The sequence below is a fragment of the Cornus florida genome, unplaced genomic scaffold, assembly GCF_030987335.1.
Source record: "Cornus florida cultivar Cherokee Brave unplaced genomic scaffold, ASM3098733v1 CherokeeBrave_3.0.0_Hap2_Chr09, whole genome shotgun sequence".
NCBI classification, from domain to species: Eukaryota; Viridiplantae; Streptophyta; class Magnoliopsida; order Cornales; family Cornaceae; genus Cornus; species Cornus florida.
Window position 1 is genome coordinate 45,782,312 of NW_026775579.1, and position 72,089 is coordinate 45,854,400.

Genomic DNA, 72,089 nt, shown 5'->3' on the forward strand with positions numbered 1-72,089 from the left:
CCTAACTATTAGCTGTGACACTTGAGCTTCTTATATAAGGATTTTAAGCCATTTTTACATCATAACTCATATATCCCATCAAATCACCATAACTCACATATCTCATCAAATCACCATAACTCATATATCTCATATCACATATCTTGGAGAGGAGGCTTGAGCTTAGAGAGACATACACTATTTTGGGGAGTTCTTCCATTCTTGTAAGGTTTCCATCAAGAAGAAGAGCATTTCTACCATGGAGATGGCCCTTAAGGGTTGGATAACTACATCAATGAGTGGCTAAACATTTTCTTGGGGCTAGAGTTAGCCCTAAGCATGCCTTCTAGACCTTAATTTTTGTATTTTGAGGGGATTTGTGTTGTAATGTTATCTTAACACTTGATTTATATATGAATCTTCTTCTTACAATGATTTGTGTTGATTAATACTTCTCATTAATCATTTCATTCTATCCATATGTTTATGTATGCTAGAGTAGATGTTCATATGTTTATCTCTTGGTTTTAGGATATTGATGCATGTCTATGTGTATTGATGCTATGAATCTAGAGATTGTCAAGGCATAATGCTTAAATAGAATACTCTTGTGGTTTATTTGATGGTTCATACTCATTTCTTAATGGATTGTGCCTCTACCTTAGTTTAATTAGTTTAATTTTCATGTCCTTAGTTTAGATGTAGTGTAGTTGCTTTACTTTCTTAGATGTGAGGACAATCCATGGTTGTTGTTTGATGTTCCATACTTATGAATGCAAGTATCATAATTCTCTAACTTGTTAGTGTGTTGATTGTGAGCTTAAAGGAAGGATTAATGGCTTAGTTTGATATATTGTGCTAATCACCAGGTTATCTAGACAATGCATGCTTAATTAGTCAATCCATGCTTATTGATTCAATCAATCACACCTCTTTGTATTGCAACACATGTTTCCCCTCATTCATTACACATTGAATGTCTAGAATGGTGATGTTTAGTGGTGACCTCTAGATCCCAAGACCTCTCTGTTGTTCTCTACCCTTTTATTTACTTCAATTACTTAGTATTGAATTCATTTACATTGTAGTTTAATTAACTAAACAAATAATCTTTTGATCACTTGACCTACTAATCCGACCTTGTTTCCATATTAACATAGCCCCCAATCCCTTGGGACGATCCCTACTCACCCTAGCTATATTAGTAGTTAGAGGTAGTAGTGGCTCTTTATAAATTTAAACTTGGCCACACTTTTATTGCACCTTTGGGTGTTGATACGACCTTGAGAAAGAAACACACCAAGTTTTGGCGCCGTTGCCGGGGATTGATTTGGCAATGCCGTGTTTTGGAAACAATTAGGAATTGTACTTTTTTTTATTGTGTCTTTATTTACTTTATTTTTAGTTACTTTTTGGGTTTGTTCTTGATTGGCTAGGTGAATTGAGCAAAGGAAATCAAGCAAGGGAGAATTGAGAAGCAAGGAGCTAAGCTAAGCATAAAATGGGCTAAAATCTAAAAATTGCAAAGCTAAGCGAAAAAATTGAAAAATGAATTGAAGTTGCTTAAGGTCCCTTTGTGAGATCGTTCTAACTTAATCTCTAGTTAAATCATCAGCCCGCGTGATGGCAAGTTCTTAAATTCTTAGATAGATCGTGAGCCCGCGTGAAGGCAATTTACTTTTCTTTGTATATTGTTCAAGCATAGGAGTATGGGATCATTGTATGTGAAGATTTGTTGATTAATTTGTTATGGGGGCAAAGTGATTGCTATTTGCTTGTTATTTGTTTTGCTAGTGCATACATAGTCGTAGGTCTTTAAATCCTACTCTTGTCCCTCCTAATTTGAATCTTGAATCGGTTGTTCATAATCCTAGGGGAAGAGGTAGTTCTCATCACTCAATTTCATCAATGGAGGAGCAGTATGACGACCATGTGGAGGACCTTGGTCACATAGACCAACAAGGTATTCCCCACCCTAATGTGCATCATGACAACATTCAAGTACCATTAGGCATGCCTAGACCATTCATCCCACCACAACAACAAGGTCAAATTCCATTGGGAATGCCTTAGCCAATTTTTACTCCACAACCTCCCATGGTTCAAGTTAATCATGGTGTTCGTTTAGCACCACCGGTTGGGAATCCTCCTATTACTTTGCGTGACCATTATGTTCCAAATGAATACAATGCATCGACATGCATTCAACTACCCCCATTTAGAGCACATCACTAAGACATTAAACCGCAAACCATTCAAATGCTTCCTAACTATCATGGACTTCCAAGTGAATAACCTTACAAGCATTTGGATGAGTTTCTTGAAGTGTGTTCCACCGTGAAATACACGGACATGCCAGAAGAAGTGTTAAGACTCAAACTTTTTCCTTTTACCTTTAAGGACAAAGCAAAATATTGGTTCGACAATCTTAGGCCTTTTTTGATAACTTCTTGGGCAGAAATGCAACAAGAGTTCTTGAAGAAGTACTACCCGGTATCAAAGACCAATGCTATGAGAACTTTCATTCATGAATTTTCTCAAGGGGAAGGGGAACTATTTCATGAGGCATGGGAAAGATTTAATGACTTGCTTAGGAAGTGTCCATATTATGACATCCCTAAGTGGGAATTACTCCAATACTTCTTTGAAAGTTTGCCAGATAATAAAAAAGGAATGGTAGATACATCTATGGGTGGTTCTTACCTTGATAAACATGAGAATGATGTTTGGCAATTGTATGAAAGTATGAGTGAAAATTCCATGCATAGATCTTTATCCTCTAAAAATAGTAGAATTCTAGGTGGAAGGAAGAATGTCGGCTTATATCAAGTTGACAATTCAAATGACATAGCTGCCGAGGTGAAATCTTTAACTCAAAGGTTTGATCAATTTTTGGTTAACCACAATTCGGCAAATCAAGTGTCTTCCTCCCCAAATCATACTTATCATGCATCAAATCTTGTATGACTTGTTCTAGTGTCTTACATACTACTTCCAATTGTCCCCATGGACATGCGCAAAGTGAGCATCATGAACAAGTTAATACTGCATTTGTCAACCAAGGGAATAATCCCTATGGCTTACACTACAATCCTGGATGGAGAAACCATCCAAACTTCTCTTGGAAAAGCCAAGGGGAAGGCTTAAACCCTCCCTAAGGTGGTTTTCAAGGAAAGTATGTTCCGCCTCCAATACAAAGCCAAGGTTCCCAAGGTTATAGATCTTCGTTTCAATCATCACATGGAAGCCAATTTTCTAATTCTCATTTTCCTAATCAATCAACTTATTCCCAAGGAAATTCTAGGAGTCCCGCTTTTGAGGATAAAGTGTTGACCGCTTTGGGTAGTTTGGAGGCAAACACTCAATTGCTTCATTCCCATTCTCAATCCATTGCTAAGCTAGAAACCTAAGTCGGGCAAAAATCTAGTACCTTAAATGCTAGAGAAAAAGGGAAGACGCCTCTAAATGCCCCACCAAAGCAACAATTCGTGTAGAAACTAATGAAGGTCACACAATTGAATATGTTAATGCGGTGAGGACCTTAAGAAGTGGGAGAATTGTGGACAACCAAATTGGTGTTTCCAATGAAGAGAGTGAACCGGTGCAACTAAAAGTTGACACCCATCCCATTTCATATTTTATTCCTCCTTCATTGCATATGCATGATCATCTTGTTGAGAAAGTGATGAAAACTGATTTGAAGAATGAGTTGAAAACTTTTTGTGTTGATAGTGATCCAAAGAAAGATTTTGAAAAAAACTTTAAGCCAAAAGCTCCATTTTCGGACACCTTGAAAGGGTCCATTTCTATTGAAAAACAAAAGACCAAAGTAAATGAAATCATTGAAGTGTTAGGCAAGTGAAGATCAATCTTCCACTTTTGGATGCAAATAAGCAAATTCCGGCTTATGCCAAGTTCTTAAAAGATCTTTGCATCCAAAAGAGGAAGAACAAGAGTCAAGCACCAAAGAAAGTGGTCTTGACCAAGCAAGTAAGCTCTATCTTGTAACACAACACTCTCCCAAAGTTTAAGGACCCTTGTTCACCTACTACTTCTTGCATCATTGGTGACCATGTCATTAATCGGGCTTTTTTAGACTTAGGAGCAAGTGTTAATTTTCTTCCTTACTCGGTATATGTTAAATTGGGCTTAAGAGACTTAAAATCGACATCAGTGGTTTTGCAACTTACCGACCGATCCATCAAAAAGCCCCGGGGTATCATTGAGGATGTGTTGATTAAGTTTGATAAGTTCTTCTTCCCCGTTGATTTCGTTGTCATTGACACGGAACCGGTGCCAAATCCCAAGAATCAAATTCTCGTTATCCTTGGCAGTCCTTTCTTGGCAACCGCAAATGCCAACATAAATTGTAGGATGGGGATAATGAAAATATCATTTGGGCATATGAAAGTGAAGTTGAACATTTTTAATCCAACCCCGAATTCAATGGATAAGCATGAAGAAGTGTGTGTTGTGGAGAAATGTGTTGAAAATGAACTCGACAAAGTTGAATCGTTGCTTGAAGGTCAAATTTCCAAAAGTTCATCTTCCAATAGGATTTCTAAAAATGTTGTTCCAAAAACAAAGTTTGAAAGGGCATGGAAGCCCAAGAATTGCATAGACAAAGGACCGTCAATCTCTTTTGATTCAAATCCAACAAGTTCCTTAGGGACCAATTTGTTGAGTGGGATTCAAAGTGCCATTTACCCCGTCAAGGAGGGGATGCATCATAAGATTTTTGATCCGAGCTAAAAGAGCCCAACGTATTGCTAGAGACATTAAACACTAGTGCTTCTTAGGGTTTACAACCCTATTCCTCCCTCATTTCTATTTTACCTTTCATTTCTTGCATCGTCTAGATATATTCTGGGTTTATACACATTGTTAAGGACTTTGATTGAATATGCATGCACTTTCACTTTCAAATTAGGCATTTTGCACCTGTTCGATCGATCTTAAAAGAGGTTCGATCAATTAAACTGCCAACCCTGCATCCAATCATCTATCCGTCCCATCGAGCGTAATTTTCCTGTATATTTCAGCTCTCTGTGTATCGTGCGAACTTTATTTTCGATCAATCTGAGTGTTCTAAGATCGATCGATTGAGATTTTCCTCAGATCGATCTTCATTCCATACTTAGAAACAATTTTGGAACCCAAGAAAAAGGCCTTTCTGTGCATCGTTCGAACTTGTCTGTAGGTTTTCACCTGTTGGATCAATCGAACTTTGATCGATCTGTATTCGATCGATCTCAATGCCTCTTGTTGACTTTGACTGTTTTTTGAATTTTACATTTCATTCTAAAAAATAAAAATAAAAATAAAATAAAATAAAATAAACCAAAAAATCAACAATATTTTATTTTATTTTATTTATTCCATTTTATTTTATTTTAAAATCCAAAAATCCAAAAAATATTTTCTTTATTTTTATTTTTATTTTTATTTTTATTTATTGTTCAAAAAATCCAAAAACATTTTGTTTTAATTTCCAAAAAAAAAACTCCGTAAATATTTTTAATTTTGAAATTTGTTTCATTTTTAAAAAATTCAAAAATGTTGTGTTGTTTTGTGGATTTGACCGATCTAAGTTTCTTCCTGATCGATCTGATTTCTTAGTGATCGATCGAACTCGTCAGAAATAGTTATTAAAAGTAGAAGCCAAGGGTCATTTGGATCGATTTTAAAGATTGATCTCAGACCCTAGCTTCTTCTCTTCACTGTTCATCATCTCCCCGACCTCCGACGAGTCTCCGGCGACCTTCCACAAGCTTCCAAACTCTCTCTCGACTCCGATCTACACTCTCTCTCTCGGACCACTCCTCTTATTTCATTTTGGTAAGTGTTGAGTTTAGATCTCAAGTTTCCATCTATAGTTTCCATGTGTGATTTCTACCCATTTTTGAAGTCTTAAAGCATGTGTATATATGTGTGTGTATATATATATATATATATATATTTGATTCCGATTTTCTTTTCAGGGGTCCCGTGCCAACATAAGTGACCCATCTTGATGTGTTGAAGTGTAAAGGGACCCACAAGCTCGCTTAGGTGCCCCCCGTGTTGTCCACATCACAGATCTATGACTTTTCGTATTTTTGCAGAGTTCGATCGATCATGTTTTTCTCTGATCGATCAGGGAAGGATCGATCTCACTTAATTCCGGATCGATCCAACTTGGATTGATCTTATATTTTCATGATCAATCAAATATCACATATTTGCATATCCACTTCACATGCCATCATCTGTGTTCCATGCTTTCTTATATTTGCTCAATGCCTGTGTTTTCCATATTGGGTGCATTTTATTCTGTCATATTTAGCATGTTTCACTTATTCATTGTCTATACCTGGCTGCATTACAACTTGGATACATTCATGTCAATTATTCTGAGTTGTCTATCATACTTGACATACATGTTTCTATATATTGTAGTTTAATTCTTTATTCCTATACTAACTTCATCTGTAAGTGTTCTTTTCCTTTTGCATGCCATGGCCCGAGTCAAGACTTAGGCCAACCGGCAGCATGTACGGAGAGTGAGACAGCGTATGGAGGAGCCTGCAGAGCCTTCCCATGCTCAGGACCTAGCTCCAGAGCCAGCTACAGCTCAGTCCTCATTAGCCGATACGAGACTACAGCCTTCTATTTTCGCATCATCTTCTTCTGATGAGGATGAGCATGTACTACCTTCTTCACCACCACCAGCACTGCCAGGCTAGATCCGAGATAAACCTAGCAGGAGATTTACATGCCTTCAGGTGGCGCATGAGTCGGTCTTCGATATTGCCTTCTTTCCCAGTCGGTTCTGACATGGGCGGCATTTGATGATATTGATTGACAGGACATTTCAGCCATTTTTGCTCCAGTCACTTATCCGGTTTACCCGAGGCTCGTCTAGTTCTTCTACCAGAACCTCCGGCCGGCCCCAAGTGACCTATCAAAGCTATGGATTACTATTGATGGCCAACTCATCCGCATCACTATTAAGTCATTGCCACTTCTTCTCGATGCCCGCATGTCTACCCTCCCAACCTTCATTATCCTATTCTCAGGTGGCCATCTGATGTAGATATGGCCGTTGCTATGACTGGGCATTATAGTGATGGCGAGACATTCGCCACGAGGACTTATGTACCCGACGATCTTTGGTTCTTTGATTCAGTCTTGTACCGAAACGTATTTATGGTGAGCCATAAGATCCAACGGCGCTCAGACTTTCTTGTAACCTTTTATGCCTTCTATACAAGCCATTGGTTTTTTGTTCCTGCACTCAAGAGTATCATGATGAGGCTATATACGATCTATATTAGCAAAGACAAGCCTAAGCGAGCCACTTTCCTCCCCTTCAGACCCCTTATTACACAGATCCTCCGAGACCAGCACTATCCCTTTCTCCTGAAGGAGCATCCTGAGTCAGGGCTTGCCACTATGGCAAGAAGGATTGGAATAATAGCTATAATGCTCTTATCAAGAGCTTAGAGGAGGAGGCCATTTTAGCAGCAGAGGAGGCTGTAGAGGCAGAGATGGCAGAGCAGATGGCAGAGTAAGCGTTAGCAGCAACAGCAGAGCATGATCCAGTAGACCCACTGGCGACTGCAGATGCATATATGGATACTTATTTAGAGCGAGAGCCTCTAGCAGAGTCACCACATCACTCTCTAGCAAGGTCGCCACTACATTCTCAAGAGTAGGGTCAGGATGTACCTCCAGTTCATGATCCAGTTATCCTTGACACTCCAGTTCTGACACCTAGCCTATAAGAGTGTATACAGACCTTAGAGGACGTGGTTGTCTCTCTTTGGTCAGATGTGGCCTCCCTCAGCACTGACGTGACTACTCTCAGCTCAAACGTCTTGGCTGCACTGCAGGATTTATGCAGAGATATCCGGGGATCACTCCCCGTTCACCCTACTTCCTCTCCTTGATCTCTATACCTCTCTTTCATCTTTTTATATATCTAGGATACTTTACTATTACATTGATACTGTTATGATATTTTTGTGGCTAGTTTGATGGCCCAGGCACTATGATGTACTTTATACTATTTTTTTTTTATAGATCGTATGAATGATATTTTTGTATGTCTAGTTGCTATATTGATATATCTATCTCTAATTGACTCCATTATCTGGTACCTTCCAGTGATTTCAGTAAGAGAGTGCTGCCCAAAATTTTTCAGGATAATCCTTTTTCCTCTCTCCTTAGTTCATTTATGATCCCATTTACACTTGCATGTCCACTGTGCACTATTATTATTGCTTTTGTTATCTGATCAACTTTTCTCCCAGTGCCATCTTTTCAGGACTGTAGTCAATTCCAAGTTTGGGGGGTTGCACCACCCACTTTGGATACTTGTGTCCTGGCCATTCTTTGCCTTAGTTGCACTGCTATACTCTTTCCTTTGTTCTCTTTGCACATTGAGGACACTGTGCCATTTAAGTTTGGGGGTAATGGGTGTTATTTGCAGTGTTTGCTTTCAGTTCAAAATTTTGAGCATGACTTGTGTATTTGAGGGATTTTATGTGATTGGTCCATGACTAGCTATGATTTTGATCTTTTGAGGACTATATTGCTTAAAATTTAAAAATTACTTGACTTAAGAGTTCAATACTCCTTGTATGCCTTGTGGATGCCATTTAGGAGTAAATTTTTCGAAAGATTGATATCATGCTTGCACTTGTGGTCCACATCATCTTGATTTTGTGATTGTTTTGAGATTCATTCTAGGATTCTACACTAGCACAGGTGCACACTAGCATTCATTTATGGGGTACATGCTTTGTTGATTTTTGAATTGGTTATATCCCTATTGGGCTAGTTGTGACAGCCCAAGGTTTTTCAACCTAGTGCGTCAGTGATGAACTGAAAGATGACCCGATAACGGATCCGAATTACGGAAGCAAAAGATGAAACGACATCCTTAGGGACACAACATGTCTCTAGGACACCAAAGAGACCCTCAATGAGATCACGGAACCCAAAGAAAACAAATGCGGAAACAAGATTCCAAAAATGGACAAAGAGGAACCCATGGGTAAAATGGTCATTTCCATCATAAAAGTGAGTATTACTGAGCACACCTTTGGAAATACAATGAAAACTTAATGAATTTAGACTCAAGAATCACTTGATTCGGAGTCCGGACGACAAAGATATCAAGTCTTAAAGTCGATGGAAGAAAAACCCTATCCCGGTTATAGCCAAAAATTGACACCCCTCCACTAAAATTTCAATATCTTTAGCTACCAATGGAATCTGAAACTCTAATTGGTACCATTGGAAAGCTTATTTTGATGTGATTAGTTTAGACTCAAGAACGGACCAATTCGGAGTTAAAATGAGGAAGATATGACAATTGGAAGTTGAAGGTACAGTGCTGAACCAAGACACACAAACACACCTATGAACAGTACTTTGAGCGCTCGAGCAAGGACTTCGAGCACTCGAATAGTACACGACCAAGGGCCAAAACTTTTTGCCCTAACTTTAATCGCTCGAACTCCCCTTTAAAGCGCTCGAAGTGCTATGGCTGCACTTGAAATGCAACCTTAAAATGCAATTTTGAGGACTTTTTGGGCCTTTTTTGGAAAAAAGTTGTGAAGTAACCCCCCTTAAAATCATGTTTTCTAGCTAACCATGTTAAGACCAACATTTATTTTTTAAGTGAAATACCAAAAAAGCCCTTGAGGTCTGATTTAGCAAAAATGTGTAAATGAATGCTACTCTAAGTGTTCATTTCATCAAGAATGGTGTTGTGTGCCAAAGTGAGCACGCACACATATGTAAAATGAGTAAATACACGTGTTCCAATAGCCCATGGTCACATAACATGTCATATACAAAATACAACCTGTCAAACCTCGAATTCTCAGAATTTCATAAGACAAACTATGTGATTAAACTAGCATACATGTGATATAAATGTACATGGCACTTGGCCTCATGTTATGCATACAAAATAGACATCTTCAAGTGTTCTTAGATATACATTACACATCAAGGAAGCCATCTTAGCTTCTACAATACCATACATCCATGGTATACAAAATTTAACATCCAAAAGGAAGGCATGCTAAACAAGTGCATGTCAAAATATAAAATGCTTCAAATAACTCAAAATCTTCTAAGGATGATGAGCATCCAAGAACATGGTCTCTTTACCTGAAAAAAAACCCAAACCACTAGGGTGAGTAATCAAGTTACTCATAAGAGAAGCATATGCGTATACCCTAAAGTTTCAATATCATTGCAAGATCAATATAGACGAATACAAGGGAGCATTCCACTTAATGGCTATGTTCAAGGTGTTCTAAGGGATCATCTTAAGTTAACTTAAATGTTTCTTAGCAACACAATATCAAAATGGATGTACTTAACAACATCAAATCGCATATAACAAAATTTACAAGTTACAAATAGCATTGATTGTCAACTTGGAAATGAATGCGAAATCAAAAAAATATGGAATCCTTGGATACCTAAGCTCAGAATTCTGCCGAGACCTCAACAGTTATTCGGGGCATTAACCCGCAGGGAAGACCACCCTAAGTGCGCACTATCTCAATTAGGGAGAACTCATACCTCCCGTACTAGAGCCAAATTCTAGCCATGTTACTAGTAACTATGTCCCAAGAGAATCCAAAATATATATCAAGTTCAAATCTTATATATATAAATAATAAGGCATATCAACCACCTTACAAGCACAAGAACTTCGAAACCACACAACCATGTCTTAGGGTTCCAAGTCTAGAATGGCATGATAGATGACAAGTTCTTAACTTGATATAATGCACAAAACAATATCATTAACTTATCAATTTAAGCATGCCTCAACAATAAGCCATATATACTAAATGTTTGCATTTTAGCAAATAGCTTCTAAAACAATCATGATTATCAATAGTAATCTACTAGAATGTAGGATTTCTATCATAATAACATAGTAAATCAAATCATTAAGAATTCTATACAATTTCAACAATCTTACTCAAGATATATACACAACATACATGCTTGATCAATGAAATCCTAAGTCAATCATAAGGATTTCCTATAGTATGCAATACTACAATTCTAAAAGCATGTATACAATATATATTAAATCCCAAAGGATTTCAAAACACTTAGAAAATAAACATACTACCACCCCTACCTCAATAGAGAATTGTATCTCTATAATCTAAGCTACCAAGCACAAAATAGAAAACAAGTTTAGGGTTCTTGAAGAGGAGAATAAGAGGAAACTTTTCTCTCCCAAGGTTTTTAGCCTAAGATGTATGGAAGTGAGCCAAATTGAAGGGGTAAGCTATGAACTAAGCTTTCCTCCAATGGTGGATTTGTTAGGGTTCATGAGAGATAATGAAATGAAGAAAGTAAAGTGTAAAAATGGTGAGTGGAAGGGCTAGAGATCCTCCACTCACTATGTGCTCTTGCACTACCTCTCACACACACACAATGCATGACTACATCATGGCCTTACACTTGTCACTAATCCAATGCCTCTTCCAAGACTTAATCCTAAGCTTACACTTGTCAACAATCAATGGTTACATGTGCACCAATCTAAGGCCAACACATGGATGAATCTCCACCCACCAAATGTCAAGAGGTCATGGTGCCAAGTCTCTTCACCTAAATGCCAACAAATGGCTCCATGAGAATGTGACACTTGTCACACTTTCCAAAAATTTCAAAATGGTCCTTTTCCAAAATATCTTCTAAAATAAATTACAAAAAGGTCCCTCAAACGAAAAATAATAATTTTGCATAATTACACTAAAATCCCAAAAGTTATGAATAATTACACTAAAGTAAGCACTCATGCCCTTTATGAAAAATAAAAGCAACTAGCATGCTTTTCAACAGAAGTGAAAATACCAATGTCATGGAAATCAAGTATCATGAATGCATGCAAAATCGGAATCAAATCCGAACACCCGAAGTGAGGTTAAGCAAGGAAAAATGATAAACGAGTAAAAGACGAAATAAGAAAGAAAAAAAAAATTGAAAAAAGAAAATCACCGAAAATGGAAAAGGAGGTAAAAGACCGGGTCATTACACTAGTAGTGCATTGAAAGCTTTCATTCTTGATAAAGGTGGATAACAAACCCTTTTCATTGAGTAGCCAGGATTCTAGCCTCATCAAGCACTGAATTTCTCACGTTGAAAGGTAGAAGGCCCAAACTCTGGGTTAATAATTGAATGCTATATAAAAAATAAAAAAAAATAAAAAAAAAAGGAAGAAGAAGTTACGAAAGTAATAAAAGTGAGGATTTCTCCCAAAAGGTGAGATGTTGGAAATGATTAGAAGGCGGTTGTTTTGATTCGTAACCTAGTTGATTTGAGCTTGTAAGTCCTTAGGGGTGTTTGAACACCTAATGCCCTAAAGCCTTCTGGTTTGGGAGTCATTGACCTAATGCTCAACCTCATGGATCACTAGAAAGATTAATAGATCAACACATTGCACCATGCTTCCATCTTTGATCCTTAGGATTAGAAAAAATAAAAATTAAAAAATTAAAAAAATCGAGTGAAAAGAATAAGTGCACCTAGAATAATAAAGCTTTAATAAAAGGTCCACTCTTTGTCTTGATGATCGGTACTAAGTTTGTGTGCTAGTTTGTGGGTAAGGATGTGATCATTTCTCTAGTTGGCTTAGATAGCAACATACTTGATGCCGATCCACTTAAAAAGGATCCTAGTATTGTTTCGATTTACATGATCATTTTCTTGATGTGTGGAGGATCATACTTGTCTGTTTGATGTTGAAATTTTGGGAGATTGCTTGGAAATGATTGAAAAATTATATACTTAAGGTAGTTTTCTCCCAATGCTTGCTTGCAATATTGGTGCCTCTTTTGTGAGAATGAGCTTTAATGTTTGTGGGTATCATTTCTGGAAACCCTTACGAGACTTCCCTCGTCCACTAGGGGTAAACTAGGGGTTTAAAAGGCTTATTGCATGTGCTAAATACAATCGTGTTCCCTACAAAAGTGGCGTTACCCATTTATTGCTTTCAAGTTCATACTTGTATAGATGTTCATTTCATTCATTTGCTTTGTAGTTCATTGCTAGGAACTAGCAATATTTAAGTTTGGGGGTGTGATGAGCGCTGAAAAGTGCATATTTAAACCCCTTAAGCTCGAGTATTCTAGGACCTTTATCTATCTTAGTTTCCTGTTTTAGACTAATTTCATGTTATTGCCCTTTTTAGGTACTTATCCCAAAAATAAGTCAATTCAGCCAAATTAAAGTATAAAAGAAGCAATCTCAAGCTGAATGGAAGAATGGAGCAAAGTGGAAGCAAAATTGTGGAAATAAGCAAACTTCAATTGATTAGGAATATTTTTGATCGATCTCATATTGATTGATCTCACTTCACCAAGATGGATCAGACCCCTTATCCTTATCCTTAAAGAAATTCCATCTTTGATCTATCTAACTTTCTTTAGATCGATCAAACTTCCTTGATCTTATCCACATTTACCACTTTTATCTTTTTCCCAAAATATCCCAAAAATATGTCAGATTTATCTTATTCCAAAAAGGCGCCACCATAGATTGATCGAACTGGCCTAACTTTAATGGATCTGGCCACTGTTCGATCGATCTCATCTGAATTTGATCGATCCAACCTCCTCAAGTCCAAAATAAAACAAAGTCCAGCTCATTAAAAGATGGCTCGTGGTGCAATCATTGAAGGGACCCTAGTGCACGAGTCCTGACCATTGGGTGTGACACTTAAGCTTCCTATATAAGGATTTTGAGCCATTTTTACATCATAACTCACATATCTCATCAAATCACCATAACTCACATATCTCATCAAATCACCATAACTCATATATCTCATACCACATATCTTGGAGAGGAGGCTAGAGCTTAGAGAGAAATACACTATTTTGGGGAATTCTTCCATTCTTCTAGGGTTTCTATCAAGAAAAAGAGCATTTCTGCCATAGAAATGGCCCTTGAGGGTTGGATGACTACATCAATGAGTTTCTAAACATCTTCTTGGGGCTAGAGTTAGCCCTAAGCATGCCTTCTAGACCTAAATTTTTTATATTTTGAGGGGATTTGTGTTGTAATGTTGTCTTGACACTTGATTTATATACAAATCTTGTTCTTACAATGATTTATGTTGATTAATACTTCTAATTGATCATTTCATTCTATCCATATGTCTATGTATGCTAGAGGAGATGTTCATGTGTTTATCTCTTGGTTTTGTAATATTGATACATGTCTATGTGTATTGATGCTATGAATCTTGAGATTGTCAAGGCATAGTGCTTAAATAGAATACTCCTATGGTCTATTTGATGGTTTATACTCATTTCTTGATGGATTGTGCCTCCACCGTAGTTTAATTAGTTTAATTTTCATGTCCTTAGCTTAGATGTAGTGTAGTTGTTTTACTTTCTTAAATGTGAGGACAATTCATGCTTGTTGTTTGATGTTCTATACTTATAAATGCAAGTAGTATAGTTCTCTAACTTGTTAGTGTGTTGATTGTGAGCTTAAAGGAAGGATTAATGGCTTAGTTTGATATATTGTGCTATTCACTGGGTTATCTAGACAATGTATGCTTAATTAGTCAATCCATGCTTGTTGATTTAATCAATCACACCTCTTTGTATTGTAACACATGTTTCCCCTCATTCATTACACAACGAATGTCTAGAATGGTGATGTTTAGTGGTGACCTCTAAATCCCAAGACCTCACTCTCTTGTTCTCTACCCTTTTATTTTCTTCAATTGCTTAGTACTGAATTCATTTACATTGTAGTTTAATTAACCAAACAAACAATCTTTTGATCACTCGACCTACTAATTTGACCTTGTTTCCATATTAACATAGCTCCCAATCTCTTGGGACGATCCCTACTCACCTTAACTATATTAGTAGTTAGAGGTAGTAGTGGCTCTTTAGAAATTTAAACTTAGCCACACTTTTATTGCAAATTTGGGTGTTGATATGACCTTGAGAAAGAAACACACCATAAGGGTGCCCTCTATGGTCTCGACGCTCAGCTGAAGGGTGTCAATACGAGTGCTAAGGGAGTCGCAATCGGCACGAGACGTGGTAGGTGGTGGTGGCACAATAGGTACAGGAGTAGCCTCTGTAGTAGCAATAGGGACATTTGCAGCCCCCTAATTCAGCGCACCTCCGATGCGTCCTTGCCGAGCTGTCTTGAGCTGTACGGTGCTTGTCTTCCATACAGTGAGGTCATAAAGAAATAACTCTCTATTCCGCTCCTCATTATAAGGTGCCTTGAATTTTTTGCTCTTGAGCAGTTTGTTAACCAAATATGGGAAAGGAAGTGCCCAAGTCAAAGCGTTATCCATTTACTCCACAAAGAGATCATTGTACACTTTGAGAAGCTGGTCCGAAATGAGTTGTGGAACACAAAACTAATACCCCTTTTTAGCCGCATAAAGGGTGTTTGGAAAAACTCCCTTATGTTCATAGTGCTTGGGGATGGGAAGAATATTCTTGGCTAGGGATGAGTCCAAGAACCAAAGTCGGCACGGAAGATGTGACTTGTTTGTGCTCATTTTGAGAGTGCCAGTAAAATTATTGTGGCATAAGTCATAGACAATGTCCAGCAGTGTCACATCACTTGGGAAAACACCATAAGAGGCTAGTCCTCCTTATCCGAAGGAGATGTCAAAGGGCACTCAAGGCCACAGCAAGGTTATTAATGGTGAAAGTATAAGGCGTGCCACCAATGGTCATCTTAATAACATCCGGCTCCGTACATGAGTAGAGTACATTAGAGTAGAAATGCTGGACCACACGCGGATAGAAAGCCATAGTGCATGGTTTGAACAAAGCTTTAAGCCGCGGTCCTTCAATTCTTTGACCGGCCATGCTATTTCCGGATTGTCTTTGAACTCATGCTTAATGACAAATTTGGCTTCACTTTCAATTGGCTAATTAGCCCAATCCAGAGTAGGAGCCTATTCAGATGGTCCTTCTGAGGTGCGAGCATGCTTAGAGGCAGTTTTGGGAGCCATTTGGAAGAGGGATTTGGTTCAGGCAATTCGTCAAACACTTGGTGTGCAAGACTAAATTTCAAAGACCAAAGAAGGGATTAGAATGGTACAAACCCAAAAAGTTTGGTCCTAAAAATGACACACAATATCCCCAAACAATCACCAAACCTCCACTACATATTTCCCAGCCTCCATCAAAATACAGAATTGGAAAGAGGCAAGGATAAGGAAGACTTACCCAAAAATAGAAAACCCAAATTGCCCCTTACTTGGTTCGAAATGGTGAAGAGGATGAGGGATGAGGGGGAGAGAGAGTGATGGAGATGGATAAGGGGGAGATGGAAGGGAGGAAAGAAGATTAGGAGGAAGAAGGATTAGGGAAATGGAGGGTCTGGATGCTAGAATAAGAGAGGGAATTTATAAAGTTTGAACTGGGCCTTGAAAATGGGTGATTTAAATGAGATGTTGAAGTTTAGTGGGCGCCCACAAGAATAGGTGGGTGCCCATGGAATGCCATGGCAAGGTGCAAGGCAAACCCGTCGTGTAGCTGAGGCACCCAGTGGCACTTGGCGGGCCCCTGTAAGAAGCGGCGGGCGCCGGCGAATTTTAACAGGTACTGTTTTTTCTTTTTGGCTGAACGGGAGGTCGTGCTGGGATCTAAAAATTGTCTAATTAGAAACTTAAGCTCCTGTGGACCTTAGACACCTGGTATAACCCTCAGAACGGGAATCGGAGCTCATTTGCAAAAGCACTAATTATGGGGTCTGAATTTCTCGTGATTTTTGGATTTTTCGAGAAAATGGCCAAAACAACCTTGAAAATTTTCGAATATGATACCGAGACCTTAAAATGACTAAGTAAGCCTAAAGAGACTTTTTGGAATGCAAATCGAGACAGTTCCGAAAAAGTTCAAATTTTGGCTACACTTAGCTAATTTTTTTGGAAATTGGCCAAGGCAATTTTGGAAAATGGAAGCTTTGGAATTGAAAGAATTACTTCCCAAGAGTGCTAAATTTAACGTCGATAGCTGGACGAACCATGATTTTGCATTAGTCTTCGTAAATTGGGTCCGTTAATAGGACTTTCTCCACTTTTCGAGTCGGGACTATGCCATCGACATAAGGTTTGAGCCTTTGGCCATTAACCTTAAAGAGAGATCCATTTGTGGAATTATAAAGTTCAATGGCACCATGAGGAAAGACAGATGAGATAACATACGGACCATCCCACTATGAACGGAGTTTACTGGGAAAGAGTCGCAACCGAGAGTTGAAAAGCCAAACTTTCTGTCCAGGGGCAAAAGACTTATTGACAATGTATTTGTCATGGAATTCTTTAGTCTTTGCCTTGTAGATTTTGGCACTTTCATACGCATCATTTTGAATTTACTCAAGCTCATTGAGCTGTAATTTTTGAGCAGATCCGGCTTGCTTTAGATCAAAGTTGAACCATTTTATGGCCTAAAAAGCATGATGCTCTAACTCAACCAGGAGATGACAAGCTTTGCCAAATACAAGTTGATATGGGGACATGCCAATGGGCATCTTATACACTGTTGAGGAGGCCCAAAACGCATCATTTACTTATAATGACCAATCTTTGCGGTCCGGTCGAACCGTTTTTCCAGAATATGCTTGATCTCACGATTAGATACTTCCACTTGACCACTCATTTGAGGGTGGTAAGGTGTGGCAACTTTGTGAGTGACAGAGTACTTAAGAAGGACGGATTTCACATAGCGATTACAAAAATGAGAACCTCCGTCACTGATGAGGGCTCTAGGCGTACCAAATCGGCTGAAGATATTCAATTGAACAAACTTGACCACAACTTTATAATCATTGGTTTTGGTAGCCTTAGCCTCAACCCATTTACACACTTAATCCACCGCTACGAGAATATACTCATTGTGTGCATTAAAATTTTCTATGATTAAGATGGGGGTCAAGGGCATCAAGTCTCTTCTGGACATGACTCCGAGCTTTTGGCAATGCTCACAAGACTTGCAGAAATTGTAAGCATCCTGAAACAGAGAGGGCCAATAAAATCCGCTTTGAAGGACTTTGTTAGAAGTTTTCTTGGCGCTGAAGTGTCCTCCACATGTAAGAGTGTGGCAAAAATTTCGGACACTTGAGAGTTCAGTTTCAGGAGTGCATCATCGAATGATTTGATCCAGGTAATACTTGAACAATTCTGGATCTTCCCAAAAGAAATTTTTAACTTGGGAGAAGAACCGGTCACTCTCTTGTTTGGACCAATGGGACAGAATTTTTCCTACCGTAAGTTAGTTGACAATATTCGCAAACCAAGGAAGATTTGTATGAGAAATCTAAAATAGTTGCTCATCCGGGAAGGAATCACGAACTGTAGAAAATTCAGAAGATTTCTCAATAAGTAGACTAGAGAGATGGTCGGCGATGACATTGTCTGTCCTTTTTTAATCCCAAATTTCAATATCAAACTCTTGGTGTAAGAGTATCTATCGAATTAGCTAGGGTTTGGTTTCTTTCTTTGCGAGCAAATGCCTTAAAGCAGCATGGTCTGAAAAGACAATAACCTTAGACCCAAGAAGGTAAGAGCAGAATTTGTCCAAGGCATATACCACAGCTAGTTTTTCAGTGGTGGTGTAATTCAATTGAGCATCAGAAAGAGTTTTACTAGCATAATAGATAGCATGTGGTAGTTTGTCCACACGCTGGCTCAAATTCGCACCTAATGCATAATCGGATGCATCACACATGATCTCAAATGGAAGAGACCAGTTAGGTGGTTTCATGATTGGGGCTGAGGAGAGAAGAGTATGAATCTTCTTGAAAGCTTCCAAACATGCTTCATCAAAATTGAAGTGAATATCCTTGGCAAGAAGATTACACAAGGGCCGGGATATTTTGTTAAAGCCTTTGATGAAGCGGTGATAGAAGCCGGTATGACCAAGAAAGGAATGGATTTGTTGGACAGAATTTGGAGGATGAAGGTTAGAAATCAATTCAACTTTTACTTTGTCGACCTCAATTTCCCTTTTAGAAATAACGTGCCCTAAGATAATGCCTTCTTGGACCATGAAATGACTCTTTTCCAAACTTAGAATCAGATTTGTCTCTTTGCATCTTTGAAGCATAAAGGATAGATTATGGAGACATTAGTAAAAGGAAGATCCAAAGACGAAAAAATCATCCATGAACACTTTCAAAAACTTTTCGACCATATCATAAAATATGGACATCATACATCTTTGGAAAGTTGCCAGTGCATTGCATAACCCGAAGGGCATGCGTCTAGAGGCAAAAGTTCCAAAGGGACATGTGAATGTGGTCTTCTCTTGATCTTGAGGATCAATTGCCACTTGCTTATAGCCAGAATAACCATTAAGAAAATAGTACTAAGCTTTGGTCAGCTAGCCTCTCTTGGATTTGATCAATGAATGAGAGTGAAAAATGATCTTTCCTAGTGGTAGAGTTGAGTTTCCGGTAATCAATGCACATACGCCACCCGGTGGTGGTGCATTGTGGCACGAGCTCTCTCGCTGAATTTTCAACAATGGTGAGGCCAGATTTCTTGGGAACAACTTGAGTGGGGCTTACCCACTTGCTATATGAGATAAGGTAGATGATTCTTGCATCTAGTAGCTTGATCACTTCTTTCATGACTACCTCCTTCATGTTTGGATTCAACCTATGCTGCACCTCTCTAGAAGGTTTGGCGTCGTCCTCTATATGAATGTGGTGCATACAAATAGAGGGATCAATTCGTTTTAAATCAGCCACTACCCAACCAATAGCTTTTTTGTGCTCTTGTAGCACCTCTGAAAGGCTATTTTCTTAGTCCTTTGAAAGATTCGATGCAATGATGACTGAAAGAATTTTATTTGCACCAAAAAAAACATACTTGAGGTGGACCGGGAGCAGCTATAACTCAAGTTATGGTGGAGATTTCAATAAAGGTACTAGAGAAGTGCTGGAGAGTTGAGGAAGTGGTTCTCTTGGCACCTTCCAAGAGGGAAAGTCCAAGATAGCACTAACTTTGAGCAATGAATTTACTTCTTGGATGGATTGGTCGATATCAAATTTTTTGAAGTCAAAATGAGACATGCAAGTTTTAAGAGGATCCTTGCTTAGAATGAAGGGGAGAGATTATTCAACCACTTCATCTAACACATCAATGAGAAAACAATCATCCTCATCGGGAGGATGCTGAGTTGCATTGAAGATGTGGAGCTTGACTTGTATATTTCCAAAGGCGATATCCATTACTCTGGTTTGGCAATTTATTAAAGCATTAGCCATAGCTAAGAAAGACCTACCGAGTATCACGAGAATATGTTTCTTTGGATCATGGACCGGTTCTGTGTCAAGAACCACAAAGTCTACTAGGAAGTAGAAGTTGTCCACTTTGATAATCACGTCATCAAGAATGCCCCGTGGGTGCTTGACCGATCTGTCTGTAAGTTGTAAGACCACATTGGTTGGTTTAACGTCTCCCAACCCAAGTTGTAAGTAAACTGAATAAGGAATCAAGTTCACACTCGCTCCTAAGTCAAGGAGGGCCCTTTCTATCTCATTGTCACCAATGACACACGAGATTGTCGTGGCACCCAGATCCTTATAATTTGGAGGAGTGTTGTGTTGAATTATCGCACTCACTTGTTTAGTTAGTCTTACCTTCTTTGGTAAATGGCTTTTGGAAGTGCGTTTTTGAGTACACAAATCCTTGAGAAATTTCGCATAGGGCGGAATTTGCTTAATAGCGTCCAAGAGAGGTAGGTTGATCTTTACATGCTTAAAGACCTCCCACATATCCTGAATTTTACAGCCTTTGCTCCCAAAATGTATTGAATCTTGGAGACATTGAGGAAAATGAGCCTTAGGCTTATAAGAGGTCTACATATTTGGGGTCAAAAGCTTAGAATTTTTAGTGCTGGATTTTGGATTTTCAGGAGTGAGATTTGGATTAAAGGAGCTGAGATTTGGATTTTTAGGAGGAAGAACTTTTTCATCTTTTCCTCTATCAACCTTATTGTCCATAATTCGACCACTCCAAAGTGTGGTGATTGCTTGGACATGTTTATGAGTAGGTCCACTCATATGAGGGACTTCATTAATCACATAGATCCCTCTAGGATTCACAGATGGTTGAGCGGGAAGTTTGCCTGTATCCTTTTGCAGAAGTTGGTTCATTGAATTAGTTTTTTGTTCCACTTGATTCTCAAGTTTATCTATTAACTGAGTATGTGAATGAACCATTTGGAAAGTGGGCTGCAATGATGCCAAGAGTTGCTTGTTGGAATCTAACATTTGCTTGTTAAATGATTTCATCATTTGCTTATTTGCAACAAGAATCTCATCAGTTAGAGACACAGGAGGTGAAGTAGAAACATTTGGATTATAGGGAGGATGGTAGCTTGAAGAGGCCTGAAATTACCGATTTGGAAATTCATAAGAGGGCTGATTTTGCTACCCTTGATTCTAAAATGTCGAATTTTATGGGGCTGGTTGCCTGCTTGAAAAATTCGGATGATCTCTCTATCCTAGATTGTAGGTATTGAAGTAAGGATTATTTCCAGGCTTAGAAAATATAGCATTTGCCTACTCTTGATTGTTACTGGAAACTTACTCCGGTGTGGGGCAATCTTCCAAGAGATGGAATGGGCTAGTGCATAATGCACACACCGCACTTGCTGAATTTTAAGATAGAGAATGAGAGAGATGTGGTGCCATTAATTGGTAGAATTTATGAGCTATGGCATCCACTTGGGAAGATTCTTCCCTCATTGCCATTGGTTGACATGGATTGGTGTTCTTTACATTGTTTAACGGTAGAGCCCTACGAGAATTATGTTACAAAGAGTTTTCACTCAAATTCTTGAGTAAGGTCCAAGCATCATCCACATTTTTAGACATGAGCATTCCTCTACATGATGAGTCAACTATAAGTCTATCTGGTCCGGTTAAACCATCATAGAAAGCTTGCACCAATTGCCATTTTGGAATTTGGTGGTGCGGACACTTCCTAAGAAGCTCTTGAAGTCTTTCCCAAGTCTTATAGAGTTATTTGCCAACGATTTGTGAAAAACTAAGAATGGAATGCCTTATTTAATTGGTCTTACTCACCGGATAGTATTTTTTTAGGAATTCTTGTTCCAATTGTGCCTATGTAGTGTTGGAATTTGCAGCAAGGGAGTGTTGATCCCATGTGTTGATCATGAGGTTTTTCACTTTCAATATCAAGAGTATACCATACATTCTCAACATTAACATTTCAGAGGGTTGCCAAGGGATACTAAAGGTTCAATGTGTTACAGGGGTATTCTAGTCTTTTTACATGTGTGTAACCTTTAATTACACTTGTTGGGAATAGTACATTGCATCACAGACCTTATTTTCATGAATTGCATATTGAGATACAAGCTACAGCAAATGATTATTAGTATATTCCTTAAAGGGCATTTATCTAATTCCGTCAAGAGACTCGAGGGTATCTTGGTCACTCCAGTATATTGAGACAATTTAAAACCCTATAGTGAAGGTGCCTTGTAAAAATAGCCTTTATATTCATACTGGAAGTTATCACTTTATTACATTCAACAAAGGGCATTTATGGAAGGCTTGTGTACAAAGTGTGCTGTGAATGTGCTTAGAATATATCACTACCAAGTGGCATAGTGGTCCTGTAGAAAGAAACATGTATAGTGAATTCATTCGCTAATTCATGAAGGTTTTATCCATATTAGGGCTGAAATGAGGACCCTATAAATATGCTATTATAGAATTCAGCAAGGTGTGCCTCTAAGAGTGAAAAAGTAAGGCTACAGTAGTTAAAAGAGAGTTCTATTCGAGAGCTGAGAATGGAAAACATTTTGAATGATATTACATGGTATTTGAGCTTCAATGATTTAGAGAAAATTGCCAAAAGACATCATAGTTGCAGTGAAGATCAATGAGGCTATTTTGAGTTGGTGCAAATGGAGGTCAAGGTGGTTCAAAATGGCTATGGTCATTTCTGGAGCTTGAACAAGGGCTGACCATACATAACTTGATGATATACATCTATTGAAGATGCTTAAAACTACATCTTGGAGCTGGTATTGAATTTGATATCTCGTACATCTAGTTTTGTTTGATTTTTTTGGTCTAAGCTTGTGAAACTGAGCTTAATATGTTTTTACCATGCTATATCATGATTGTTTATCATTTGAGCATGCCTAGTATGTTGATTTGAGGCTTTATAAGTTAAGGTTTGGTTTGAGGAATGACCTGTTCTATGTTAGTACTGTGAACCACCTTAGTTTCAGCGTAAAATAGCTTTTTCAAGGCTGGTTTGGGTACTAAAATTGCAATATATAGTTGTGCTTGTTGTATTACTCTATTGATCATATCTATACAGTCAATATACACTTGAGAGAACCAAAATCCACAATTTTGTAGCTGTGAAATACCAGATATACTCTAAAAACAGTGCTGCTGCAGAAACAGACTTGTGAAGCTTTCTTTGAACTGAATGTTGATATTAACTTACTTAAAAATGAGAAATGGTGATTTAAGTAAGTGTACTATGATGAAAGAAATCTGTGGGAACTATACTCAAGAAGGTCCAGCCTTGAATTGACTCTTTTGCCCCTCAAACCAGAAAAATATAGTAGTTGATATATATATCTGCTGTGAGCTTTTATTTTGCTGTTGTTTGTACTATATTAATATGCCACTGCGCGTATAATGTGCATAAATGTGTAGCACTTAAAAATACCACTTATAATAATAGCACATTCATCATTGCAGTTAAATGCTATAGTAGGGGGTTGTCAAACCACAATGATTGCTAGTTTATGGCAAACAGAATTATAAAACTACTTCCTCAATTTGATAATAGAGATGAAAAATTGATTGGTTTGTCACTTAACCTACGAATTTAACTTTCATAAAATAGTAAATAATATGAATAGAATGGATTGAACTTATAAAGAGAAGGCTAGGGAATTGACTTCACCTCAACCTCATAAACATGCTAAACTTGCACTTAATTTGGGGATTGACAATTATATATATATAATGATGTGTAGAAGCATAAAACTACCACAAGATCCTTAAGAAGATCATACATTCAGGACTAAGTATAACCCATCTTTGGTTAGCATGGTTCATCCACTTAAACTAGATTGTGGTATGAACCATCTTCCCTCGGCATAGCCTATCAAGGTTCTTCAAAGGTATGTTGCAGCACATAAAATCAATTAAATATCATAGATTATCTTCAATTGGTATAGACCATCTACCTAACTACATTAATCTAAGGGCGTAGCGTGGTCCATCTTCCTTAGGTATAACCTATATAAATGCTCAATTTTATGCCAATATAACCATTCCATAAACTATTTCCCATTGTCACTATAGGAAATCAAGTGTAATATTTGTATCGATATGATTTATAAGACAAGATAACAAATCAACACAAATATATATTCATATGATAAACATATACATCAATTCAATGTAAAGTACATCAAGTCAATGTAAATACTTTTAATTTATGAAACTGAATATATACAATAAGAATCCCCAAATTGAAATACAAATCAAAATATGTTTACGTGGCCTAGGTTACATCAACTCCCTAAAAAAGGGATTTAGCCTCTTATGAATATGGGAGCAACCTCCAGGATTGAAGAAGAGAAGAGAATCCCCTCTCTCACCATTGTTGCAAGCTTCACCTCCCAAAACCCTAAAAATCCTCCCTCTCTCTATATCTTTTTCAAAAACAGTACTAAGACTCCTCCTTTTTAGCCTTTCCCCCTTTTTTATCCTTCCGTGAGTTCAAAATACAAAATCCTCGTTTAAAATTTGAATCCCCACTTAAGATAGAATAAAATTGGACTTAAATAAAATGGGGGCCCACGGTCTCACGTCCGGACGTGAAGACTTACGTCCGGACGCGAGGCCCTGATGGTTTGGCATCCGGACGCCGAAGCGTGCATCCGGATGTGAGCTACTGGAAGGTGGCGTCTGGACACCAGTTCTTGCGTCTGGACGCCAGGCATACAACTCTGACACAGAATTCTTTCTTTAGCTTCGGTTGCATCCATCACTTCTTCATGTCATTTCTCTTTGATGATCACTTGAAAGATATGACTTGTTCTTTAAAACCTTATTCTTATTCCTTTTTAGCAATAAGACCTGCAAAAACACAAAAACCTAAAAATGTAGTTCAATCTATATAAACAAATCAAATAATAGGCTTAACTAATGCAATTAAGGGCGCTTAAATATGTAATATTTGATGCTTATCAGACCCCCAAACTTACATTTTGCTAGTCCCTTAGCAAAACAAAATTAAAACACAAACTTCTCCTATTTCGTAGAAGTGACGATTCCATTTAGCATATGCAACAAGCCTTTTAAACCCCTAGGTATCCTTAGAGGACGAGTGAAGTCTCACGAGGGTTTACCAGAAATGATACCCACAAACACTAAGCAGCAAGGCTCATTCTAGTGTACATTGAAACATATGACTTTGGGGAAAGACTCTATCAAAAAGACTATAACAAGTATGCATACAATGACATCTCAAAACAATATTCAATTCCCAGCATTCATGCATCAACAAACTAATCCATATACATGATCTTCAACATCTCATTTATAATAGAATTTCATCTCAAGTTCCTTAGAAGTGAAGCAAAATTTCATTTCCTTTTAAAAGGCACTTTTAACCCTTTTTATGGCTCATTCAACGTTTTCCCATCCTTAATCTATCTTTTGAAATCATAATCCAAGGCATGCATTTATTTGAACACATTTTTTGTGTGTTTTATTTTTTATTTTTCATTTTTATGTATGACCATGTGCAATGTCTAAGTTCCTTAAGCTCTCTAACCACCCCATGTAACAAGCGTTGAGCCAACGACTCCTAAACCAGATGGTTTTAGGGCGTTAAGTGTAAACACACTCCTAAGGGCGTAATGACTCAGAATGGCTAGGCTACAACTCAAACTAATCATACATCTTACATTCTTTCCTTGTCTACCTTTTTAATCAGTTGACATATTAAAAAAATGCAGTTTTATTTTTATTTTTTTTCTTTTTAATGCCAAGGATTATTTCATTCATTCGACTTACTAATTCAGGGAGCCAGTTAAGTAAAACCACAAGGAAGGGAATGCAATTTCCAGTGTGCTCAATGTGCATTGTGAAGTCACTTAGAGATGAAAGACTCCAAAATAAAACATTTAAATCATGCATTGGACCTTTTTTCATTTGAACACTCATGCTAGCAACTTTCAATCATTCATTAATATCCTATACATGCATACAAGCTGTATTAATCACATAAATCCCTCCCCCAAACTTAGTTCCAACAACGCCAAAAATCATTTGCCTAAACATACAAAATTTTTTATTTTTTATTTTTAAACCAATTCAACTATAAATAAACAATTCAACCATGTTCAACAATGGCAATTTGCCTGTGAATATCTAACTCTCAACACTCCTAAACTTGAATGATACATTGTCCTCAATGTATAGAAACATGTATAGAAATTATGCATGCCAAGAGATGTAAAAGGACAAAAGCTACCGAGTGCGAGACAATAACTTCAGTGCAACCAGTCGTACTGAAAAAGTGAAATTTCTTCCCCCAAACATGGACCTGATAATCTGTTCACAAAAACTATATACCAAGCATAAAAGCAGAGACATATCTGAAGATATAAATATGAAGTAATATGTCATGCTAGGAAAGAAAACCAAAATATGTGCACATCAAAAAGTACACCCATAATTGTCATGCCAAACATGGCCCAAATCCTAAAATTATTCAAAACACACCAAATAGAAATAAATAGCATGAACTAGATAAAGTTAAAAAACTAAAGATAAAATCAGTTCACCCTACAAAATAGAGGGTGAAGTTTCTGTTCCTTTAGGAGCATGATCATTCATTGATTGCACCAGTGCGAGCAAGAAAGTTGCTTTTTCCAATCTTTAAAATTGTAAACCTTCTTTGCAATTTCTCGTTTCTCATTACATGGAATCACCAACCCTTAGTTCTTAATCATCTTCGTAATTAGATAAGGAAATAGAAATGACCAAGTCAAAGAGTTTTTTTTTTTTGCGGACAATCAATTTGTTATAAACCTTCAAGATTTGATTCATAATCAAAGTGAGAACTAAAAACCAAAATTCATTCTCTGCTAAAAAGAGACAATCCAAAAGAACACTATTATTTGCTGTAGGTTTCCTAATTGAAAGAACATTCGTAACCAGCAAAATCTCAATGAACCAAATCTGGGGTGGAACAAAAGATCTTTTAGGTGAAATGCTATCTAAACTTTTGAGATTGTTATGTGCTACTTCTTTCAAAACATTGGTTAGGTCATCTAATAAATCAAGAATATCCTATAGGGGAGTAAAGAGAGGCTAACCGTCCACATCAATTGAGGAGTTGATTGGACATCCACATGCAACTACAATATCCTCTAATGTAACCAAAAACATGGTGCCATCAATTTCAGTGAAAAGCTTGTTGGGTTCTTGAGGTCTGTATGAATGATTCTGGTTAAACTGAAGAACTAAGCGAAGATGAACCACATTATGACATGGTTGAAAATTGGATGCCAGTCCACGTTTTCTGAGATTTTTGACTGCCTAGTCTGTGTCAGCACGTCTACGAAAGACATTCCTAACATCAAATTTAGTTTCAAATTGAAGAGGCCATTTACACCAATCCAAATCAGTATTTTCCTCAGAAGAACCTTTAGATTTGCGAAGGCACTTAGAATCAGAAGAAGAAGCCATTTGAGTAAAGAAAGTTGGTTCAGAACTTTTATCGAACACGTGGTGTGCAAGACTGAAAAGTAAAGAACACTTGTGAAGATTAGATTATTTGGGTCTAACAAGCATGGACCTGATCGGTTGATCAACTAAACATCAACCTTCGCAATAGCACGAATCATTGTAAAATAGGGCTATTGGTCGGGTAAGTCGAACCACTGGGACTGCGCTAGTCTATGGCAACCTAAGTGTCTAGAATTGTTCTTAGAATGATAAGGGGTTTATAGAGTGTTTTGTTTGTTTGTCACTTAAACTTAGAAATTAGAATGCATAAAATAGTAATGTGCTAGGAAGTAAAGAGATATAATACAAGTAGAGAAGCCTAAGGAAACGAATCCGCTCCATCCCTAAACACATGCTAGATTAGAGCTAAATTGGGGAAACAACATAAATATGTGACCATGGAATGCTACAACCAAAATTGCTACATTCCTTCAAGAAATTCATGAAATCATTGGCAAGTATAACCTATCAAAGATGCACATGTTTGAACTACCTAAACTAGTGTGTAGCCTTGGACATGCTTACTAAGTTAGAGATTATCAAGCCTTTAATCACATGATAGGAGCACATGAAGTCAAGAGTCAAGAATAGTCCATCAAAGGAGGGTCCTAAGCTATGGAATATCAAGATTCTCATACAACATGCCAAGAAACCCATTTCACAATCTCATTTCCAATGTCACTATAGAAATGCAAGGCATACAATCATGAGAAAATATGATCTAAGACAAGATAATACATTCATCATAATCATTTATAAGAAATTAGGTTCATTACATCAAGTGTAACTCTAGATTGTGAAATAATCACATATATACATCATTTTCCCCAAAATAAACTAAGGCTAGAACATGCTTACTAGAGAGGGCTTCATCACCTCCCTAGAAGAGGGTTTAGTTACCCATGGTGGCCCTAGATTGAAGAAGAAGCTTGATCCTCATCTCCATTTTCGTGCACCCTCCTTGAAGCTTCAAGAACTCCTCCTTCTTGCTCTCTTCTCTCTCCTCTATCTTGCAAAAATTCAAGCTTTTCTATTGTGTGGCTCTTATCCCTCTTATCTACCACCAAAAGGCCACCAACCAACATCTCCAACCACTTCATTAAAGAGGAAAACAAAATGAAGAAACCAAGGTGCAAGTGGGCTGAAATGAGCCATTTCCGAAGAGCATTCTGCCCAAAATTCGAGCACTCTAAGCAAGGCCTCGAGCACTCGAATTTAGTGTAAAAAGCTCCATGCTTCACTTGCTCCGCCCAGACCTACTTTGGTTAAACAGCCATAACTTTGTACTCCGAACTCCGAATGATGAACCGTTTGAAGATTTAGAAAGCTAATTCAGAGCTCTAAATATTTCATGTTTTGGTGGAGATCCAATTCTCAAGGATGGTTGGTCGAAAATGAAGATCAAGGCAGAATTTCATTGCTGCCAGGCAGTTCTGCGCACCTCTGGTAACAAGGCCATAACTCTCTCCTCCGAGCTCCGAATGACAAACCGTTTGAAGATTTAGAAAGCTAATTCAGAGATCTAAATCTTTCATGTTATGAGGGAAGTCCAGTTCTCGAGTTTGGAAGGTCAAAATGGCGAGCAAAGTCCAGGTTCTACTGCTGCCAGAATTCAGCATTGGCACCTTTTGTTGCTCAAGATTCCACAAGGCCTTATTCTTGTTCCATTTTGGCCAATGAACCTGAAAATGCATAAAAACATAGAAATGAAGATAATCTACATAAATTAACATACAACGGACTTTACTAATGCAATTTAGGGCGCTTGAATATACAATATTCGGCGCTTATCAGGACCTAGAATCAAAATTCAACCATTCCTCACTTAAAAAGAATCAATTTCCCACAAAATGAAGTTCTAATCTTCATGGAGTATTCAAGAATTGAAAGATGGAAGATGAAAGAACTTACCTCAATTTGGAGATTGAAATCTTGCCTTCTTTGATGGATTGATGATAATGGGAGAGGAAGATTTGGTGATTAATGGAGTTGAGACGGTTAAAATTAAATTGGAGAAAGTGGGGAAGGTAGGGTTAGAAGGTTGGATACGTATGATTTGAGGATGGAAAGGAGGAGATACAATTGTATAAGGAGGGTAGCAATATATAAACACAAGGCTGGGCTCAGGTTCTCGCCTTCGCGTTCGGACGCGAACTGTAGCGGGGCGTGATTTTAGCAACAATTAGGCTCGGGATTTGACATATGTAAAATGGCGTTCGGACGCCGGAAGTGGCGTCCGGACATGGGAGCTCCAGGGGTTACCGTCCTTACGCGAGTTGCTTTAGGGATTGGCGTCCAGATGCAAATGTGCCCAGTTCCTTTGATTGATTATTGCTTAAAGACTCCCAAAAATGTTACCAAAAACCTTTTTATGATTATTACAACCCACGATGACCACTGGAATGGAAATCTAAATTATTCTTGAAGAATGCAAAGTGGAGTTTCTACATAGGCATTTTTAAAGATTTTTGGTTTACAGTAACAAGTTAATAAGGAAGCTTGGAATGGAAAGAATTTGCTTCCTTGAAGTGCTAAATTTAACGTCGATAGCTAGACGTTATGGGAATCCTTTTAGTCCTCATAAATTGGATCCGTTAAGATAATGGAATCCATATATCCGACCGGGACTAGGTTATCAATGTAAGGCTTAAGTCGCTGACCATTGACCTTAAAAAGATTCCCATTCTTCGGGGCTTACAACTTAACTACACCATAAGAGAATAACAAAGTGATTAGAAAAGGACCTTCCTAGTGTGATCGAAGCTTCCCTGGGAAGAGTTGCAATCTGGAATTGAAAAGCCAAACCTTTTGACTTGAAGCAAAAGACTTATTCATGATATGCTTATCATGGAATGCTTTAGTCTTTGCTTTATAAATTTTTGCATTTTCATAAACCTTATTCCGGATTTCTTCTAGCTCATTAAGCTACAATTTTCTGTTAGAGCTGGCCTGATCAACATTAAAATTAAACTGCTTTATGGCTAATGAGCACCGAAAAGTGCGCATTTAAACCCGTTAAGTTTAAGCATTCTAGTACCTTTATCTATCTTACTTTGCCGTTTTAGACTTATTACATGTTATTTATATTTTCAGGCACTAATCCCAAAATTGAGCTAACTCAGCCAAATAAGAGCTTAATTGAAGCAATCCTGAGATAAACCAAAAGGAGGGAGCAAAGTGGAGAAAGAAAGGAGCAAAAAGGAATTAAAGTTGTGCAACTGAAAAGTTCGATCGATCCAACTTAGAGCTCGATCGATCGAACATCTATGATCGATCACAGTACTTCTCGATAGATCCAACCTTGGCCTCTGTTGAAATTCCAAGTTCGATCGATCCAACATCACCTTCGATCGATTGAACCCTATTTTGTCCTATTCAAATGATTTATCTTATCCACAGCTGTACGCCTACCAACCACTTTTGTCCTTTTCCCCATAAATATCTTCGAAATATCTCAGCCTTGTCCTTATCCGGAGGAGTCAAACCACTTTGATCGATCCAAGATGCAGTTCGATCGATCGAGCCCATCTTCGATCGATCCAAGTTAAGGTTCGATCGATCGAACTTCCTCCAGCGAGAAAAAGTTAAAGTCCAGCTCATTTATTCCGTCCTTCACCCAATCATTGGAGAATATGCCTTGCACGACCACAGCTCATCATAGGGTGTATCTGACCTACCTATATAAGGAATATGATACACTTTTTGGAGAGGAGTCTAGAGTCTCTTGTCACACATTGAAAATCATTTTTTGGAGGCTATTCTTGGAGAGGAAGAAGGGAAGAAGCTAGAGCAACCATTGGAGGAGATCTTCACCAACAAGGAGCAGCTATGGAGTTAGCCCTTGAGGGTTGGATCATCACTACCATGAGTGGCTAGACATCTTCTTGGGGCTAGAGTTAGCCCCAAGCATGCTTTCTATACTCTAATCTTGTGTATTATTGAGGGATTAGTGTTGTATGATACATCTTGATATTCATGTATATATAAATCTTGATTATTTCATGGTTTGTATGGTTTAATGCTTCCAATTGACTATTCTATTTTACCCATATGTCTATGTATGCTAGAGTAGGATATTCATGTGCTTATCTCTAGATTTAGTGTTTTTGATGCATGTCTATGTGTATTGATGCTATAGATCTAGAGATTATCAAGATGATATGCTTAATGAATGCTATTTTGGTTCATTTGATGGTTTATGCCTATTCTTGATGGTTTGTGCCTCTCCCCTAGTCTAGATAGCTTTATTTTCATGCTAGTAGTGTAGATTTAGTGTAGTGGTAGTATAATGTTAGATGGGAGGACAATCTACTCTTGATGTTCCATGCTTGTGAGTCCAAATGGCATATTCCTCTAATATTGTGTTGCATGTGGATTGTGAGCTTAATGAAGGATTAATGACTTGTTTTAATCTATTGTGCTACCCCCATGTTGTCTAGACAATATATGCTCTATTATTTAGATATATTGTGCTCTTCACATGATGTTTAGACAATACTTGCTTGATTTGTCATCCTTGCCAATTGAATCAACCTAATGCACACACACCCTTATCATATTGCAACACATCCATTACCCTCAATTGATCACTTGTTAGTAGTATAGAAAAGTATTGCTTGGTGGTGATCTCTACACCCCAAGACCTCTCTCTCTCTTGTTTACCTCATATTATTTTATTTAGTTGAATTCAATTTAGTATAATTAACCAATCAATCAACAATTGTGTGATCATTCGACCTACTAACCCTAATTACCATAGTTTCACAATTCGATACACCATCAAATCCCTTGGGACGATCCCTACTCGCCCTATCTATATTTTATATAGAGAAAGGTAGTAGTGGCTTTCTATAAATGTAAAACTTGGCCACCTCCTAAATTCACACACAACTCTTCAACCTTGACTTGGTATCGCGACCCTTGTAAAAGAGGACCCGGTCAGTTTTTGGCGCCGTTGCCGGGGATTTTAAATTGGCAACGTCGAATTGTGAAATTCAATTAGGATTAGTACTCTTTTGATCGTGTCTTTACTTTCTTTTTATTTTCTGTTTTTGATTACTTATTAAGTTTGTTCTTCATTAACAAGGTGCATTGAGCAAGGAGCTAGCAAAGAACTTCAAAGCTAAGGAGCAAAGCAAGCAAAAAGGAAAAAAAAAAATGCTGAAAATGAAGAGTTGCTAAAAATTTTTTTTGCTAAGCTAAGCTTTTAAATTTGGAGTTGAAGTGCTAAAGGACTATTGTGAGACCTTCTTACTAAATCTCCTTAGTTAAATCAGGGGCCCACGTGGAGGCATTTATTTGACATACATTGCATTTGAAAATTGTGGTTGTGAAGTTTAATTGCATTGTTGAAAAAGTTGCTTATTCATGTTGCATTGTGCATGCATGGTCATCGTTCATTGAGACCTACTCTTGTCCCTCTTGATTTGCATTTAGAATCCACTATTAGGAATCTAAGGGGAAGAGGAAGTTCACATAGAACCAATCTACCAATGGACGCTCTCAATGATGATCATGTTGAAGACCTTGGTCACATAGACCAACAAGGCATCCTTCACCCTAATGTGCAAAATGATAATATGCAAGTTCCATTAGGCATGCCTAGGCCATACATTCATCAACCTCCTCAACAACAAGGCCAAATTCCAATGGGAATTCCAAGGCCAATGTATACACCACAAACCCCCATCATTAATCAAGCTCAATATAACCAAGGTGTCCATGTTGCACCTCAAGTTGCTAATCCACCACTCGCATTGAGAGATCACTATGTGCCTAATGAGTATAATGCACCCACATGTATTCAATTGCCACCATTTAGAGCACACCATTATGAGATTAAAGCACAAACTGTCCAAATGCTACCTAACTTTCATGGACTTCCTAGTGAAGAACCTTACAAGCATTTGGATGAGTTTCTTGAAGTTTGTTCTACCGTTCGATACACGGACATGCCGGAAGAAGTTTTAAGGCTGAAACTTTTTCCATTCACCCTTAAAGATAAGGCGAAGTATTGGTTTAACAACCTTAGGCCTTTTTCTATAACTTCTTGGGCAGAAATGCAACAAGAATTTTTGAAAAAGTACTATCCGGTTTCGAAGACCAATGCTATGAGAACCGCCATTAGAGAATTCACACATGGGGAGGGAGAAACTTTCCATGAGGCATGGGAACGCTTCAATGAATTGCTTAGGAAGTGTCCTCACCATGACATGCCTAAATGGCAATTGGTCCAATTCTTCTTTGAAAGCTTATCGGACAATTATAAAGGCATGGTTGATGCTTCAATGGGAGGTTCTTATATAGACCGGCAAGAGGAAGACGTGTGGCGTCTTTATGAGAGCATGAGTGAAAACTCTTTGCATAGAACATTGTCATCTAGGAATGGTAGAAATTCTCAAGGTAGGAAGAGTGTTGGCTTGCATCAAGTTGACCACTCAAATGATATAACCGCCGAGATGAAGTCTTTATCTCAAAAGTTTGATCAATTGATCAATCAAAACTTAGCGAATCAAGTGTCTTCCTTTCCTAACCATTCTCCTAGAGCTCAAAATGAATCATGTATGACTTGTTCTAGTGTTCTTCATTCTACTTCTAATTGTCCTCATGGACAAATTCAAAATGAACCCATTGAGCAAGTTAATGCAACATTTGTGAACCAAGGGAACAATCCTTATGGTAACCATTACAATCCCGGTTGGAGGAATCATCCTAATTTTTCTTGGAAAAACCAAGGGGAGGGCTTGAACTCTTCCCAAGGCGGTTTTCAAGGGAAATACATTCCACCTCCACTTCAAAACCAAGGATCCCAAGGTTCAAGACCATATAACTCACAAGGAAATCAATTTGCTAATTCTCATTTTCCTAACCAATCATATTCTCAAGGAAATTCTAGAGGTTCCGCTTTTGAGGAAAAGGTTTTAAATGCTTTGGGCACTCTAGAAGCAAAAACTCAATTGTTGCATTCTCATTCTCAATCAATTGCCAAGCTAGAAACCCAAGTAGGGCAAATAGCTGAAACACTTAATGCTAGAGAGAAGGGAAAGATGCACATGAATGCCCCAATCAAACAACAATGTGTTGTAGAAACCAAATCCTCATTGGAAGGGCATAATGTTGAGCATGTCAATGCGGTAACAACCTTGAGAAGTGGTAGGGTAGTAGACAATCAAGTTAGAATGCCTAATGAAGAGAGTGAACCGGTACAACCTTAAGTTGTCACCCGTCCCGTTCCACACACTATTCCTCCTTCATTGCATGTACATGATCTTGAGAATGAGAAGCCCTTAAATTATGAGTTGAAAGATGATTTCCAAAGAGATTCATTGAAAACAGTGTTGAAAAATGTGTTTGAGAAAAGTTCTTTGAAAAATGTTATTCATGATTCTTCTTTGAAAAGTGATTTGAAATCCAATGAATCGAACAAGTCCAATGCTGAAAATTCTTTGAAAGAAAATGCTGAAATAGTTTTTGAAAAAGCTCCATTTCCGGACGCCTTGAAAGGGTCCATTTCAAAAGAAAGGCAAAAGACCAAGAACAATGAGATAATGGATATGTTTAGGCAAGTCACAGTTAATCTTCCACTTTTGGATGCAATTAAGCAAATTCCGGCTTATGCCAAATTCTTGAAGGACTTATGCACCCAAAAGCGGAAGAACAAGAGCCAAACATAAAAAAGGTGGTCTTAACCGAACAAGTGAGTTCCATTCTACAACACAACACTTTGCCAAAGTTTAAGGACCCCGGTGCACCTACAACATCTTGTGTCATTGGTGAACATGTCATCAACCGGGCACTTCTTGACTTAGGGGCTAGTGTTAACCTTCTTCCCTATTCGGTTTATGTCAAATTAGGCCTAAGTGAATTGAAACCGACGTCGGTGGTTTTACAACTTGCCGACCGATCCATTAAGAAGCCTAGGGGGATAATTGAGGATGTGTTGATTAAGATTGATAAGTTCTTCTTCCCAGTTGACTTTGTCGTCATTGACATGGAACCGGTGCCCAATCCAAAGAACCAAATTCTGGTTATCCTTGGCCGTCCTTTCTTGGCAACCTCAAATGCCAACATAAATTGTAGGACGGGGATAATGAAGATTTCTTTTGGGCACATGAGAGTGAAGTTGAACATCTTTAACCCCACACCCAATCCATTTGACAAATATGAGGAAGAGGTTAATGTGGCAGAGGAATATCATGATCTTGCTTGTGAAAGGAATGAGCTTTTGTGTATGAACAATGTTTCAAAGCCTTCATCTTCATCTTCAGCATTGCATGCAAGAAAAGTGATTTCGAACTCTTGTTGTGAAAGGGCGTGGAACCCAAGGAAAGTTTTGACAAGGAACTCAAGACGTCTTTTGAGTTTACCCCAACAAGTTCTTCTAAGAACCATTTGTTGGGAGTGACTCGAAACATCTCTCATCCCAAAAAGAAGGGGATGCATTGCAAGATCTTTGATCTGGGTTAAAAGAACCCTAGGTCTTGCTAGAGAAGTTAAAGACTAGCACCGAAATTCGTAGGATGTCAAAACCCTATTCCTCCCTCATTTCTATCTTGCATTTTGATTCTTGCGAAGTCTAGATACTATTTTTATGGTTCACATACATTGGAAGGAACTGAGTAAGGGATTGCATGAGCATTCAAGTCATTTTGAACATTTAGGCATAATTTCGATCGATCCAAGTTTTGGTTCGATCGATCGAACTTTGGTTCGATCGATCCAACTATGGACTCGATCGATCCAGATCTCATTTTGCACCCAACACTTAGAAAATTTTTGGACCTGCATCCAAATTCCAAAATGCATGCTCTCGGGATCTCCAAATTTTCAAAAGTTCGATCGATCGTAAACCATTTCGATCGATCGAACTACCTTTCGATCGATCCAACATGTGGTTCGATCGATCATGAGTCCCAACACTTAGAAAAATTTTGGACCTGCATCCAAATTCCAAAATGCATGCTCTCGAGACTTTTCAAAATTTTTCATGTTCGATCGATCGAATTCCAAGTTCGATCGATCCAAGGTTCCAACACGTGTCAACTCTTGAACCCTTAAACTTGTACATTCTTTATCCTCTTCGATCGATCGAAATCTTTCTTTGATCGATCGAAATTTGCATCTCATTAATTTAATTTCCTTTGATTTTTTTTCAAAAAAAAAAAAAAAATTCAAAATTTCAACAAAATGCCATTAAGAGTGGAGACCTAAGTTCGATCGATCGAACTCTGCATATCGTGTTTTTAAAATATAACTGAGTTGGATCGATCACTTTGGATCGATCCAACTTCAGAAGGAAACCAAACCCTAGTCTCCCTCTTCTCTCAATCTCATCCTAATCCGGCAAAAACCCAATTCCTAATCATCTTCCCCATCTCCGGTGAGCAAATTCTGGCCAACTCAAGTCTCATTTTCCCCGCAACTTCACACCTTTCTCTCATTTCATCTCTCTCGGTTTAGAGGTAAACCGAATGCAATTTTCTTGATTCCAAGCTTAAATTAATGCATGTTATTGATTTTTTATGTCGAATCATGTTATAAATGTGTAAATCGTCCATTATTGAAGCTTGAATTTCCTGTTACATGATATACATATACATATCCATTCGGCCGAACCAAATTGGGGATTGTGATGTGATTTGTGGAATTTGGGGAGTGTTTGGGTGTTGAGGATTGGATGTTTGGTGTGTAGATGGGCCCACAAACACGTTTGTGTGGGCCTCGTGCTCTAGATCTCACAGATCTGTGACTTTTCAGATTCGGCATTCACACAGTTCGATCGATCGAACTTGTTCTTCGATCGATCGAAGTAGTGAACTTCATTTCACTACCTTCGATCGATCCAATCTTGTGCACTTTCATGCTTCGATCGATCCAAGTGTTGGATTGATCCAATTCACTTCGATCGATCCAACTTTTGAACATTTTGCACTTCGATCGATCGAAAATTTCTGTGATCGATCGAACTTAAAGTTCGATCAATCGAACTTTCAAAGATCACACATACACACTCCATTCATCTTATGTCGTCTTTATGCTATCTTTATATGCACAATGCCTGTGATATTCCACATTGGATGCATTTCATACCTACATTGCTTAGCATGACTCACATTTCATTATTATCATAGATTCATGTCATCCATATTTTGTCTATCTTATTTGACATACATGTTCTATTATGCACTTAAATTCTTATATCTGGCACTGACTTATATTCAAATTTTCTTGACTTTTTGTAGATCATGCCTCCGCTGTACAAGAGTACAGCCAGGAGATCTTCGGGGCCACAGCGACCCCGCAGACATATACGGCCTAGGATAGAGATGCTTGCAGAGCCATCTCATGCTCAGGAGGAGCCCGCACAGGCTACTTCCCCTCAGTCCCCATCCCACGAGGCTGAGGAGGGAGCTGACCACATTCCATCTACATCCCAGGCTCCTCCAGCCTTCACACCATCACCTTCTCCTGTGCGCCATCAGGCAGATGCAGCCGCCATGCCATCACCGCAGCCACCTCTACCGGCTCAGTGCCGTGACCAGTTGCTGCTGAGATATGCAGCTATGACCGTGGCTCAGGAGTCGTACTTCGATACTGAGTACTTCTCTGAGTCTATCCTGACCCGATCTGGCTATCAGGATATCATGCAGCGGGGCCTCTCAGCCATCTTTGCCCCAGTCACCGGCCTTGTATACCCGCGACTGGTGCGGTTATTCTTTCAGCATCTCCGGCCCTCGCCACGATCTACCACGGAGATGATCACTACACTGGACGGCCACGAGATTGTCATCACAGTTGACACTCTGGCCCGTGCTTGCTGGTGCCCACACCGGTGTCCACCTGAGCTTGCAGAGACATACCCGAGGCTGCATAGGCCTTCATTTTCTGACATGGCTGTCTCCTTGACAGGCCATCATGCCGGTGGTCAGACATTCGCCACCAGGACCTTCTTGCCTGACGACCTCTGGTTCATCGACACAGTTCTCTTCCAGAATATTTACATGGCGGGCCACAAGATCCAGAGGCGTCATGACTACTTGACAACTCTTTACGCTTTTTACACGGGCTGCTGGGTATCTATCCCAGTCCTCATCTGGAGTGTGATGAGGTTGCTGTATGATTCTTTCATTTCTAGGAAAGACCCTTAGCGGTCCAAGGTCCTGCCCTTCGGACACCTCATCACGCAGATCCTTCTTGACCAGCACTACAGAGTGCCCCCAGATGAGGAGCCTCTTGCACGGTCCAGCTTCTATAGGAGGAACGACTGGAATAAAAGCTACAATGCTCTTATTCGGAGTCTTCAGGAGCCAGCTGTAGAGGCAGCAGCTGAACTAGAGGAGGAGGAGGCAGCCCAGGCACAGCCGGCACCTCCAACAGCAGCAGATATCGCAACGGACGACGCACCAGTCGGTCTGGCTACTGATCGCATGGACATTGACCTGGAGCGACCTGCGGAGGAGTATGCCGATGCTGCAGATGATGCTGATGCCGATGATACCAGTGATCGAGCCGCTGCTCAGGAGCGAGTTCGGGAGTCTTCTTCAGAGGCATCTCTGCCTGAGTCTCCAGTTCCCACTCCCGGATTCGGAGCAAGCTTACAGGCACTGGAGGAGGACGTAGCAGCCATGCGAGCTGACATCACTGCCCATCGAGCTGAGTTCACCTCTTTCAGGGCGGATGTCATGGCTTGCTTTGCCGATCTCTTCAGCCGACTCCCTACACCTGCACCCGCACCTGCACCTCCAGCCACTGCAGATCTTCACGATCAGGCCTCCTGAGACTCCACTTCCAGTTGTTTTATGCTTTTATTTCTTTTATTCTGGATCTGTATTATACTGTCACTGTTACTGTATTATACTTTGCGGCCGGTCTGTCGGCTTTATTATTTTATTGATGTACCTACACTTTATATTCTCTATATATTGCTTTTTTATTATGGATGTCTCTTAGTATCTTATATTTGTATATTTGACTCCATCAGGTACACCACAGTGACTTCAGTGAGAGAGTGCTGCCCAATTTTTCAGGACCACTCTTACACCTCTCTTCTATTCTCTATTTATCCCATTTTACACTTGCATGTCCACTGTGCACTGATTATCCTATCTTGTTATCTAATGAGTTTATCCAAGTGCAAACTTTTCAGGACCACAGTTTATCCCAAGTTTGGGGGGGGGGGGGGGGGGAGGGGGCTATGCCACCCACTTTGGATACTTCTATCCCGATCATTCATGTCTAAAGCACTGGTATACTCTTTCCTTTGTTCTTTTCACACATTGAGGACAATGTGCAGTTTAAGTTTGGGGGTATTGGTGTATTTTTCAGTGTTACTTTAAAATTCAAATTTTGAGCATGTCTTGTGTATTTGAGGGATATTTCTATACTTGGTCCATTTCTAGCTATGATTTTGATCTTTTGAGGACTATATTGCTTAAAATTTAAAAATTGTTTGACTTAAGAGTCCAATACTCCTTGTATGCCTTGAGGATGCCATTTAGGAGTAAATTTTTCAAAAGATTGATATCTTGCTTGCATTTGTGGTCCACATCATCCTGAATTTGTGATTATTTTGAGATTCATTCTAGGATTCTACACTAGCACCGGCGCACGCTAGCATTCAATTGTGGGGTACATGCTTTGTTGATTATTGAATTGGTTATATCCCAATTGGGCTAGTAGTGCATTGAAAGCTTTCATTCTTGATAAAGGTGGATAACAACCCCTTTTCATTGAGTAGCCGGGATTCTTGCCTCATTAAGCAGTGAACTTCTCGCGCCGAAAAGTGGAAGGCCCAAACTCTAGGTTAATAATTGATTATTTCAAAAAAAAAATAAATAAATAAATAAAAGTTGTAAAAGTAATAAAAGTGAGGACTTCTCCCAAAAGGTGAGAAGTAGGAAATGATTAGATGGTTGTTGTCTTCATTTGTAGCCTAGTTGATTTGAGTTTGTAAGTCCGTTGGGGTGTCTTAACACCTAATGCCCTAAAGCCATCTGGTTTGGGAGTCATTGACCTAAAGCTCGCTACATGAATCTTCTAGAAAGCTTAAGAGATCAACACATTGCACAATACTTCCATCTTTGATCCTCAATAAAAAAAAGAAAAAAATAGAGTGAAAAGAATAAGCGCACCTAGAAGAATAAAGCTTTAATAAAAGGTCCACTCTCTTATCTTGATGATCGGTACTAGATTTGTGTGCTAGTTTGAGGGTAAGGATGTGATTACTTCTCTAGTTGGCTAAGATAGCAGTACACTTGATGCTGAACCTCTCACATGGATTCTAGACTTGTTTCGATTTTCATGATCATTTTCTTGATATGTGGAGGACCATACTTGCTTGCTTGATATTGAAATTTTAGGAGATTGCTTAGAAACGGTTGAAAAATTGCATACTTGAGGTAGTTTTCTCCCAATGCTTGTTTGCAATATTGGTGCCTCTTTTGCAAGAATGAGCTTAATGTTTGTGGGTATCATTTCTGGAAACCCTCACGAGACTTCACTCGTCCACTAGAGGTAACCTAGGGGTTTAAAAGGCTTGTTGCATATGCTAAATGCAATCGTGTTCCCTGTGAAAATGGTGTTATCATTTTACTTGTTTAGTTGTTCATTTCATTCTTTTACTTCTTAGTTCATTGCTAGGGACTAGCAATATTTAAGTTTGGGGGTGTGATAAGCATCGAAAAGTGCGCATTTAAACTCGTTAAGCTTAAGCATTCTAGTACCTTTATCTATATTACTTTGCCATTTTAGACTTATTACGTGTTATTTATATTTTCAGGCACTAATCCAAATTTCAGCTAACTCAGCCAAATAAGAGCTTAATTGAAGCAATCCAGAGATAAACCAAAAGAGGGAGCAAAGTGGAGAAAGAAAGGAGCAAAAAGGAATCAAAGTTGTGCAACTGAAAAGTTCAATCGATCCAACTTAGAGTTCTATCGATCGAACATCTATGATCGATCACAGTACTTCTCGATAGATCCAACCTTTGCCTTTGCTGAAATTCCAAGTTCGATCGATCGAACCCTATTTTGTCCTATTCAAATGATTGATCTTATCCACAGTTGTACGCCTACCAACCACTTTTGTCCTTTTCCCCATAAATATCTTCGAAATATCTCAGCCTTGTCCTTATCCGGAGGAGTCAAACCACTTCGATCCATCCAAGATGCAGTTCGATCAATCGAACCCATCTTTAATCGATCCAAGTTAAGGTTCGATCGATCAAACTTCCTCCAGCGAGAAAAAAGTTAAAGTCCAGCTCATTTATTCTGTCCTTCACCCAATCATTGGAGATTATGCCTTGCACGACCACAGCTCATCATAGGGTGTATTTGACCTACCTATATAAGGAATATGATACACTTTTTGGAGAGGAGTCTAAAGTCTCTTGTCACACATTGAAAATCATTTTTTGGAGGCTATTCTTGGAGAGGAAGAAGGGAGGAAGCTAGAACAACCATTGGAGGAGATCTTCACCAACAAGGAGCAGCCATGGAGTTAGCCCTTGAGGGTTGGATCATCACTACCATGAGTGGCTAGACATCTTCTTGGGGTTAGAGTTAGCCCCAAGCATGCTTTCTATACTCTAATCTTGTGTATTATTGAGTGATTAGTGTTGTATGATACATCTTGATATTCATGTATATATAAATCTTGATTATTTCATGGTTTGTATGGTTTAATGCTTCCAATTGACTATTCTATTCTACCCATATGTCTATGTATGCTAGAGTAGGATATTCATGTGCTTATCTCTAGATTTAGTGTTTTTGATACATGTCTATGTGTATTGATGCTATAGATCTAGAGATTATCAAGATGATATGCTTAATGAATGCTATTTTGGTTCATTTGATGGTTTATGCCTATTCTTGATGGTTTGTGCCTCTTCCCTAGTCTAGATAGCTTTATTTTCATGCTAGTAGTGTAGATTTAGTGTAGTGGTAGTATAATGTTAGATGGGAGGACAATCTACTCTTGATGTTTGATGTTACATGCTTGTGAGTCCAAATGGCATATTCATCTAATATTGTGTTGCATGTGGATTGTGAGCTTAATAAAGGATTAATGACTTGTTTTGATCTATTGTGCTACCCCCATGTTGTCTAGACAATATATGCTCTATTATTTAGATATATTGTGCTCTTCACATGATGTTTAGACAATACTTACTTGATTTGTCATCCTTGCCAATTGAATCAACCTAATACACACACCCCCTTATCATATTGCAACACATCCATTACCCTCAATTGATCACTTGTTAGTAGTATAGAAAAGTATTGCTTGGTGGTGATCTCTACACCCCAAGACCTCTCTCTCTCTTGTTTACCTCATATTATTTTATTTAGTTGAATTTAATTTAGTATAATCAACCAATCAATCAACAATTTTGTGATCATTCGACCTACTAACCCTAATTACCATAGTTTCACAATTCAATACACCATCAAATCCCTTGGGACGATCCCTACTCGCCCTATCTATATTTTATATAGAGAAAGGTAGTAGTGGCTTTCTATAAATGTAAAACTTGGCCACCTCCTAAATTCACACACAACTCTTCAAGCTTGACTTGATATCGCGACCCTTGTAAAAGAGGACCCGGTCAATGGCCCAAAAAGCTTGATGCTCTAATTCAGCCGAAAGGTGACATGTTTTACCATAAACAATCTGGTATGGTGACATGCCAATTAGCGTTTTGAACGTAGCTCGGTAGGCCCAAAGCGCATCGTTCAGTTGTAATGACCAATCTTTGCTGTCCGGTTGAACCGTCTTTTCAAGAATATGCTTGATTTCCCGATTAGAAACATCCACTTAACTACTCGAATGAGGATGGTAAAGCGTGGCAACCTTATGACTGACAAAGTCTTTAAAGAGCACAGATCGAAGATAACCATTGCAGAAATGAGATCCTCCATCACTCAAGAGTGCTCGAGGTGTGCTAAACCGACTAAATATGTTCTTTTAAATTAGCTGGACCACTGCAATATGGTCATTGGTTATGGTTGCCTCAGCTTCTATCCATTTAGATACATAATCCACTGCTAGGAGAATGTAAAAATAACCATATGAAGATTGAAATGGTCCCATAAAATCTATTCCCCAAACATCAAAGATTTCAATAATTAAAATGGAGTTCAATGGCATCATGTCCCTTTTTAAACGTGGCCCCAAGCTTTTGATATCGCGAACAAGACTTGCAAAAATTGTAAGCATCCCTAAATAATGAAAGCCAATAAAATCCATTCTAAAGGACTTTAGATGAAGTCTTTTTGGAACTAAAATGTCCTCCACATTCAAGAGTGTGGCAGAATTTCAAGATGTTTTGGACTTTAGATTCAGGAATACATCTCCGAATTATTGGATCCGGACAATACTTGAACAATTCCGGGTCTTCCCAAAAGAAATTTTTGATTTGAGCGAAGAACCGGTCTTTCTCTTGCTTAGACAATTTTGATGGAATTTTTCCAATCACAAGATAGTTAACAATGTCAGCAAACTAAGGAAACGACTCATGAGAAATCTAGAACAGTTGCTTATCCGGAAAAGAGTCATGAATTAGATAAAAATCAAAAGTGTTCTCAATAAGAAGCCCAAAAAGATGGTCTACAACTACATTATCAGTTCCTTTCTTGTCCTTAATCTCGATGTTGAACTCTTGGAGTAAAAGTATCCAACGAATGAGACGAGGTTTGGTCTCTTTCTTCGCAAGTAGATGTCTTAACGCGACATGATCCATGAAAATGATGACCTTGGATCCAAGAAGATATGAACAGAATTTATCCAAGGCATAGACAACCGCTAACAATTCTTTCTCAATTGTTGTATAATTCATTTGAGCATCTGACAAACTCTTGTTAGTGTAGTAAATAGCATGAGGAGTTTTATCCACACGCTGGCCCAAAACAGCACCTAATGCATAGTCGGATGCATCACATATGATTTCAAAGGGTAGAGACCAATTAGGTGGTTTTATGATTGGGGCAAAAGAGAGTAGTGAACAGAGCTTTCTAAAATCTTCCAAACATGTTTCATCAAAGTTGAAATTAGTGTCATTTTCAAGAAGATGGCATAAAGGCCGAGATATCTTGTTAAAATCCTTAATGAAACGAAGATAAAAGCCAGCATAGCTAAGAAAAGATCAGATTTGTCTCACCAAAGAGGGAGGAGGAAGGCTATGAATTATTTTAACTTTTGCCTTACCAACCTCAATCCCTCTTTTGGAGATAATGTGTCCCAAGACAATCCCTTCTTGTACCATGAAGTGACTCTTTTCCCAACTTAAAATCAGATTGGTATCTTTGCATCTTTGTAGCACGAGTGATAGATTATAGAGACAAGACTAAAAAAAAATCTAAAGATAGAAAAATCATCCATGAATACCTCAAGAAATATTTCAACCATATCAGAAAATATAGACATTATGCATCTCTGAGAAGTGGGCGGCGCATTACATAACCCAAAGGGCATGCGACGATAAGCGAAAGTTCTAAAAGGACAAGTGAATGTAGTATTCTCATAATCTTGAGGATTTATAGCCACTTGGTTATAGCCAGAATAATCATCGAGAAAATAATAGTAACTTTGGCCAGCTAACCTTTCTAGGATTTGATAAATGAATGGAAGTGGAAAATGATCTTTCCTAGTTGCAAAGTTTAGTTTCCTGTAATCAATGCACACATGCCAACCACTTGTGGTACGTTGTGGCACAAGTTCTCCCCCTGAATTTTCAACAACGGTAAGGCTAGACTTCTTTGGAACAACTTAAGTAGGACTTACCCACTTACTATCCGAGATGGGGTAGATGATTCCCGCATCTAATAGCTTGATTACCTCTTTCATGACAACCTCCTTCATGTTAGGATTCAACCGACGCTGCACCTCTCGGGAAGGTCTAGTTTCTTCTTCCAAGAGAATGTAGTGCATGCAAATGGAATGGTCAATTCCTTTTAAATCAGCCACTGACCAACCAATAGCTTCTTTATGCTCTTGTAACACCACTAAAAAGCTGTTTTCTTGGTCTTGAGAAAGAGTCGATGCAATAATGACTAGAAGAGTTTTGTTTACACCAAGAAATACATACTTGAGATTAACCAGAAGCGGCTTTAACTCAAGTTGAGGTGGTGATTTCAATAAAGGGACAGAAGGAGTGCTGGAAATTAATGGAAGAGGTTCTTTTGGCATTTTCTAAGAAGGAAAGTCCGAGATTGCATTGGCTTCAAGCAAAGAATTGACTTTACAAATGGATTGATCAATGTCATAATTTTCAAAGTCAAAATGAGCCAAACAAGTTTCCAGAGGATCTTGACTTAAAATAAATGGAAGAGATTCTTCAACCAATGATGTCAAGAGAGAAACATTTATATTCCCCTTGAGGATGTTGAGAAGCACTAAAGATGTTAAGCTTCACCTTTATATTTCCAAAAGAAATATCCATCACCCCAGTTCGGCAATTAATTGAAGCATTAGTCTTACCTAAGAAAGGCTGACCACGGATCACATGAATATGTTTTATTAGATTATGTATTGGTTCAATATCTAGAACCACAAAGTCTACCGGGATGAAGAAATTGTCCACCTTGATGAGTACATCTTCAATGATACCACGAGGTTGCTTTACAGATCTATCCACAAGTTGTAAGGCAACCGAAGTGGATTTGAGTTCTCCTAACCTAAGTTGCAAGTATACTAAGTAAGGAATCAGATTTACACTTGATCCTAAGTCAAAGAGGGTCTAGTCTATCTCATTGTCTCCAATGACACACGAGATTGTCGGGGCACCCAGATCCTTAAACTTTGGAGGTGTATTATGCTGAATGATAGCACTTGCTTGGTAAGTTAACCTCACCTTCCTTGGAATATTGCTCTTAGAAATCTGTTTTTGAGTACACAAATCTTTAAGAAATTTTGTATAAGGTGGAATTTGGTAATGGCATCAAGGAGAAGAATGTTGATCTTTACTTGCTTAAAGACTCCAAACATGTCCTGAATTTTATCTCATTTTTTTCCAAAATGTGTGGACTCTATGTGGCATTGAGGAAAAGGAGCTTTAGGCTCATAAGATGTCTCAACATTTTGGATTGGCAGATTTGGAATTTCAAGACTAACTTTTAGATTTTTGAATGAAGAAATTAAATCCTTAGGAGTAAGAGTTTCAACTTTTCATTAACCTTGTTGTCCACAACTCTTCCACTCCGAAGTCTGTTGATTGCTTGAACTTGCTCAAGATTTGATCCACTTGGAGGAATGATCTTATCAATCATATATTGCCCTTTCGGGTTCACCACAAGTTGAGTTGGAAGTTTTCCTGTGTCCTTCTTGTGAAGCTGATTTATTAAATTAGCCAATTATCCCAGTTGAGTTTCAATATTAGCTATTGGTTGAGAATGAGTACTAACCAATTGCACAGTTGATTGCATACCACTAATGGCAGCCATTATCTGCTTGTTAGAGTTTACTAGCTTATCTAGTTAGGACTATTAAGAAGGAACATGATTCTGATTAGGAAAATTTGCATTATAGGAAGGAGGATGATAGCTTAAAAAAACTTGAAATGGTCGGTTCATGGACTTTGAATTAGATTGATTTGATTGCCTATGACTATGAAATGACGAATTTTGTGGGGCTTATTGCCTTCACAAGAAATTTGGATAATCTCTTTAACCTGGATTATATGTATTGGAACAAGGATTATTTCCAGGGCAAGAGAACATGGCATTAACCTGTTCTGGCATACCTTCAGAAAATTGCTCCGATGTGGGGCAATCTTCTGCATTATGAAAAGTACTTGTGCAACGTGCACACATAGCACTTGCTGAAGAATTCTGAGAAGATGAGAGATGTGGTGCCATAAGCTAAAAAACTTTGTGGGCTATGGCATCCACTTGAGAAGATTCTTCCCTAAGAGTCCGTGGTTGACACGGATTTAAGGGTTGAACCACATTAGATGTTGAAGCTTTACGAGAACTATGTTGCATAGAATTTTCACTTATATTCTCAAGTAGAGTCCATGCATCATCTGGATTTTTGGACATAAACATGCCCCCACACGAAGAATCAATTAATTGTCTATGTGGTTCTGCCAAACCATCATAGAAGGTTTGCACCAATTGCCACTTTGGAATTTGGTGGTGCGGACACTTCCTCATAAAATCTTAAAGTCTCTCCCACGCCTCATAGAATATTTCGCCATTAATTTGGGAAAAACTAAGAATGGAACGACGCATTTGATTGGTTTTACTCACAGGATAGTACTTTTTACGAAATTCCTGTTGCAATTCGACCTATGAAGTGATGGAATTAGCAACAATAGAGTTCAACCAATATTTTGTTCTATCTGTCAAAGAAAATGGGAAGAGAAGCATATGAAGTGCATCTTGGGGGAAATCCCTCATCTTAATGGTGGAGCAGATTTCCAAAAACTCATCAAGATGTTTATTGGGATCCTCATTATCAAACTTATAATATGTTGGAAGCATTTGAATTATGGAAGATTTGATCTCATAATGATGTGCCTTAACATTGGGCATGACAATGCATGATGGAGATATGTATGTAGAGGGTACAAAATGGTCCCTAAGAGTCATTGGTGCTAAATTTTCATTTTTAGAATTAAAATTTCTGAGATTATCATGTTAATTAGCCATTTTATCTACTTCAATTTCAAGTTCTCTTAAAATTTTAGGATCCCTAAGGTTCCTTCTTTGCTACCTAAGAGTTATTTCAAGTAAAGCAATATCAATTGGTTCCTCAAGATGCGGTAAAGAGGATGATCTACGACCTACCATCAACAACTAAACACAACAATCACAACAACCCTTCACCAATACGTCCATATACATTGATCCCTTTCTCCTTAATTCAACAATAATGAAAACAAAATAAATTAGCCATGACAAGGACCTATGCTCTGAATAAAACAAGAAATTTGCAATAGCCTCGACAAGGGCCAAACATAATTTAACTAGGAACTTCAAAAACTTATTCAAAGTCCTTAAGACTTCAAATATCTCAATTAAATCTCCTGGAAAGTCTTTAGTCCCTAACAACACAAAAACATCAAAAACATGAAAATATATATACAATTAAACAATGAAGAAATTTTTAAATTCTGATTACAAAACCGTATGCAATCCCCGGCACCGGCGCCAAAAAGTTGATGCGCATAAATGTATACCACTTAAAAATACCACTTATAACAATAGCATATTCATCATTGCAGATAAATGCTATAGTAGGGGTGTAATGACCCTGTCATTTTCCTTCCTTTCATTTTTTGGTGATTTTCTTTTTTCGTCTTTTTCCTATTTTGTCTTTTCCTTATGTCGTCTTCTTCGCGTTTATCATTTTTCCTTGCATAACCTCACTTTTTGTGCTCGGATTTGATTCCAGTTTTGTATGCATTCATGATATTTGATCTCTATGATCATTGTATTTTTACTTTCGTAGAAAATACATTCCAGTTGCTTACTTTTCGTAAAGGGTATGGATGCATACTTTATTGTAATTATTATTGATTTTTGGGGTTTTAGTGTAATTATGTAAAATAATTATTTTTCGTCTTAGGGACCTTTTTGCAATTTAATTTGGAAGATGTTTTGAAAAAGGACTTTTTTGTAATTTTTGGAAAATGTGACAAGTGTCACATTCTCATGGAGCCACTTGTTGGCATTTGGGTGGGGAGACTTGGAAGCATAACCTATTGACATTTGGAGGGTGGAAATTCACTCACTTATTGGCCTAGGATTGGTGCACTTATTGGCTTAGATGGTTGACAAGTGTACGCTTAGGATTAAGCCTAGGAAGGAGCCTTAGATTTGTGACAAGTGTAAGCTCACCATTTAGTCTTGCATTGTGTGTGTGAGAGAGGTAGTGTAAGAACACATAGTGAGTGGAGGATTTCTAGACCTTTCACTGACCATTTTACACTTTATCTTTTTCATTTCTTTGTTCTTCAAAACCCGAACCTGGCCACCATTGGAGAAAAGCTTAGTTAATAGCTTTCTTCTTCATTTTGGCCTCCTTCCACTCACCTTAGACCAAAAACCTTGGAAGACAAAAGTTTCCTCTTACTCTCCTCTTCAAAACCATATAATTGTTTTCCATTTTTAAGCTTGGTTGCTTGGATTATAGAGATTCAATTCTCTATTGAGGTAGGGGTGGTAGTATGTTTATATTTTGAGTGTTTTAAGTCCTTTGGGGTTTAATATATATTGTGTACATGCTTTTAATATGATAATCTTGCATATTATAGGAAACCCTTACTTTTGACTTAGGGTTTATTGATTTAAGCATGTATTATATGTATTTCCCTTGTGTAGAAGGATTATACAATTTAGTAGTATACTAATTTCTAGTATTTTCACATGTGGTAGTGATATAGAACTCTTGTAGAATTATAAATGCTATATACAATTTCTATTGACTTGAATTGTTATATTATGGTGGTGATAATTCTATATTATTGTAGAGGCATGATTTAAATTGATGAGTTGGTGATATTGTCGTATACCTTATATCATGATGAAAACTTGTCATTTATTATGCCATTCTAGACTTGGAAACCTAAGACATAATATGTGTGGTTCCAAAATACTTGTGCATGGAAGGTGATATATATGCCTTAATATTGTGTATAAGTGTTGAACTTCATACATTTTCGATTCTCTTGGGACATTGTTACAAGTGACATTTTGGCTCTAGTGCAGGAGGTATGAGTTATCCCCGTTTATAGTGCGCATTAGGGTGGTATTCCCAGTGGGTTAATACCCAGGAATAACCATTTAGGTCTTGGCTTTATCCAAGGCATGATGTCCAAGTATTCCACTATTTGATTTCACATTAAATTCTAAGTTGACAACTAATGTTTAATTGTGACTTGTGATTTTGGTTAATGGCGAATTGATGTTGTTAAGTGCATTGATAATGTTGTTGCATTGTTATAGAATCATTTAAATTAGCTTAAGATGATTCCTTAGAACACCTTGAACATAGACGTTAAGTGGAATGCTCCCTTGTATTCGTCTATATTGATCTTGCAATGACATTGAAACTTTAGGGTATACGCATATGCTTTTTCCTACGAGTAACTTGATTACTCACCCTAGTTGTGTAGGTTATTTTACAGGTAAGGAAACAATGTTCTTGGATGCTCATCATCCTTAGAGGCTTATGAGCACTTTGGAACATTTTTGCTTATGGACATACACTTGTTTAGCATACTTACTTTCAAATGATATATATATATTGTATACCATGGATGTATGGTATTTTGTAAGCTAAGATGGCTTTTTTGACATGTAATGTGTATGTAAGTATATTTTTGGAGCTTATTTTATATGTATAACATGAGGCCAAGGGCCATTAAACTTCAAGTTATATGTATGATTTTTTAAAAAATACAAGTTTTGCCTTAATAGTGTAATTGTGGAATTGAGGTTTGGAAGGTCAATTTTTGTAAATGGATTGCAATGAGATAGTAGGCCATTGTAACGTGTATTAAACATCATTTTACACTTACGGGCATGCTCACATTTAATGAAACTCTCAAGTTGCAACTTTTGAACTATTTATGGAAAGATTTATGGATTTTATGCAAAAATTCATGCATGGGAGTAAGTTTCAAGTTTCTCTTTGGTTTTGCATGTTGTTTATACTTCATTGAGACTAGGAATCATGTTTAAACTCATTTTAAATCAAATGGAATACTTGCATAGCATCAAAGTTGGATAGGATAAGCTTTACACACTCTGCAACAGCTTTTAAATTGCAACAGCAGAGGCGTCAGTCGGCTGATGAAGCCCATCAGCCGACTGCCACATGCTCGATGAGCACTCCAGTAGCCAATTTAGGATTTTCATCGTTTCGGTCGGCTGACGATTAGGGTTCAGTCGACCGATGATGGGGGTTCAGCCGGCCAATGAGAGCCCTTTAGTCGACCGATCCTCCCTAGGAGCATCTCATTTCATTTTCCTTGGGCAGTTTCCTTGCATCTATTTCAGGGTGCCATAACTCTTCCATTCTTAATCCAAATTGGTTTGTTCTTGAGTCTAAGTTTAAGAGCTTGAAGTTGGCTTTCCAATGGTACCAACCATACTTCAAAACTCCACCTATAGTAGAGTTATTTCTATTTTAGTGAGATAGGTGCATGACATCTCTTAAACGGAGGGTGTCATTTTGTTCTCTTTATATCTTTTCCGTTTGGACTCCAAATCAAGCGATTCTTGAGTCCAACTTCATTCATTTTTAGTTGTCATTCCAATGGTATGCCCGGTAGCATTCATTTTAGTTTTACCCTTGGTTCACTTCTTTTCAGGTTAGGCATTCTTGCTTTCTTTGCTTAACTTATTCGAGTTCCATGGTTTCATGGGGATTTATCTTGGTGCCTTAGGGATGATGTACATCTCTAGAGGTCACTTTTCATATTTTGCTTCCGTATTTCAGATCAGTTATCGAATCATCTGTTGGTCATCACTGACGCACCGGGTTTATAAAACTTTGGCCTTCACAAGGGGGTTGTCGAACCACAAGGATTGTTAGTTTATGGCAAACCAAATTATAAAACTACTTCCTCAATTTGATAATAGAGATGAAAAATTGATTGGTTTGTCACTTAACCTACAAATTTAACTTTCATAAAACAGTAAATAACGTGAATAGAATGGATTGAACTTATAAAGAGAAGGTTAGGGAATTGACTTCACCTTAACCTCATAAGCATGTTAAACTTGCACTCAACTTGGGGATTAACAATTATATACATAAAATGATATGTAAAAGCATAAAACTACCACAACATCGTCAAGAAGATCATACATTCAGGACTAAGCATAACCCATCTTTGGTTAGCTTGGTTCATCCACCTAAACTAGATTGTGGTATGAACCATCTTCCCTAGGCATGGCCTATGAATGTCCTTCAATAGTATGTTGCAACACATGAAATCAATTAAATGTCATAGATTATCTTTAGTTGGTATGGACCATCTACCTAACTACATTAATCTAAGGGTGTAGCATGGTCCATCTTCCTTAGGTATAACCTATATAAATGCTCAATTTTATGCAAATATAACCATTTCATAAACTCTTTCCCATTGTCACTATAGGAAATCAAGTGTAATATTTGTATCAATATGATTTCTAAGACAACATAACAAATCAACATAAATATATATTCATATGATAAACACATACATCAATTCAATGTAAAGTACATCAAGTCAATGTAAACTTCTAATTTATGAAACTAAATATATATAGAAATACAAATCAAAACTTGTTTACTTGGTCTAGGTTACATTAACTCCCTAGAAAAGGGATTTAACCCCTCATGAATATGGTAGCAACCTCCAAGATTGAAGAAGAGAAAAGAATCCCCTCTCTTACCATTGTTGCAAGCTTAACCTCCAAAAACCCTAAAAATCCTCCCTCTCTCTGTATCTTTTTCAAAAAGAAAACTAGGAATCCTCCTTTTCAGCCTTTCCCCCTCTTTTATCCTTCTGTGAGTTCAAATTACAAAATCCTTGTTTAAAATTTGAGTCCCCACACAAGATAGAACAAAATCGGACTTAAATAAAATGGGGGCCCGCGGTCTCGTGTCTAGACGTGAAGACTTGACTCCGGATGTGAGGCCCTAATGGTTTGGTGTCCGGACGCCAATGCGTGTGTTCTGACATGAGCTATTGGAAGGTGGTGTCCAGATGCCAGTTCTTGCATCTAGATGCCAGGCATACTACTCTAGCACATAATTCTCTCTGTAGCTTTGGTTACATCCATCACCTCTTCATGCCATTTCTCTTTGACGATCACTTGAAATATAGGCCCGATATGACTTATGATTCAAAACCATTTAAAACCTTATTCTTATTCCTTTTTAGCAATAAGACCTGCAAAAACACAAAAACCTAAAAATGTAGTTAATCTATATAGGCAGATCAAATAATAGGCTTAACTTATACAATTAAGGGCACTTAAATATGAAATATTTGATGCTTATCAGTGTACATCTTATCACTGCTATATAACAAGTATAATACATCATATTCAAGCTGAGGAAGCCTCTGGTTGTTGGGAATTTGAGCTACATTAAGGCAGTGTTTTGAAAAGGCTGCAAATCAGGTTTTTATCTCTAAAGTGACTACTGAAGCTTGCATTATGTCATACCTTGCTATTTAATTTGTTTTAATCAACTAAGCAAGTTTATTTGGCCTATTGGAGAATGGGGGAGTGAAGTTTGAGTAGGTTCTGAAGCTAGTTTACAGTTTTACCCTTTGAAAGCTTAAAGCTAGGGTTTTAGGGACTTTAAGGTTGTTGTGAGCTATCTTTATTATACCTTGCTGGTCTTACTGAGTTTATCTCTTAAGCAATTATATCTTAGTTATTGAGAGCTGTGGAAGAAAATTTTAGGCCATTCTTAGAGCTGCATTGTGAAGTTATCTTTATATGCTTGAATTTGGGGATTTTTACCTTGAGGGAACTGTTTTTGTTCTACCGTACTTATCTACTTGTGCTATCCTTACAAGTAAGTGTATTCAACTAATTCAAGGCTGTGGGAACCTAGTTTGATCATCAAGTGAAGCTATGTTGTGAGTTAATAGTGTTATCCTTCTTGTTGCAGACAAGTGAAGCTAGGGTTTCTTGTAGTGTGGTACTTAAGGCAATGTGTTTTCACTCTTATTTTGTGTTCCAGCCTAAGTATATTGTACTTGGTGTGTTAACACCTCTATTCATTGTTGATTAAGCTATTGAGAGCTTTATATGTCCAAGCATAGGGCTGTGGACTGGGGGAGTGCCTGCATGCACATTGTTCGATCTTGTGTGTGTGTAGAGGCTGTGAAAGCCAATGTCCTAGTGAGTACAAGGTGGTTGGAAAGTAGGGCATCTAAGTGAGTAACTACTTGTATGCAGTAAGTGAAGATGGTGAGCTAGTGAGTGTGAATTGGTTGTGAAAGCTAGTATCTATTCTTGTACAAGGGTGTGTGTAGTGAGTGAGATAGTTGAGTGTGTAACAAGATTCATACTACTAGTGGAGGCATTTATTGGCTGAGGCCAAGAACCAGGGTTTTTCCCTATTGATAGGGTTTCCTTGTATATCTTGTGTCCATTTGATTTGCTTGATTGCACTGGTTCTATCTTGCATATTATGTATGTTTGTTTTTAAGTGAATAAGAGATAAAGTACCTAGGACCAATTCAACCCCCCTTCTTGGTCCAACAATTGGTATCAGAGCCTTGGTTTGCTCAACCAAGGAATTAACAAGCCTACAGTAAAGATTCTTGGAACATAATGGAAGGTCTATGATTTTGTCAATGCACCTTATCTTGATAGTATGAACTTTGAATACTTAAAAGTTAGAATAGAGGTTTACCTTATGTCGCAGTCATATGATATGTGGTATGCTGCCACTAAGGGATTATTTGTGCTTAATGGAGATGATGTGTTAAATGATTCAAGGGCAAAACAGTCTATACTTAGTGGTCTAAACCATCAGGATCTTATAAAGGTCACGGGTTGTAAATCATCCCGTGACCTTATAAAGGTCACGAGTTGTAAATCATATGGGATTTACTTGGGACAAAATATGCTTGTCAAGAAGATTATGAAGCATTAGAGAAAACCAAGGATATAACTAGTCAGTCTACAAAAGCTCTTATTCAAGAAGAGGACGCTGAAGAGGATACTTGTGTTGAAGACTTCAAGTCTAAGTTCTCAGTCTTAATTTCTTTTTCACTTGTTGTTTGTAACATGGTGAAGCTTAAATCAAAGAATAGCATTGTTAAAGAAAGTTCTTCAACACTTTTGACAGATGGAAGCAAGGCTAAACATGGTTCAACTATTGAGGTTGACTGTAATCCAAAGGATCTCTACATCCTTATTCTAAAGAAGAAATGTCAAGCTGAGATTGAGGTGCTATATAGACCTAGAAGATGGAGGTTTGAAATGAGTTGTCTATATAAATTTAACAATGAGAAGAATGGTTCAATGCTGCAAAGTTATAAGAAGGAGACTCTCTCAGTGAAAATATAAAAGAACTCCAGTTTAAATTGTCCAAAGAAAGCTTTAACATGTGCATGGATTTCTAAAACTGAAGGATCATTGAAGTAGTGAACTGAAATGGAAAGTAAAGATGTATCTAAAGAAGAAAGAGTTACACTTGAAGATATTGGTGACAAATTGAACTCTAATTCACAGCTTTCAAGAAGTGTACCTTTTGGTTCACCTAGAGCTAATCTATTTGTTACAAGCTCCTTCTCATTTACATCCCACTATCTAACTGATTTCAGATCAAAAGATTCCTTGAGAAGACTTGGAAAATTTAGAAAATTGCATCTGTGGTGTACCACCTCTTATGTTTCTATAAAAGGCTTATTGAAACCTCAAGAAGATTGGAAGAATGTTCCTAAATTGACTCAAGAAATTGACAGTGTTCACAAGAGTGATGTTACAAGATGTTTTAAATAGGCTCAGTCAGTAGCTTCTAAAGATGAAGCAGTTTTTGTGCATAAAGATCTTTTAACAATCCTAAACTTAATCAATTCAGTTTTTAAGCCTCTAAAGAGAAGACCACCTGATGTTGAATACATAGAGGTTCATAATCCCTCTTCAACTAATCCTTTCAGCAAATAAAAGCAGCCATGCTCAATGAGAAAGTCTAAGCATTCAAGTGTCAGGATCAACACACTTCCTTCAGGATCAATAACTGGTTACCTCTTCAAAGCAAGTGAATTTTAAGCCTCATAGATGATAGTTCTCACAGCTACAAGCTCTTTAAGAAAATGAAAACTAGTTGAATTCTCAAAAGTTCAATAACTTAAAGCCTCTATAGCTTCAGTCATCAATCCATTAAAAAATGAAAGTGATGTAGATTTCAGAATACCAAGTCAAGTGAAAAGTACTGAATTTTCAAATATACATGATCTCAAAGCGTCTATAGGCCTATTAAAGTTAAAATTCATAAATAAAAGGAGTCAAGGTCCTTTAAAGAAGGAAATGATGAAGAATAAGGCTATTCTGTAATACCATTCTCCAATGAATCCAAAACTCAGTGTGAAACTAAGGATTGTGCAAATTGTTTTGATTCATTTTACTCCTCAATCACTTCTACAATCAAGATTTCTGTTCCTTCACAAGCTTGTTTTCAACATAGTTTGATGAAGATGAAAATATCAGACACAGAGTCTCAATCTCAAAGCTTATTTAGTTCACATATCTCTTCAAGACCACATCCACTAAGGGATAAGAACCTGCAAATTGATACTAAAGGTGTGTTGATCAACTTGGCAACTCATTCAATTCTTTGTGCTCCTTCAGAAGCTATTTTATAGCATGGTTTTATCAAGAAGACAATGTCAAACATAAAGCCTCTAATTCAAAGAGCACCAAGTTTAATAAACACTTCAAAGCCTCCTCCTCTTAGAGACAAAGACCTGCAAATTCATATTGCAGGTGTGGTAATCAATGTAACAGCTCAATCAATTCATTGTGTCCTTTTAAGGGTTAATCTTAGGCCTCCTCCTCTCAGAGAGAATGATCTAAAAATTAATCCCTCAGATATGACGATCATTTCGATCGCCCCTTACTTAGATTTATCCTATCTCTCACCTCAAATTTTATACTCTATCAGCTCTGATAATATTCAATTGGGACATACTATCCTTCATTGCTAATCTCATCCACCTTTTGACTTCTAATGTCAAAAAGGGGAATGGATGAATAGGTTTTAACATTTGAAAGTGCAAAAGGAGGACATTATTGGTCCCTTGTTTGATCAAGAGGTTTTGCACTTTCAATGTCAAAAGTATACCATACATTCTCAGCATTACCATTTCAAAGGGCTGCCAAGGGATACTAAAGGTTCAATGTGTTACAGGGGTATTCTAGTCTTTCTACATGTGTGTAACCTTTAATTACACTTGCTGGGAATAGTACATTGCATAACAGGCCTTATTTTTATGAATTGCATATTGATATACAAGCTGCAGCAAATAATTATTAGTATATTCATTGAAGGGCATTTATGTAATTCTATCAAGAGACTCAAGGGTATCTTGGTCACTCCAGTATATTAAGACAATTTGAAACCCTGTAGTGAAGGTGCATTGCAAAAATAGCCTTTATATTCATACTAGAAGTTATCATTTTATTACATTCAACAAGGGGCATTTGTGAAAGGCTTGTGTACAAAGTGTGCTGTGAATGTGCTAAGAATATACCACTGCCACATGGCATAGTGGTCCTGCAGAGAGAAACATGTATAGTGAATTCATTGGCTAATTCAAGAAGGTCTTATCCATAGTAGGGCTGAAATGGGGACCCTATAAATATGTTGTTATAGAATTCAGCAAGGTGTACCTTTAAGAGTGAAAAAGTAAGGCTGCAGTAGCTAAAAGAGAGTTCTATTCGAGAGCTGAGAATGACGAACATTTTCTGTGATATTACATGATATTCGAGCTTCAATGATTCATAGAAAATTACCAAAAGACATCACAGTTGCAGTGAAGATTAAGGAGGCTGTTTTGAGTTGATTTCCTAGTGCAAAGAGAGTTCAAGGTGGTTTAAAATGGTTGCGGTCATTTCTGGGGCTTGAACAAGGGCTGAGCATACATAACTTTATGGTATACATCTACTGAAGGTGCTTAAAACTACATCTTGGAGCTGGTATTGAATTTCATATCTCATACCTCTAGTTTTGTTTGATTTTCTAGTCTAAGCCTGTGAAACTGAGCTTAATATGTTTTTACCATGCTATATCATGATTGTTTATCATTTGAGCATGCCTAGTATGTTGATTTGAGGCTGTCCAAGTTAAGGATTGGTTTGAGGAATGACCTGTTCTATGTTAGTACTATGAACCACCTTAGTTTCAGTATAAAGTAGGTTTGGTTTGGGTACTAAAATTGCAATATATGGTTGTGCTTATTGTATTACTCTATTAATCATATCTATACAGTCAATATGCACTTGAGAGAACCAAAATCCAGAATTTTGTAGCTGTGAAATACTAGATATACTCTAAAAACAGTGCTATTACAGAAACAGACTTGTGAAGCTTTCTTTGAACTGAAAATTGATATTAACTTACTTCAAAATGAGAAATGATGATTTGATCAAGTGTACTATGATGAAATAAATTTGTGGGAACTATACTCATGAAGGTCCAGCCTCGAAATGACTCTTTTGCCCCTCAAACCTGAAAAATACAGTAGCTAATATAAATATCTACTGTGAGCTATTATTTTGCTACTGTTTGTACTATATTAATATGCCCCTATTCATACATCTTTTCACTGCTATATAACAAGTATAATACATCATATTCAAGCTAAGGGAGCCTCTGGTTGTTAAGAGTTTGAGCTACATTAAGGCAGTGTTTTGAAAAGGTTGCAAATTAGGTTTTTATCTCTAAAGTGACTATTGAAGCATGCATTATGTCATACCTTGCTGTTTAATTTTTTCTAATCAACTGAGCAAGTTTATTTGGCCTATTGAAGAATGGGGGAATGAAGTTTGAGTAGGTTCTGAAGCTAGTTTACAGTTTTACCCTTTGAAAGCTTAAAGCTAGGGTTTTGGGGACTTCAAGGTTGTTGTGAGCTATCTTTATTATACCTTGCTGGTCTCACTGAGTTTATCTCTTGAACAAGTATATCTTAGCTATTGATAGCTATGGAACTAAATTTCAGGCCATTCTTGGAGCTGCATTGTGAATTTATCTTTATACCCTTGAATATAGGGTATTTACCTTGAGGGAGCTATTTTTGTTCTACCTTGCTTATCTACTTGTTTTATCCTTACAAGCAAGTGTATTCAACTAATTTAAGGCTATGGGAACCTAGTTTGACCATTAAGTGAAGCTACATTGTGAGTTGACAGTGCTATCCTTCTTGTTGCTGACAAGTGAAGATAGGGTTTCTTGTAGTATGGTACTTAAGGCTGTGTGTTTTCACTCTTATTTTGTGTTCCAACTTAAGTATATTGTACTTGGTATGTTGACACCTCTATTCATTATTAATTAAGCTATTGAGAACTTTATGTGTCCAAGCATAGGGGCTACGGACTAGGGGAGTGCCTGTGTGCACATTATTCGATCTTGTGTGTGTGTAGAGGCTGTGAAAGTCAGTGTCCTAATGAGTACAAGGTGGTTGAAAAGTGGGGCAGCTGAGTGAGTAACTACTTACATGCAGCAAGTGAAGATGGTGAGCTAGTAAGTGTGAATTGGTTGTGAAAACTAGTATCTATTCTTATACAAGGGTGTGTGCAGTGAGTGAGATAGCTAAATGTGTAACAAGGTTCATACTACTAGTGGAGGCATTTATTGGCTGAGGCCAAGAACCAAGATTTTTCCCTATTGGTAGGGTTTCCTTGTATATCGTGTGTCAATTTGATTGGCTTGATTGCACTAGTTCTACCTTGCATGTTATGTATGTTTGTTCTTAAGTGAAAAAAAAGAGAAAGTACCCAGGACCAATTCAACCCCCCGTTCTTGGTCCAACAGGCAGTTCAACCAATATTTTGCCCTATCTTTTAAGGTGAATGGGAAAAGACGCAAATAGAGTGCATTTTCAAAGAAGTCCCCCATCTTGATGGTAGAGTAGATTTCATGGAACTCATCAAGATGCTTATAAGGATCTTCATTTTCAAAGCCATGAAGGGATGGAAGCATTTGAGTTGTGCTAGATTTAATCTTATATTGGGTTGCATCGATGTTTGGCATCACTATGCAAGTAGGAGAGGCGTAAGTTGTAGGGATGAAATGGTCCCTAAGAGTCATAGGTACTACATTTGGAATTTCAGCACTATCAAGATTTATTTCCTCATCCCGCAAATTTCCATCATTTCTTGCCATGGTATTAAATTCAAGTTCAATTCCTCTTATATTTTTGGATTCCCTAAGGTTGCTTCGAAGAGTCCTTTCAAGTGAATTTATTTCAATTGGTTCTTCAAGAGTTGGCAAAGATAATGATCTACGACCTAACATCAACAACAAAATTCACACAACCAGTACAACACCCCTTCACCATAACATCCACATACAATGATCCCTTTCTCCTCAATTATCAACAAAAAAGAAAATAAATGGCCGCGACAAGGACCAATGCTTTGCAAAATAGAACAACAAAAATATCCTTAACAAGGGCTTCATAATAAAAAAATCACTAATTTATCCACAAGCAAAATATTCATAAATTTTAAAACTAGAACTTTGAAAAACTTACCCGAAGTCTTTTAGACTTACAATTTTCAATTTTTCCTTGGCAAGCCTTGAGTTCCTAGAATCTCACAATAATACTTAAACACAAAAATCACCAAAACCAAACTGAAAAATATCCACAAAACACAATATTCATAATCAAACCAAAGGTAATCTTTAAACCTCGTTTACAAAAAGCATTTGCAATCCCCGGCAACGGCTCCAAAAATTGGTGGTTGAAATATGTTTACCAATAATAATTAACACTTGCAATAGCACAAATCATTGTAAAATAGGGCTACCATAAGGGTAAGCTGAACCACAAGGATTGCTAGTTTATGGCAACCAAGGTTGTAAAATCACTTTGTTTGATGAAAGAGGTGTATAAGGTTTTATTTGTTTGTCACTTAGAACTAGGAATTAAAATTTGCATAAAACAGTAAATGGAATGAATTTAAGATGAATTAAACTTATGTAGAGAGAGTTAGGGAAATGAATCCACCACCAACCATATAAACATGCTTGCTTGCAATTAAGTTGGGGAATAAATTATATATGTGACCATGATATGTAGAAATACATGATTACTACATTATCTTCAAGAATTTCAAAAAATTAAGAATTAAGTATAATCCATCAAAGTTTTACATGCTTTAACTACCTAGATTATGGTGTAGCTTATGACATGTTCACTAAGCTATGGACTATTAAATTCCTCAATAAATATGATGAGAGCACATGAAGTCAAAAACTAAGCATAATCTATCAAAGGGGGAGCCTAAGCTATGGACTATCAAAATTTCCATACAACATGCCTTTAAAAACCATTTCATAATCTCATCTCCATTCTCACTATGAAGATGTAAGCAATATGATCATGAGAAAATACAATCTAAGACAAGATAATAAGTTCAACACAATCATTTATTGAATGAAGAGTCATTACAACTTGTGGGAATCTCTAGACTATGAAACTATCATATACATACTTCATTCCCCAAATTAAAATATAACTAGAGCATGCTTACAAGGAAGGGCTTCATCACCTCCCAAGGAAGGGAGTTAGTTACCCGTAGCAGTAAGGGAGGAAGAGGTTGAAGAACTCAGCCCTTCTATTTTCGCCACTTTCAGAAAATACAACTCAAAAGCTCTCAAAAATAAAATATTTCTCTCTCTAGAATTATCCTCTAACAACCCAATCATGTTTTCCAATCATCCCTCTCACAAAAATAGGCAAAATATCTTACTAAACCCCCTTAATTTCGTGGTCAGAACTCCCTAAAAGAAGGAAGACCCATCCATTCAATCAAGGGGACAACATTATTTAAAACAAAGAAGACTACGATCTGCTATCTGTGTGATAGCCCTCGATTCTAGAGCCACGGGTGATCAAGTCCGAGCACAGATCCGAGGGACACCAGACAATCAATATGTAAACAAGTAAGAATAAAACTGAATTAAGAATAAAAGAATAATGCGCTGAAAGAAAGCTAAAATGAAAATCCTCAACCCTAAAATTATAAATTAATATAATTAAAATCCATACAACTCGGGAATCCACCTAGTGGACCCTAATCCCAAATCTGAAATAAATTTACAGAATTAAAAATCCAAAACCAAAATAGAAAGGAATTCCTATGTAAGCGGAAGAGTGAGTGTCTGTATCTGCATCAACACGATTAAGCTCTAAGCCTGGTACTAGCGAACACCTGAAAAATAGGAGCGGATCAGGCCCACATGCAAGTTTCAATCTACTACAATTCGTACACAAACCCAATACGCCGATACATCCTAGATAGCTCGATAATATCTAAACATAGTCCATTTATATATATATACACACTATAGGATACTCAATAACCTATAGTCATCACACTTGAGTAGAAGGTAACAAGCAAAACGCCGTAGCGTAGTCATGCACACCCAGACCTACCAAGGAACATCATTAGGTCCAGTTCTCCCTCCATGCGATATACGCACCCTAACCGTGATCAGGAGACTCAAGCTCGTACCACGGTACCATAAGTATATATATAAATTCCTTCCTAATACTGAAAAGTAAAGCAAACATCCGTTATGTCATTCAACTGTCTTAGTTGACAGGATATGCATCCATGTAGGATTTAACTATTTTAGTTGATCCATTCCTTATGTATGAATGGGTAAGGATTAGCGTTTTGATCTAATCCGTCCCTCCTATGCCACCGTCCCATACCGGTGCATACAATGCAAATGATCCATAAATGATGCACAGTCAGTTGAACATCAAATACATCCAGAGACAAACATAATAGCAATAAATTATAGGCAAGATCCTATTATGCATTCAGTATATGATTATAATCATAAATCCTCATTTTAAATTGTTAAAGTAATGGCAAACAATTTAAACCATCCATTTCCATATAATTGACAGAACAAAAATTGTAACAGTTCAACAATTAACAACCATAGCATGATATAATGCTAAATAGAATTGTAACTAAACACATTATACCAGAATGCCAAAAACAATACGTCCATATTAGTCCATGTACTTTGCTAAAGCAACCCTAGCAATTAAATCCTCCTCAATCCTTGACGATATGCAAATTAATATTCAAATTTTATAACGTCATTTAATTCTCAAATATAAATCCAGAGCATAATATATTGAGACACAGAAGCATAAACTAAACATATTATATTTGAATGCCAAAACTACCTCCATACTAGTCCATTTAGTTTTCTAAAGCGAGACTAGCAATTACAACTTCAACTACTCTTGACAGCATATAATTTAGTATCTAAATTTCATGATGTCTATAACTATAGTAGAAACCAACATTTCTGGGACTTAATAATGTTATATAAATCATTGATATAAAATCCCAAAATTACCTTTCAATTCAGTCTATTTAATTTGCTAAACAACTAGCAATTAAATCTTCCACCTTCTTTGACAGCATGAATATTATTTTTTCTATATTTCTTGATGTCCATTCCCGTAGCCTACACCAATAAGCCTAGGTCTTTAATGTGTTATAAACATCATTTAAGAACCCCCATCAAAGTTCAGCACTACCTTTTAGCCCCTGGAGTAACAAAAATCCCAAAAAATCCACGTACTGGGCACTTACAAAGTTGGAGCCGCCTCCAATTTTAAGTTGAGCCAGCTCCACCCACATTGGAGCCACCTCAACACTTTGTGGAGCCAGCTCCACTTCAATGGAGCCACCTCCATTGAAGTGTGAAGCCACCTCCACTTCCCCAGCCTCCGTTTTTCCTTCTCTGCTCCTCTGTGTTGCCTTCTTCGTGTCCGGCAAAGCCTTAGCCCTTTGTCCCACCTTTTGTTAAAGATTTCTAAGGTTCATATTAAGTCCTAACAATCCTAGAAACTTCTCCAACTCCAGAATAAATTACTTGACACAGGCTTAAACCATGAACGAAACAATTTATGCTTCATCTGTTTATCTTCTTCTTCCCTTCCGGCGAAGTTCAATCCTCTATTCCAAATATTCTTAAAGTTCTTAAGGTTCAATATAAGTCTCAATAATCCTAGAAAATCCTCAAATTTTATCGTGAATTTATTGACAGAAGTTTAAATCAAAAACAACCCCATTTATACAAGAAACGATTTCAGATATTTAAACGTAACAAGTTACAGTCCATTATAACATGCATCAACTATCACTTTTAAAAATTTAATTAATCCCTGGAGTCTATATAGAATGCATAGAACACAAGTTTATAGGAAGGAGATAGAATGAAACTTGCCTTTAGGTTTCGATTTGAAACCTTACAACGCCATTTATGGAGTTTCTGACGAACTCCTACTGCTCAGTTCTGTCTCACAGTAACCATACCTTCCTCCTTGACATGAGCTTCAATTCAAAGCCCTTTCCTAGTTCCCTTCATGTTTTCCCCTCAAGCTCTCTATTTTTCCTCTCTCCAGACACTATCTGAATAGGGTTTTCTCAAACCCTTGCAGACACATATATATAGACTTTTATTCAAACCTACGTCTAATTCCAATATGACTTAAAAGTCGGCTAAACCTAACTTCTTAACCCAACGTGAATACATAAAACATAAAACCCTAATTCAAAGAGGTAAATAAAACAAAGAAAATAAATAAACAAATTTTATAGCTACCAATTAAAAACTACCAAATATAAGCTACCAAATACACGTCAAATAAAATATCAATAATCAATTAACAATTAACTTAGAACAAACTCAATTTAAACAATTAAACTAAAATAAATACACCCTTAATTAATTAAGCAAATAGTAAAAGAAAATCACCATTACTCAATTAAGAAAACAAAACACATAAGTCATAAAAAAAAAAAAAAATGCAATAAAAACCAAAATTTAATTCCCATTCCCATTTCATCCTTTTGAAAACTAGGGGTATTACAGTCTGCAAGTTAGCAGACGCCCGCAGAGATTGGTGGGCCCCCGCTAGGTGCCATGATGCTATCTTTTGCGTGCAACCAAGGGGCATCCTAGGGCTACTGTGGCAACCGGCGGGCGCCCGCAGGAACTGGCGGGGCCCCGCGGAATCTGTAGGCTATTAGAATGAATTTCTTTCATTCTTTGGAATTCAACGCCTCGAGCATAACTTGGCGGGCACCCGCAGGATTTGTGCATGAGGCTGGTGGGTGCCCGCAATGGTGTAACCTGGGCTCAAAACTTCTTCTCTTAAATTGACCTTGGGCTTGGCCCATGACTCCATCTTCCTTCTTGGGCTCTGCAGAATGTGTCCATGAGTTTATTGGACCAAAATTTCCTAGTATCCATGTAGATCCCGGCCTAGCATGCCTTGTTCTTCAAGAACCCGTAAAACATCATTTTTATTTCTTTTTGGGAAACAAACCTGAAAATACACAAAAACACAAAACTAAAGATAATCTATCTAAAATGATCAAATAATGGACTTAACTAATGCAAATAAGGGCTCTTGAATATGCAATATTCAGCGCTTTTCAGATTACCCTCTAAAATTTCCATTAGAATGCCTAAAGTTAAGGCTAGGGAAAGGACCGCACAACACTTCAAACAAGACACCAACAAAAACAATAAAGTCAAGCACTTTTCCTTCACAACAAATCAATCAACAAACCTCCACATACAATGATCCCATACTCCCATGCTTTTAACAATATGCAAGAAAAATAAATTGCCTCCATGCGGGCTTATAATCTATCTAAGAAAATAAAAACTTACCTCCATGTGGGCCGATGATTTAACTAGAGATAGAGTTAAGAAAAGCTCACAAAGGGTCCTTAAGCAACTTCAAATGATTTTTCAATTTTTGCCTTGTTTTGTTTTGCAATTTTTTAGATTTTTAGCTTTTTATGCTTAGCTTAGCATGCTTGGCTTCTTTGCTTCTTTTGCTTTTCAATTTCCCTTTGCTTCACCCTCTTGACTCAATTCACCTAGCCAATCAAGAACAAACACAATAAGTAACCAAAATAAAATAAAAATAAAGACAAGATCAAAAGACTACTAATTCCTAATTGATTTCCAAAATACGACGGTGCCAAATCCCCGGTAACGGCGCCAAAACTTGGTGTATGTCGTGCCGATGCACCAAAGTATGCAAAAGAGTGGCCAAGTTTAAATTTAGAGATTACCACTACCATTTCTAACTATAAATATAGCTAGGGTGAGTAAGGATCGTCCAAAGGGAAATTGAGTGTCTTTAGCTTAGAAATCAATGTTGGATTAGTAGGTCGAGTGATCAAAAATGTTTTGATTGGTTAATTAAACTATAATATCAACTAAATGGATGCAAGGTAAAACAATTGAAGTAGAATGAAATGTAGAGAATATAAGAGAATGATCTTGGGACTTAGAGGTCACCACTAAACATCACCTTCATAGACACTCAATATGTAATGGATAAGAGGGATTATATGTTGCAATACTAGTGTGTGTCAATGATTAAATCAACAAGCATGTATAACTAAATAAGTATACATTGTCTAGCCAAACTAGTAAATAGTACAACATATCAAGTTAAACCATTATTCCTTCCTTTAAGTCCACAATCAATGCACACCATCAAATTAGAGAAATATACTACTTGCATTCATAAGCATAGAACATCAAACAACAAGCATGGATTATCCTCCCATCTAAGAAAGTAAGGCAACTAAATTACAACTAACCTAATGACATGAAGATTAAACTACTTAAACTAAGGAAGAGGCACAATCTATCAAGAAATAAGTATGAACTATCAAGTAAACATCAAGTGTATTCCATTTAAGCACTATGCCTTGACCATCACTAGATTTATAGTATCAACACACATAGACATGCATCAATATCACAAAACCTAGAGACAAACACATGAATATCTATTCTAGCATACATAAACATATTAATAGAATGAAATGATCAATTGGAAGTATTAAACTACATAAATCATTGTAGAAACAAGATTCATATATATATATATCAAATGTTAAGACAAGAACTATAACACAAATCCCCTTAAATTACAAAACATTAAAGTCTAGGAGGCATGCTTAAGGCTATCTTTAGCCCCAAGAGAATGGTTTAGCCACTCATTGATGTAGTTATCCGACCCTTAAGGGCTATCTTTATAGTAAGAATGATCTTCTTCTCCTTGATGGAAACCCTAGATGAGTGGAAGAACTCCCAAATGGTGTCTGTCTCTCTAATTAGACTCCCCTAACCTCTCTTATGTATGGTTCCTCTCTAAGATTCTATATATGTATCAGTGGCCCAAAATCCTTATATAGTTAGCTCAAATGTCAATCCCAATGGTCAGACCTCGTGTATTAGGACCTCCAAATGATTGCACCACGAGCACACCTTTTAATTGGCTGGAACTCTATTTTTCTCGCACTTGAGGAGGTTCAATCAATCACAAGGGTGGTTAGATCGATCGAACTATGGCGGCGTCTTTTATGAATAATGACAAATCTGAGATATTTTCAGGATATTTTATGAAAAGGACAAAAATGTTAGGTGGGGATAAGATCAAAAATGTTCGATCGATCGAAGTAATGTTGGATCGATCGAAGAGGGAAATTTTATGAGGATAAAGACAAGAGGCTCAATCCATCTTGGCATGGTTGGAATGATCACTGTGAGATCGATTGGAGCTTGGTTCGATCAATCGAAGAATGCTGTTTTCCACCACTTTGCTTCTTTCTTCTACTAAGCTTGACATTGCATCTTTTATGCTCTAATTCAGCTGAATTGACTTATTTTGGGGATAAGTGCCTGAAAAGGGAAATAACACAAAATTGGACTAAAACAGGAAAATAAGATAGAATAAGGTCCTAGAACGTTCAAGCTTAAGGGGTTTAAATGCGCACTTTTCAGTGCTTATCAACTCACAAGAATGATAAGGATGATTATGAAAAGGAGATGATTGAGTAGCTGGCTTTTGACTCAATAAAAATTGATCAATTCTTTTAGTGAGAGTTTTGAGAGTTTTGACCTCGGCTACAATCTCCATTGGACTTTCAATTTGACACACCTTTAAAATTTTCCTTCTCTCAATAGAATGATGACTCACCCGAGAAATGTGAGATTTATGTATTGAATTTTCACTCATTTTTTCAAAAAGGTGCCAAACATCATCTTCATGTTTCCCAAAATATGAACCTCCACATGAGGTATCAACTATGTCCTTGTGAGTGTCGGATATGCTTTCATAGAAATATTGAACCACTTGCCATTTTGGAATGCCATGGTATGGACATTTCCGCAGCAAGTCATTCAATCTTTCCCAAGCCTCATACAAAAGTTCTCCCTCCCCGTGAGAAAATTCTCTAATGGCGGTTCTCATTGAATTGGTCAAGCTCACAGGGTAAAAAATTTTCAAAAATTTTTATTTTGCATTTGTATCCAAGAAGTTATTGAATTTGCCCCCAAATTGTTGAACCAATGTTTTATCTTATTTTTAAGAGTGAAAGGGAAGAGAAGTAACCTAAGAACTTCGTCGAGAACATTCATGTATTTTACGGTGGAACATATTTCAAGAAATTCATTAAGATGTTTATATGGTTCCTCATCATCTAAGCCATAGAAAAGTGGACGCATTTGAATTGTCTCAGGCTTAATTTCATATTGATTGGCCCCAAAATTAAGGAGCATGATACAATTTCGTGCATGGTACTCATGGAAATTGTAATAATCAGGAAGGATCATTGGAGGAATTAGAGCTTGAACTCTAGGAACAAAAAGGTCAAAAGGAGGATGTTCCATGAAATTCAGATTTAGATAACCAAGAGTACCCTTTAGATTTTCCTTTATAGTGGCTAAGAGGAAGGGTGGGGAAAGGACCGCACAAAACTGAAGCAACACACTAACAAAAACAACAAAATCAAGCACTCCTCCTTCGCAACAAAAAACAATCAACAACAAGCCTCCACATACATTGATCCCATACTCCCATGCTTTCAACAAATGCAAGAAAATAAATTGCCACCACGCCAGCCGACAATTTAACTAAGAAAATAAAACTTGCCACCATACGGGCCGATAATTTAACTAAGCAAGAGAGTTAGAAAAGCTCACAGAGACTTCGAAATGTTTTTAATTTTTGTCTTACTTTGCCTTGCAATTTTTTTATTTTTAGCTTTTTATGCTTTTGCTTAGCTTAGCTTGCTTATTTGATATGAAGTTCCTTTGCTTCACTTCCTTGGCTCCAAGTACCTAGCCAATCAAGAACAAACACAATAATAAAGAAAGTAAAATAAAATAAAAACAAGATCAAAGGAGTAATAATTCCTAATTAATTCCAAAATATGTCGTTACCAAATCCCCGGCAACGATGCCAAAACTTGGTGTCATGTCGTCGATGACAACCAAAGTGCACAAAGTGTGATAAAGTGTGGCCAAGTTTAAATTTATAGAATACCACTACCACTACTAACTAATAATGTAGCAAGAGTGAGTAGGGATCATCCCAAGGGAAATGCAAGGTACTTTGGAAACAATGTTGGATTAGTATGTCGAATGATCAAAAGAAGGGTTTAATTTGATTAAACCAATGGTTCAATTAAAACAATGGAATTAATATGAGAGAAAGGTCTTGGAGTTTAGAGTTCACCACTAAGCTTCACTTCACCAAACACTAGCAATTGTAAATTAATGGGGAAATTCATGTTGTAAAATGTGTGTGTGTGTCACCAATTGAAAACTAAGCATGGATGGCAAATAAGCATAGATTGTCTAATCAATCTAGTGAGTAGCACAACCTATCAGATGAGACCATTAACCATTCAATTATACCACAATTAGTGCACACACAATAATCTAGAGAAATGTACTTCTTGCTCTCATAAGTATGGAACATCAAATAACAAGAATGAATTGTCCACCTATCTAAGAAATTAAAACAAGTACACTAGAAATAAGCTAATGGCATGAAAATTAAACTAATTAACTAAGGATGTGGCACAATTCATCAAGAAATAAGTATGAACCATTAAATAAACCACAAGAGTAATCAATTAAGCACCATGCCTTGACCATAACTAGATTTATAACATCAACATACATAGACATGAATCAATTTCATTAAATCTAGAGAAAAGCACATGAACATTCATTTTAGTATACATAGATATATGGATAGAATTAAATGATCTATTGAAAACATTAATCTATACAAATCATGTAAAAATCACAATAACCATATTTATTCATGGTCAAAATATCAATTACAACTAAAATCCCAAAAAATATACAAAAGCTACTTTTGGGAAGTAAGCCTAGGGGCTATCTCTAGCCCCAAGAGAAGGATTTAGCCACTCATTGTAGTGGCCATGGAACCCTCAAGGGCTAGCTTAGAGGTTGGCATCATTATCTTTATGCTTGCTTTCTTCACCAAAACTCTAGTTCTAGAGAGAGAAACTATTTCTATAATTAGTAAAAATATCTACTAGAGGAAACTTTTTACAAATTTTTTTCAATTAATCTATTACAAGCCTCTTTAAGTAGGCGACAAGTCAGAAATAATGCCTCTGATTGGTGGAAATTTGCAGCGACAAAAGTAAGTAGAATCCGGGCGCGCTCGGGAATTAGACAGCACACTGCCAGCAGTCATTTCGATCGATTGAAGGGTTTTCAATCAATCCAACACTTAACTTCGATCGATTGAAGATGACGTGTCATGAAAATATCTTTTTAGCCTTATCCGGATTGCTAAGCTGGCATCGCTTTAATTTTGATCGATTGTAGCCTTCTTCGATCGATCGGGATTTCCTTCGATTAGTTGAAGATCCACTAATGCAATTTTCTTGGCTTCTTTCTAGATTTGCTCCTTAGCTCAAAAATTGAGTTAAATGGCTTTTATTAGCCTGATTGAACTTTATTGACCTGAAATAGGCAAAAACACAAATAAGTACTAAAACATGAAAGTAAGATAGACGAATGAACTAAAATGCCCTAACTTAGGTGCTAAAATGCATCACATTTAAGCACTTATCAACTTCTATGACCAATCCCATGTCATGCCAAACATACAACAACAGTCATGTATATTGACGTGTCTCTCGCAATCGTACAATACTATGTAGGATATAGCTCTATGCAAAGAGGATGTCGAACCCACAGGGAGAAGAGATTTGTAGTTTAGTTTTTAACTTTGTTCTATGGTTTACAAGTAACTCAATCGGGAAGTTCGTTGGTTGCCACGATTTAACAAACTTAAACTATAAAATAATCAACTAAAATAAATTAAACTAAATTAAATGATCAGAGAGAGAAAGTCTTAGGGCTTTGACTTCACTACAATCGTTATACTATGGTCAATTGAATCAACTCTGGGATGTTAACTAATTCTATTTTCAAATGAACTGAACTCAATAACATTGATTCAGTTCGGAGTTTAAAGAAAGATGCCTTACAAAATTAGCTAACTATAACCTATATGCGGTTAGCGTAGACTATTTGCTTACCTACTCTACCTACTTTAACTACTTTGTGAATGAACCACGTTTCCTAAGCATAGATTATGAAAACATTCTTCTGTAAAATACATTGGAACACTATTATATGACCTCTACTCTCGTGTCCAGCAGGGCTCCTCCAGATACCATACAACGAGTTAG

The 72,089-nt window shown here is 37.4% G+C and overlaps 2 non-coding genes across 2 annotated transcripts; one reads left to right on the forward strand and one right to left on the reverse strand.

The window, feature by feature from the left end:
- Window positions 1–33,918: 33,918 nt before the first annotated feature.
- On the reverse strand, window positions 33,919–34,027 carry LOC132275688 (small nucleolar RNA R71). The gene has a single exon (XR_009470705.1). It is a non-coding gene; the product is annotated as a small nucleolar RNA R71 (small nucleolar RNA).
- A 13,910-nt stretch (window positions 34,028–47,937) lies between these two features.
- Window positions 47,938–48,043, forward strand: LOC132275771 (small nucleolar RNA R71). The gene has a single exon (XR_009470733.1). It is a non-coding gene; the product is annotated as a small nucleolar RNA R71 (small nucleolar RNA).
- Window positions 48,044–72,089: the final 24,046 nt, after the last annotated feature.